The 72089-nt window shown below is 37.8% G+C and overlaps 1 protein-coding gene across 1 annotated transcript; it reads right to left on the reverse strand.

The window, feature by feature from the left end:
- Positions 1-8518: 8518 nt before the first annotated feature.
- Positions 8519-44917, reverse strand: MYSM1 (Myb like, SWIRM and MPN domains 1). The gene is made up of 20 exons (XM_065884251.1): positions 44853-44917; positions 41306-41381; positions 39382-39452; positions 37352-37429; positions 37235-37258; positions 36039-36117; positions 33167-33265; positions 29651-30423; positions 25765-25895; positions 24544-24647; positions 23210-23287; positions 21713-21801; positions 18281-18335; positions 17880-17930; positions 17086-17160; positions 16274-16462; positions 15463-15595; positions 10851-10956; positions 10615-10672; positions 8519-8686 (listed from the first exon to the last, which is right to left on the reverse strand). Exons 1-20 carry the CDS (start codon positions 44915-44917, stop codon positions 8519-8521), a joined length of 2502 nt encoding a protein of 833 aa, XP_065740323.1.
- Positions 44918-72089: the final 27172 nt, after the last annotated feature.

Here is a 72089-nt window from a genome sequence, read left to right on the forward strand (position 1 = left end):
ACCCAGCAGTTAGGGGATTTGATATTATTGTGATTGCACCCCTTCTACCGTCTCATTGCAGCTTCTCCTTTGTCTTTGGATGTGGGGTGTCTATTTTTGGTGAGTTCCAGTGTCTTCCTGTCGATGATTGTTCAGCAGTTACTTGTGATTCTGGTGCTCTTGCGAGAGAGAGTGAGCGCACATCCTTCTACTCCAACATCTTGTACCAGTCTCCTAAAGCTAAGTTTAAAATGGGGATAATGAAACTTCTTTCAGCGTTGTTGTGGGGATTAAATGTTATACTGTTATGTATAGCATTTAGAACTGTAACTATAAATGGATGATGCTATTATTATAATACCTTCAAAATGAAACCTTGAGAAATGAAAATGGCTACACTGTAGATACCATGAAACAAGGATACTCACCCCAAGATCACACAATGTCAAGGCACTAGGCAACCAAATGATTTACAGTGTTTACACATTCAGCCTGATGTACAACCTTCTCTGACTTTGTAAAGCCAATCAACACTGCAGGGCTGAGATCATCGTGCTCATAGACTGTGATGGAGGGCCCTCTAGTGGCTTTAGATATTAACATTTTCATTACAAAGATTGAACAAATGTAGCTTTGTGGATTTATAAGCTAACAGCAAAGATTTGGGGTTCGTTAATCTTAGATAAAGCTAATCTTAGATTAAAGCTAATAAAGGGCCATTAATTATATCACTTCTAATAGTAATTCTTTAGTCAACTTTTCCATAAAAGTCATGTTCTGGGCATTTATTAGATCTTGCAGTTCTGAAAGACAAAATTACATTTTAAATTAAAACATAAATTATATTGAAGATTTGAATTGCACATAAAATCTTCAGAGTAGTTCTTTATGCCATGAAATTAAAAATAATTTGGAATCACTCAAAAGAATGGTGCAATAGCAAAACTGTGGTTTTTTTAGACGTAGCCTTTCTACAAACTTGACTGTATGACTGGGCGATGCCTTGCTTCATTTCCATGGACCTCGGTTTCTTCATATTAGAAGATAGGACTCTAAGCCTAAACGTTTCCAAGGTCCTTTCCAACTTTTAAGATTCTTTGATTTTAGGCGGACACGTTATCCATTTTCTTTTAATACTAGGGCTCTGGCACAGTAATTTAAAGTCCATTTGAAGATGAATTCGTAACATTTTATAAAACCAACCCTAGCCATCTGTAACAGAGATGGCTAGTCATTAACAAAGATTCGTGTTCTCCTTCCACAGTGTAGAATCTTGTGAAGCAGCTGTGCAATCAGGACTCCATTGAGCAGCCCCTCTTGGCATCAACGTAGGACCATATGACTAGTTCTTAAAGAAATGTGAGCAAAACCGATGTGTGTATTCCAAGCCAAGGTCAATTATCATGTGTGATTCTGTTTTTTCTCAACCTGTCCTCAAATGGATTACACCTGTGCTACTTAGAGTCCCAAGATGCCAGAGCTACATGTGAAAGGAATCTGGGTACCCGAATTACCTGTGGGAGTTGAGCTGCTCAGGGGAGCCACCCAATCAGAATAGCTGCAGTGCACTTTGTGTGAGAAATAAACCTACAGTATTAAGACACTGAAAATTAGGGGTGGTTTGTTCTAGCAGCTAGCTTTAATTATCCTAACATACTCTCCAAATCTGTGACGTTGCAATCTAATTAGAGGTTTTGCCTAAAAGGAATCTCCGTCTCTGTCTGGCGGTGCGGGGTTGGGGGTGGGGGCGGGGGTTGTGACAGAGAGGATTAGTCTACTCATTGTTTTGTGATTAGGAAGATGGTTCTGAAAAAGGTCTTATCACGATTTCCTTTATTTTGTTACACAAAGGGAGTCTGATGTGGACAATCTTCTGGTTATTGATGGTTCAAGATGCCACAATTACTGCTGAGTCCTAATTATGAGGTGTTTTGGAACAAAAGAATGTTCAATGATCACTAATCTAGGTAAAATGAACTAAGCAGTGAACTCGCTTTCAGAAACTGTCCAATTCTTCCGCATTTTGAGGTGAACTTGTTAATGGGGGAAGGTGGGAGAGGAATCATGGATTATACCCAGTAACAGGTATCAGAGTTATTAACTGATAAGGTTTGTTTTTGATAGCAGGGAAAATATGGAAGACAAAAGCAAGTTTTTTATTTAGCTATATCTCTTTGCAAATACTGACAATATTGTATTTAAGCTAGCATTCTATAGGAAGATAATTGAGAATCATTGATGTAGAAACACATCAGGAACAGTAAGAAAAAACATTATTACAGTACAAATTGGATTGTGGGACAATGCTGGTCTGGAGCTACAGGCTATGACGCTGGCCAATCAGAAAATTATAGCAAACGCTTAATTAGCAGGAATCCATAACAGCTGTACAGCCTCGTGGAATTAGCACTCCTAGGATTTTATTATACTTTGCCACCTAAATTACTTTCACTTAGGAGCCTGAATTCAAATTGGTTCTGTAAACAAGATGATGAACGTGGCTGTACTATGAGAAAAATTAGCTTGTGGAAATTGAAATTTTTTTTTGTAGATACTAACAAAATGTAAGGGGTACATAGATCTTTATCTAGCAATTAAGCACCTAGGAATCTATTCAGAGAAATTTTAGAAGTGTGCAAACAAAAGTTATTTTTCATTGAAAAATGGGAACATCTAAAGTTCATCAGTTAAAAACTGATCAAAATTATGGAAAATCTATACTACAGAATGCTATGTACCTCTTGCAAAGAATGAATAGATGTTTATGTGCTGAGATGGAAAGAAGTCCTCAATAAAAGGACAGACATTGAAGATACATATGTACTGAATATACACAAGTCTGATCCTGTTCTTCTGTTTTTGAAATTGATAGGTTTTGCAGAAAATAAGGACTGGGAAGTTAAAGACCAGTTAATGAGTTAATTCTAAGGTGAGAATTTTCTGTTAATTTATACCTTTTGTATTCTTAGTTGACTGAATGTGAATTACCTTCATAATTAACATCTTCATGTACCCTACCCTCTGGCCAAAGACTCACCACTCTAAATCTTTTTTCATTCCTTACCTCCATGCCTATGCTCTAAGATCACTTCCCTACAGAACATCTTCCCCAAATGTCATTTTGGTTTAAAGGCGATCTCTTCCAAGCAATTAATCTCACTGCTTACATTCTAGAGAATTCTCATTTATCTAAACACCTCTTACCCTTGAAGTCTTACAGGCATTTATAATCAGTTCAGTTTGTATCCTAGTGTCTTAGCTACCTATGTTAGGTTTTATGTTGCCCACTTACTAGGTAGTAGGTAGTAGGATTCTTGTGGAAAGAAAGCAAGACATTCATCTTTGTGCCCCTACAATGCTCAACAAATGTTTGCTGAATTAATGGGGCATTGTTTGTAATTCTGTGTCTATGCTGCTAATGATTTAGAAAGCAACCAAATGATTCACCACTTTACTTTCAAAATTTTATTTATATAGAATCTTCAGAATGTTTCCCTTTAAATTTTACAAGCTAAAACCCCAAAGCTCAAAATGATATATTTTATGTCACAGTACATAAAATAAGTACGAGGAGAGTTCAATCATTTTGAGGAAAAGCTTTAATAATTGTACAAACATTAATATTTACAATATTCTTTATTACAGATATAGACAACATGGCATATTTAAAAGCACAAAATAGTTGAAATCATTATATCTTATTACAGAACATTCCAAAATTCAAACTAATAAAGAAATCCATAAACACTGATAACATTTGGGGAAAACAAGAGCAACAGGTTTACCAATAATCATAGTAAACTTATACATAATACACAATTTACACATCAAATCCACAAATTTAAAGATATATATGACCTATCTATTTAAATCATGCTACAATCTAAATACTATTTTATAATCCATAGGCTGAAACAAATGTTCTGTGGTAACCTATGAAACAGGAATACAAACTAGAAAATCATAATTAACGTACTTCTTAATTCCTAAGAGAGTACTCCAGGAAACCTCAAAGACGGCAGATCAGGCATTTTTTGCTGAAATTAAAGTTCTTATGAATATATTCATAAATATAGTCAAAGGTATAAAAATAAAACAACCCACATACCATGAGTTAATTTTACCTGTTCAAATTTAGTTTGGTATAGAGTCCCTGGCATAATCACAGCTTCTCTGGGATATTCTGACTTTCTCCTGACTTGGGGGGATGACATATTTATTCTCTGCCTTGTTCCAGAAAGGATTTAAGGTAGCTTAAAAGATAAGATTTAGAAAATACCGGAAAGCACAAATTATAGGTTAAATGAAAAAACAAGAGTTTGGGGGAACAGCACACATAAAACCATTTAAGAAAAGGTCAGGAATTAAGCTAAAGTATATTACATTATTCTCCACAGTGATTTTCTGGAAATATCGCAAAATGTGGCATTAATTTGTAAGAAAACTATTAAACCACTGGTAAATTGGAGATGCAGATCAAATTTCTTTGTTAAATTTTGTATTAACCCTGATGAAACAGATGATGTTACAAATGTATGTGCTTTTTAATTCGTGCTTGTGAGAAAAAAGTTTTCCTAAATGTCATAATCTGTGACTCTATAGATTTAGTGCCTAGCTCTGGGTAGAGAAGAGCGTAGGTAAAAAAAAAAAAAAAAAAAAAAAAAACCCACAACATTTGGGTACCTTGACTTAATTTCTACTGAGAAACCCACCAACTGGATGCTTGTTGATGACCTGAGGATGGTAGCTACCTTCCGGGTGGCCAGGTGTCCTATGGCTCTTTTGTAGGGACAGAACAAAGCATCAGTTCTAGGGCCTCCTGACTGCATCAGTTCCTCCAGGTCCTCCAGCTCACTTCATTAGGACCCAGCAAGACAAAGAAGAAGGTAAACTGAAGAGCAGGAAGCCCACTCAGGTTGGCATGCTGAGACCACAGCCTCCTCTGCTGCCCAGATGGTCTGCATGTCACAGCCCTTGCCCCAGTCCTTTGTGGGAGGAAAGTTATGGAGAGAGGGCTGGGGCAGCATTAGTCAGCTTCTGGGAAATATGAATGGGTTTGTTCAACTCTATTCTTCAGGCCCTGCTTTCAACACATGACAATGAAGGATCTTGTACCTATATACTGTAAGGTAAGAAGTGAGGGAATGAGGATGAAAATAAAGGGCTTGAGGGAAATGCAGGAAGAAAAGACGGTGGGACATGTGGCATGAGTCTCAAAACTATTGATAAAGAATAGAATAAAATATCTACCTGAAAACTGAAGTTAGCCACAGTGGCCTATCGTTCTTTGTGAGATGAATGGTCCCAAGTAACACTCCTGAATTTTGGTCACATCAGTAAAGAACAAAGTTCAAGTCTATGGATCTAAAGGTGCAGGTACTGCAATGTTCTTGGCTGTGTGGCAAAGCTCCTCTAGGGTTTGTGAGGTGGGCTTATAGGGGAGAGGGTAGTGACTGCCATTTTCCCAATAGCACCCTTCATAGTATAGGCAGGGCCAACTAATCTATTAGGCACCAGGTCTCAGGCCCATAATACATTTAGAGGCCCCCCAAAATGTTTTAATTTCTTTTAAATTCATAAGAAAAAAACCAAACTTTTAGATTTAAGGATGTGTTTATATATAAAATTCATTTTATACAAATGCAATTGTAACATTAATTTTTAATTTTTTATGGAAGAAGAGGCCTAAGAAGGCAAAAGTGTCTAAGGCCTATGAAAGTCATAAAGCTGCTTTGAGGGCCAATGGTTCAAGGCTAAAATTACAGAGGGGTAAGGAGAGTCTGATCTTGTGGGTCTTATTCCACTGATTTTTCTTTTTTTGAATGTTACTTTGGGATTAGATTTTTAAGAGTGCTAGGTCAAATACTAGTGAAGTATTTGTGTCAATTTCCACCAGGCAAGCTGGAAAAGGAAAATAAATTAAGCTCATTATTTTATTGTCACTGTGCAAAAGAAAGAACCAAATCAGGATGAAAAGACTTGGATGTTTTCAAGTCCCATCTTCACTCTGTAAACATTACTAGAGGTAGGTTTCCCTCTGAGACCCTGCCTCCTAAACTTCCTGCATTACACTGCCACCCTCAGCCCTAGACTTCCTCTGTGCTTCTCAAGGTCTGGCTCCTACTGCCCTCAGCAGGCCAAGGTTGGCAGTGACAGGAATGTGGGCACCTGTAGTTACAAAAATGTTTTAAGAATATGATGAGAAAAAAAAAACAATGAATGAGGGAGGAGGGGAGGAAGATATCAGATTTTAATATAAAATTACATGATGCAAAAAAAAAATGGGGAAAGATTTATACCAAAATGTTAACTGTGCTCTCTGCTTTTTAAAAAATATTTTCTCATAAATGTACTCTATCATGAGAAAAAAAAGTATTATTTTAAAAACTGTTCTCTCAAAGCTCTAAACTCTGAATATTACCACCTTTGAGAGCTCCTCACAGTATGGCTTAGGTTACTAAATGTGGTGAACCACTAGCATGCAGAGGACCCAGACTGAGAACAGAACTTTTAACCATTTCCACTATTTTCAAACCCCAATTCATCAATATTACTGGGAAATGTCAATCAGGAAAGCTAACTAATACCACTTTCTAGGATCTGTTCCTGATACAACGAAGAAAGTATGTCAAAAGGAGGGGTAGAAAGGAACAAATCACTACCCTTTTACAGAATCACAGACTTTCTGCCCTTGAATTACAGGTGAAGATTCTGAGGTCCAGAAGTTTATGTGATCTTACCACTGCCACACAACAAAGCTGGTAAGAGAATTAGGGTAAGAACTCAGGTTTCCTGATTCTTGGTCTATAGCTCTAATAAGCCCAGTCCCAAAAGTAACTGCTTTGTAACTTATGTTTCACCGTTTATCCTAAATACATATAGAAAAATGGAAAATACTACCATTTTTCTTTAAAAACATTCATTAATTTGGGAACTGTAACATCTCAAAATACAAGCTCCAGGTGGGTAAGTCCAATAATCAGAGTGAATCATAAGATTTTAGACCTGAAAGGATGCAGGGCAGATAATTTAGACCTCGGTTACACATGAATTTAGGCCCAGAGAAGGTAAACTATATCCCTCACATCACAAGGTTGAGTCAAGACCCAGGTCATCAAAAACTGGCCCACTGCTCCTTCCAATACTGACTTATTTTCCTTGGATATTCATTAAACCAAAAAAGGTAAAAATGCAGAATCATATGCAGATTAGAATAAAACTGATATTAGTAAGAATGCTTGGGAAAATGACATAAGTCAATTCTTTAGTTAACAGAAGTAAACTAAAATCCATCAGAATAAATCAGGCAGCATCACTACTAACTTTCATTTGAAAACAAATTTAAATGTAAATCACAATTTTTAGTTTTATTTTTGTTTGAAGACGATGCAAGACCTTTCAATGTCTCAGGCTCATGCATTTGAAAATAAATTCTAAATGTTTGTAATTCTCTGGAGCAGGGTTTGGAAGACAATGGCCAGCAACCTGTTTTCTGTGAGGCTCATGAGCTAAGAATGGTTTTATGTTTTTAAAGTGTTGTTAAAAAACATAAAGAAGAATGTCTGATAGAGATGGTGTGTAGCCTGCAAAGCCTAAGTTACTGACTAATTGCCCCTTTACATAAAAAGTCCACTGATCCCTGTTCTGGATTCAGCAAGTATATGAAACGGGGCAGAATACATAATATGTCCTGGAAGGATTTTTTGTTTTTAAAATTAAGTCTGATTTATTTAAGCTTTATTGTAATCTGCCTCTTTCTCCTCATAGCAGGTAGTAGGAAAAAAAAAAAAAGTCTAGTTTAAGAGTTATGATTACCTGTGTTCTAGTTAACCGAGCCTTTATCACACAAATGAACATAAGTGGACCTATAGTTGAAGCTTATTATGTATCTGAAATCCATACAAAATGTTTCAGCTGAGAAAATGGCATATCCTATAGTAGTGTTGTTATACAATAAAATGGAAGCAAATATCTGTAATTAAAAAATTGGTAATTTGATTCTCTCCTTTAGATGTCTTGTCTGTTTTGAAGATTTTCTCCTGATGCCTCCCCTGTCCTCCCACAGCATGTCCTTAGATTCATTAAACCAGCAGTTCTCAACCACGTTAATTATGCTGTGACCACCCACCTGTATCTCACTTGCAACCATAAACAAGCCTCACCAAAACACATGAAAAGAATGGAAATGCTCCTCACAAGACAGGAGATAGCAAAACTGGAATGACTAGTTCAGGGGGAAATAAAAATCTGAGGCACAGTGCACTTATCAATCTGAAGACAGCAGGGAGGCTGCCCTTCAGTCCACACCCTGCTGACCAGGCCGAGGAGGACTAAGCGCCACATATGAAAACAAGTCCAAGTCCATATCTCTTTCTTGTCACATGGTTTATGTGGCAAAATTTGGATTTCGTGAACTAGCATACACACACAAAAAAAATCAAAGCTGTACCACTATTAACTAAATTACAATAATTTCAAGGCTATAACTCTGAAAGTACGGTCTACTATGTCGCGGTTAAGACGTCTTACTTTAAAATAGTCACGTTAACAGCGCCTTTGGCTCCACAGCACACTTCTCTTCGGCCACTCCATTCTCTGGCTGGCTTTTGTAATTGGAAAGGAATAAATTTTCTATTTGAGTCAAGAATTCTTCAGCAATGAAGCAATTGGCCACTTTGCTCAGAGTTTTCCTCAGACACTCCAAAAGCTAGTTGAAAAGAAAAGTTTTATATTTAAACACAGAAAGTGGTGAGAAGAGGGTTTGCATCACTATCACTATTTTATCCCTTTCCAAATCTCCCATTTTCTAATGCTTAAACGAGAAACATTCTCCTTAAAGGTGATTGAGGATAGACTTGTGTTTAATAACTGTACAGCTGAAGTGCAGGAAGCCGTTGCTGAGGAATGCTTAGCAAAGCTTGTCCTGAGCCCAGCTCAACAGAAGCAGCACATTCTTCAGTCTGCTACAAATTGTTTGTGGAACTTCTATGGGTTCCCAGGACCCCAGGCGCCTCCCAACTGCTGTCCATGTCCTCATCTGCCCGCACCCCACCCCCATCCTGGGGCAGTGCCTCTCCCCACAGCGGGCTTAAATCTAGGTATGTTAGTCCAGCACCTCCTTGGTGAGTAATTCTTTGAGACTGGGGGGTGGTGTGGGCGTCAGGCCTGCCTCTTGCAGGGCCTGGAGCCGGGCCTCTGACTGGCATTTGTCCAGGCCCAGGTGCCAGGAGAGCTGCACTGTGGCCTCCAGAAAGGGTACCAGAAAAGGGTGAGGGCTCTTGTCCCCCAGCAGCTGTAGGGCCTTCTCACAGCGTGCCCAGGACTCCCCGGGGTCCTCCAGCTCCTGGTGGCACACAGCCAGCCCCACCAGGGTCAGCACAGGGCGGTCTGAGCCCGAGGGGACACCCAGCTGGGCCTGCAGCTGCCAGGCGTTGGCCCAGAGCGCCAGGGCCTCGCAGTAGAGGCCAGAGGAGGTGAGGTGCAGTTCCTTTCTGATTTTATATAAGGAGATAAAACTGAAATTGAATGTATGATGCTTTCTACTTTGGACAAACTTGTGACTTTGCTTCTTTTTTTAGTAGTTTTATTTACAAAGCCATGAATCCTATGGGATAAAAATCTATGGACATAAAAATACAGGATTCTACCATTTCAAAAATAGGATGATGGAGTCTATTTCCTGGGAAATGTGCATATTAATCTTCCAACAGAGCAAAGAAAAAGTGGCTATAATAGGAGGGGGTAAAAATATTAAAAAGAGGGACTTCCCTGGTGGCACAGTGGTTAAGAATCCACCTGCCAATGCAGGGGACATGGGTTCGATCCCTGGTTCCAGGAGATCCCACGAACAACTAAGCCTGAGAGCCACAACTACTGAGCCCGCGTGCCACACTACTGAAGGCTGCATGCTCTAGGGCCCGCATGCTGCAACCACTGAAGCCCGCCCACCTAGAGCCCGTGCTCCACGACAAGAGAAGCCACTGCAATAAGAAGCCTGTGCACTGCAGTAAGAGTAGCCCCGGCTCGCTGCAACCAGAGAAAGCCCACGTGCAGCAATGAAGACCCAACGCAGCCAAAAAATAAAATAAAATAAAATAAAAAGAAATTTAAAAATTTTCTATTCCCAAACTGTTACCAAAGGGAAAAAAGACCAATGTTGCCAATCTTACTGAAATTCATTATACTCATAGAAACAAAACTAGAAGTGAAATAAAATAATTCAAGACTCTTTTTTCCTACCAGAAAGTAAAATGACCATTTAAATTTAATTGTTAGATTTATACTACCGTTTTTAAAAATGATCAATTGTTAAAGCGAAATGGAAACATGGCACTTCTGAATTTAATAAAATAAGAAAAATGTTCTCCATTGTGTACAATAATAATGTGCTAAGAAATCTATCAGCCAAACATGGACAAATTTTTTCTAAAACAGCATTATTTCTATATGCAAGCATGGGTGCCAAAACATATTACTAATTATCTCCTAGAAATTAATTTTAGAAAGGAAAAAGCAATAAAGGAAATACACAGAAAAGCATATCCACAAAGCATTAGGCACCATGGGAAAACACATCAAGACGAATAGCTTTGGAATCTGTGAGCAGTGAAACCAATTAAAGTGAAGGCAGCTTACTTTCTGCAAACAAGTCAGGTCAGAATCCCGGCGAAAGATTTTATCCATGGGGACACTGCTGTTGGAAGAAATATGAAAACAAACCAATGAAACAAATACTATAAACGAATCAGTTTTGTAATAAACTATCACTGATGCCATACATCACAATTTTATATTTAACTTGGGTTTTCCCTAAAATGTGATTTAATGAGAAACACTGCAGACGTGCAACCATCTCAAACCACAGTACATACCTCCGGGATAGCCTGTATTTTTCTATTATCCATTTAGTCTTTTCAAGCACTAATCCCCACCGAGGTTCTTCTAACATCTGTTGTACTTCAAATTTATAAGGTAAACCTAGAAAAGCATAAAGCAGCACATTTTTACATTTTACATTTTCTTAAATCTCCAATCTCCTTTTAATTACTTAAAATTCCCTTCCGTGTTTTCATAACCGCAGCTTGGCAGACCAGCTAAACAGCACGTTAAACATAGTGGGCATTCATTAAATATGCACTGCCTGGCTGAACTTGGTTCATCAAGTATATTAATGCCAAGCAATTAATAAAGAAAAGTAAAAGTGCCATTTGCATGACAATTCTATGCAAGGAACTGTGACAGGTAAGATGATCACATAATTTATCATCCAAACCAAGACGCTTTTGGAGTGAAAGCTGGCACTATTAATAATTGTGCCAGAACCACAGGCTTAAATTGGGATTGACCTAGGCAAACCAAGATATATTCCATCCCAGTGATTTTTTTTTTTAAACACATGTTATCAAGCTTACAGCACTGCTATAAGGTAGGTAGCATTATTCCTATTTAACAGATAAAACTGAGGCTGAGACAGGTTGAATAAGCTCTTTCCACTAGTAAAGCAAAGAGCTTGGATTTCAAATCCCCCCAGGCTTGCCCGACTTCTGAGCCCACATTCATTCCACCTCCCTCTACGTGCTGATCTAAGACTAGACAGGGGTTAGGTTTAATTCTGGAGAGGCAGTAACTGCACTTGAGTCATGCTAAACTCTGGAGGAAACAAGTCCAAGGGGTAGGTATCACGTACGTAAGTCAGAAAGGAAAAAATACCAAAAGATGAGCCTACTTAGACATTTCTCACATATCTTTCAAAATCTCCATGTAATTGTATTTGCAGTATATTAAAGGCTCAGCTGATTCATTACCAAAGGCCAATACCATAATAATAATAACACTTATATAATGCTTACTATGTGCCAGGCTTTATGCTTTTTATATAGATGTAAGGCCAGTTACATAAACTAGCTACCAGTGCTGTCCCCAATGTTTTTTTTTTTTTTTGACGAGGACACTGAGCCACAGAAAGGTTAGTTATTATATAACCTGTTCTTGGACATATCTAATTAGTAAGAGGTAGAGCCAGGATTTGAACCCAGGCAGTCTGGCTCGAGTTTATGTTCTTAATGTTTACATCATACTGCCTATCAACTCGCATTTTTGCCATCGTAGGCTTTTCGAGTAAACAAAATGTCAGCAAGTCAGAAGGTATTAGGGAAGGTATTAAGAAAAAGATCATAATTCTACTTCCACACAATACAAGCATAACTTGTCAATGTGCCCTAAAAAGGCTTTTTTCTCCCCATTTTTTTTTCAGGTGTATGGAAGGAGAGAAAGGAACAGCAAGCCTGATGATAACTGACCTTGTTTCATTTCTCAATTCTCTTCCATTTCATTTTCCCCCTCCAGGAACTTAAGAAGAGTGACACATTATAGTACATAAGCTATTACACAAACTCCTTCTGTGATAACAATCATTTACTTGATATGTTTTGATTACCTACTAAGCACAGACAATAGCTATGATCATAACTACCTATTTTAGACCTATTATTTACTAAGCACTTTACATACATCACCGACAGCCTCTACAACCTCCTGTAAGCAAGTTAATAATTTTTTCTCATTTTACAGATTTGGCAAATGAGAGGCATTAAGTAACCTGCCCAAGGTAAAATAACTAATAAATATCAGAGTTGGGATCTGAATCCAGGTAAGGAACTCCTACTCTTAATGAAAGTAAAAAATGAGACTAAAAGAGAGGTAAATAAACAAATACAATTTTAACTCTGTGCTCATAAAAAAAACATGAAAATACACACACACACACAACATGTCATACATCTCTATTTGGTATTAAGAATATTTTCTAAGTCAAAAAAACGGCACTAAAACCAGTAAAAATTTCTTTTTGTACTGATTATTTTTGATATGCTTATTATTTTTTAATTGAGGTAGAGTTAATTTACAATGTTGTGTTATTTTCAAGTGTATAGCAAAGTGATTCAATTATACATATATGTACTGATTATTTTTATCCACTAAAGTGTCAGAATAAAACGAATCACTAAGTATATTTCTGGCCTATTACAAATAGAGAAAATGATTAACCATTAGACATACTGTAAAGATAGGACTTGGGTACACACCTAATAGAGGGGGAAAAAAAAATGAATGAATCAATGAATGAACAAATAAATAAGTAAAGGATCCAGTTCAAAGTACTGTAACACAAGGTATCCCAGGGCTTCTAGGAAATTTTAATTCTTGAACCAGAAGGTTTCCAAGAAGAACAAAGAGAAGAACCGAGGATTAAGACCTAACAAGCAGTGGTAACAATGGTCAATTCATGTAAGAAGCAGCTCTGCCCAAGAGAGCTTTCTGCAATGATGACAACGTGGAATACTTGTGTGTTGTGACGGTAGCTTATGTGAGAATCCAGCACTGTGCCCGCTAATCTTTCAGGTAATTCTTTCCCATTTGGGGTAGTCTGTCCACACACAGGCATTGGTCTTTATCTTGCTAAATAATAAATTTGAACCTTCTACAAATCTTTGGAGTCTGCTCTCTAGGCAGCTTTCTGCTCTCTGGTACAATGTCTTGCACATTTAGTTGCCCTGGTCTCCTTGCTCTTACCTCCATCACCTCAACTCAGGGTCTGCTAGGCTCTGGATGGGTTTCCGCCTTGTGCCACACCTGGAAGTGCTTTTAAGTCAATAAGCTAGGTTAACTTGGGCTCACTTTGTTTCCCATCTCTCAGGAATCATATTCTTTCACTGTCTGATGTTATATCCTAAATACCACTGTTCTCTATATTTTGTCCAGTTTTTTCAGACAGGTCCTTGTTACTTCATTTTGGCCAGCAGTAGGATTCTAGGAACTGAATTTTAAACTTCATTTAATTCTAATTAATTTAAACAGTCACACATAGCCACATGTGACTGTATTAGACAGCATCAGAGTAGAGGCTCACTCCCCAAATCTAGCAGAATGTGACAGTAAGACACGGTTTAAATTGAGAACAAGTTCATTGTGATTCTTCCTTTTGTTAACTTTTTGTAAAATTATACTGGCGTAAAGAATGATGTATATATGTGATATGTTCAAAATGGGCATTTTGGGGCTTCCCTGGTGGCGCAGTGGTTGAGAGTCCGCCTGCCGATGCAGGGGGCGCGGGTTTGTGCCCCGGTCCGGGAAGATCCCACATGCCGCGGAGCGGCTGGGCCCGTGAGCCATGGCCGCTGGGCCTGCGCGTCCGGAGCCTGTGCTCCGCGGCGGGAGAGGCCACGGCATTGAGAGGCCCGCGTAACGCAAAAAAAAAAAAAAAAAAAAAAAAAAAAAAAAAATGGGCATTTTGGACTAAAGTTAATGTCAATACTATTCATTCAACAAAAACCTATAGAGCACTGACCACTCCTTAGGTGTAAGGCAACTGATTAGGTACTACAGGAGATACAAAGAAGACATAGTTCCTGCTCTTTGGGGCTCACAATTTAGTGAGAAAGGCTAAATAAATAAATTATATTAAAACACGAAAGCAACCACGAAGGCAGGAAACAAATGCTGCAGGTGCACAAAGAATAGAACAACTAATAGTAAATGACACGAAGGGTGGTAGTGCTGGGGTCTTTACCAAAGAGGGTATTTTTGTGACATTATTAAGAGAGGGTATCTGAGTGACATTATTAAGAATGAAGAAATTAACTTGTTAAACATTCATTTAGTGCCTACTTTATGCTAGGCCCTGTGCTAGAAACTGAGAATAGACAAATGAGTACAATATCATATCTACCTTCAAGAGGCTCATGAGCTAATGGGGAAGAGTATAATGTAGAGTGACAGTATCCAGAGAGGACAGTCAACTAGAACAGTGGTATTAAGGACGAAAAGAGAGTATCCTAGAGACGTAATTGTTTCCTCTAATCTTTTCCTTCCATCCACACTCGCTTCTTACACTCCCCTACTCTTCCTAGTCTGCTACACTAATTCTCTATCCAGCCAGTTGACTGAACAGCAGTGGACATAAATCCCAAAGGAACCAAGTCATATGATGGGCTAAACCAACCAAATTCTTTCTTGAGAGAGACAGATATAAAAAGTTAGGCACTGTTGAGCCTAAACTGGGAGATCATGGATAGCTAGTGGTAGGGTGGTCATTATTCTTTATTATTATTTCATTTGAATGTCATTGCAGAGAAAGCCAATCTGCATTTATCAAGAATTTTCAAGAGAACAGAAGAGACTTTGTCTGTTTTGCTTACTGCAATGTCTCCAGGACCTAATACACACACACTGCTTGGCCATAAGCTTTCTCTACATTGTAATGTTTTTGCCCAGTGGCCATGGTAACACAGTGGGAACTTTAATGCAGAAGGAAATCATAAAAGGAAAGAGGGTGGCTGCACTACATGGTATGCAAACAGTGATTCCCTAGTTGAGGACAAAAACTCTTCCATCAAATTGCTTTCAACAGGTATAAATTCTGTGATTTGTAAGATTCAAAAAAAAATGAAAGTAGAAGTAGGATCGTTTTTGTTGAAAACTTACGATAAGAGCCATCTGGGCTAATTTCATCACTTATAACCAGGCAGGTAATCTGAGAATAAGGTAAAGGATTATTTCTATTATAAGGACTAACAATCATTCCAATGAACTTTGCACCGCCTCTGGAGAAGTAACTCTACAATTTAAAAAAAAGTATAATTAGTTTCAACCACATAAATTTAAAACTCAGTATTTACCCATACCAACATTTTAAACATCCAACAGAGGAAAATGGAATGCAAAAGTACTTCACTTCCAAACAGCAACTAAATTTATTCCATACCCTAAAATCTTCAGGCCAAAACATGTCCAACCCAACCTGAACAGATCCATTTTTAAAGATCACCCTTAAAAAGATCACCTGGCCTGCAAAATCTATATTTGCCATGAATGCATTTACAAATTATATTCACTAGCCCCTCAGCTGTAATCTTTATCTATATGGTAATAATTTACAAACAGCCGCCTACAGCAGAAACATCCAGATATCAAACATAAAATTGCAGAATAAAACAAAACTCTGTTTTTTCCAGAGGTGCAAAATATATTTCCAATTATTTCAATTGTACCCAGTCCCTGTCTTAGTTATCTCCTTCATTTTTAAAGGCTCTGGGGGGAATTATCACTGTTACTTTGATGTCTTGTTTATATTAAACAGAATAGCTAATTTTCTAAGTGTTTAAATAAACATGTATTACTCTTGTAATCACTCTGCTAGAAATGTTAAAAGTGTATTTATTTAACAGAAAACAACGAAAGGGGAGAACATATGCAATCATTTACAGACTACATACAAAAAGACCTATAAACACACCTGGTATTTGGCTTGAGTGTCAATATCTCGTAAGGAAGGATTAGGATCAAAGGCAGGATGAGAATGATACCATCCAATAACACTATAGCCCCTGGCAGCCAAGGTTTCCGAGGCTTGTGTTTGTGAGACGGGATCCATCTCACACTGTAGTCCTGTACTCAGACTGTTGCACGGTTCTGCCGCACAGACCTATAAAGGATTAATCCTTAAATGATCACACTGAAATCTTGTTAATTCTACTGTTTCAGTCCTTTCACACACAGATACAGAAACTCTTAAAAGCCAAGCCTTCTATCTGCCTATATAATAGGCAGCCTTTAACTTGCAAACGAATTACTCTCCAAAAGTGTGATTGTATGCAAGGAACTCAAAATCCATTTTCCTACTCAAGACAAGTTACGGGTTAGTCTTCCAGGTCGGCCTGTATAGTATCTGTTTAAACACAGTCTTTTGATGACCCCTATTACTTATGATAATAATTTCTAGCAAAATGATGTATACCAAGTTTCAATTATAAGGTTAGCGCATGTTTCCTGGTCTCTGGCCTCTTAGGAGTTGAAGCTTTTAATTGGCAAAGGCAATGAAGAACTGAGGCCTGGTAATGTTCCCTCTTTCTCAGTGGTAAAAGGAAACAGGTGCTCAATATATGGAATGTTCAGTCACCTCTGGGAATATATAACTGTCCACATTTGCATATTCTCATTTATATCATAGATAAGGTTTATATGTTAATTATACACACTGAAATCTATAAAAATATTTGGCATGGCAGCAGGGCTAAATAATTTTAAAAATTTTAAGAGAAAACTTACCTCAACTATCTTATCAACTTCTGAGTATCTTCCTCCTAACAGACCAATCACTTCTGCCATAGAAACATGAGCATGCTAAAAGAAATACAAGGTAAGACTTAGCCCAAACATACAAACCAAACCCACCTGACCAAAAAATCAGAATAAATCTCACTTATCATAGAAGAGTCATTTACAAGTATGGTAATTATGCTTCTCTAAAATGAAATAGCATAGTAGAGGAACCAGATGCTAGGCTCAGCACACAGACTTAAGATTTTAGACCTATCTGTACTGCCAGCTGAGAGGCTTTGAACCAAACATTGAAACACTCCAAGATGCCATTTTTTTCATTTACAAAATGAAGATACCATTTGCTCCACCTACTGGGAAAGGTATCATAAGGATACAAAGTAAAAATCACTCTGGGTCCTCCTATAGAAAACACCATAAACACACACAACCATTGGAGATCTCTGTAGTTTAGTGCAAAACAAGGAGTCTCCAAATTTTAAGAGTTGTGCTTTGTTGCAGTTATCCAGAAGGCAGCAGACAAGAATACTAGGAAATTAAAATTGGGTTAATGATGATAAACAGTCTGCAAAAACTCACATTAATTTATTTTCTCTAAAATATGGAAACATGCAATTGTTTGGCTTTTCTCCAAAAGAAAAGACTTATTTTTTAGATTCCTTGTAAAGGAGGATAGTTAAGATCCAAAATACACGTCTTCCATACTCTCTCTTATGCCTGCAATAAAAATACACAAGAATAGAAATCAGAATAACTAAGTAAACACAATATAATATCCTTACCAAATCCATTATTAAAAGTGCTTCTGAAGCCACTTTCACCTGAAATGGCTCCTGAAATAAAAAAAAAAAAAAAAAAAAATGGGGGAGCATAAAAATAGAGATTTTGTTCTTCCTATCGGAATGCCCACCCTTTTCTCCTTTATCTATCACACCAAGTTCTCACCACCGACCAAGGCTCAGCACAAATCAGACTTTTAAAGAAATACATGTACAATTCAAAGCCCTAGCATGGAGAAATTCTTTTCTCATTTTCTATCTGTATCACTCATCTGACCTTCAGTGTACCCTGCCTTATCCAACCTTTCTTATACACATGCCTTGCACACACAGAAAAAGAAGAAATATTTCATGTCTGAGAGGAGGGTATTATTTACGGTCATTCAGTGATGAATAAGTAGTACCTGCTTTTCTTCACTGAAAAAATTACAAGGTATCAGTTGGAAGGGATCGAATGAGCTGGAAAAGGAAAAAGAAAAAAAAAATCATTCCTAATATAATTTCAATAACATAATCAGGAAAATAACATTCATTTACAAATTTGAAAATGTGTACCAATAATCTAAACCTAAATTCTGTCTAAGTGAAAAAAATATTAAACTAGGAGAACTTCTTGTGATACAACCCTTTTGAAAGAAGCACTTTTCTTTCGGACTTGATTAAATATTTGGGGAACAACATAACCTTTGGGAAAAAGTAATTTTGTTTTCTTAATTTCTTTTAACACCCAAAGAGGAGAACATTATAAATGGCCAGACATGTGTCCTACACTGAAAGTAGGTTTCAAAAGTTCAATGAAAACCTAAACCTGACATAAGATAGGAAAGAAAGTTCAAGAAAGATGGAAGTTTCTCAGAAACACCTCTGTCAGTACAATGTGTTCAGCAGAGTAGGGACTCAGTAAGTATTTGTTGAATGAATAAATGACAAACAGTTCTGTTAAAGAAATTAATGGATATCGAAAGTTCTATGATAAACTCATCTTTTAAAATGAAAAAGTATAAAAGATGGAAAGAGGGATGCTTAAGCAAGGCTAGATACAAAAGCATGTGCAAATCTGAGAGAAATATTAGAAAGGCTTTGGCCAATAAAGAATTGAGGTTTGAGAAAAATATTTAAAGTGTTTTTAGGCTACGGTCAGAGAAAACAAACAGCGAATATGTTCATTTTAACAACTGGAAAAGAGCAGAACTATTTAGTTCCTATTCTACCAGACACTTAGTGCCAGGAGATCAGACACTTTGTTTTGCTGAATTCTGTATTGCAAGTACCTAGAACAGTGCTTGACACACAGTAGGCATTCAAAAAGTGTTTGCTGAATGAGGAAGATCTTCAAGTTAGAAAGTGCTTAGTCAATGCAAATAAAAAGAAATGAAAGGTCAAGATAGATGAGAAAATAGAAAGAAAGCATATGCATCCCAGAGCACTTTGAAGAACCACCATGTGAAACCACCATCAACCCTTTTTGAGGAACCACAGAGAATGAAAAAATTATTGGAGGACTAGGAATAGGCAATTATTGGGTCTGTTTTCAAAACACAAAAAAAGAAGCAGAGGAATTAAATGTTGAGTATCAGGAAAATTCTAGAAAAGATTATTAAACAGCTGATTTGTGAGCCTTTAGCAAGTGAAGAGGTGACTACTAAGAACAATAATGGGTTCATGAAAATATGTCATGACAGGTACGCCTAAATTTCATTTTTGATAGGAATGATCTGCTAGAAACTAGCAGACTCATAAAGACTCAAATATACTGTTACTAAATGTAAGCAAGACATCTGCTATGATTATTCTTCTGCATAAGATGAAGAAATAGAGTTAACTGTGGTAATATATAGCTCATTGAACAACGATGTCTGAGGTTTACATTTATCTCAGTTAAACATTTTAATCAGTGCAATGATAGAAAAGGCAAGCTTATTGAAATGTTGATTCAAAGCTACCTAGAAAAGTGGATCTGGATTCAAAAAGGTCCTCACAAACTGGAAGAATGACTTGAAATTACAATAAGTATGTCTCACATTTACATTCAGAAAATCAAATGTGTGGACACTAGATGAGGAGTCCTAGCTTATGGACAACTGTATTTTCTTACATAGTTAATCTCATTTAATTTATTCTCACAACTCTAAGTTTTGATTTTAATTTTAGAGAGGTGATATATAATGTAATGGTTAGGAGTATGGATTCTTTAGCCTTAATGCCTGGGTTAAATCACAACACCACCATTAACAAGCACGGGCAAGTCACACAACCTCTTTGTGCCTCTCAGTTTCCTCATCTATAAAATGGGAATAATTACATTAACTACTTCATAGGGTTGTTATGAGGATTAAATGAGTTAATATATATGAAGTGCTTAAAACAGAGACAACAGTGTTAGCTATTATAGATATTATTTTATAAATGAGGACCCAAGGCTTATAAAGGCTTTGTGTAACTTACCCAGGGACATACAACTGGTTGAGTATTAGGGCTCTTTCCATTGAAAATAACCAAGCGGCATTCCTGGATGTCTTGTTTTAAAGGGACACTGACAAAACTATAGTCTAGGGCTTCCCTGGTGGCGCAGTAGTTGAGAGTCCGCCTGCCAATGCAGGGCACATGGGTTCGTGCCCCTGTCCGGGAAGATCCCACATGCCACGGAGCGGCTGGGCCCATGAGCCATGGCCGCTAAGCATGCGTGTCCGGAGCCTGTGCTCCGCAACGGGAGAGGCCGCAGCAGTGCGAGGCCCGGGTACCACAAAAAAAACCAACCAACCAACCAAACAAAAAACCCCCAAAAAACTATAGTGTATTTCATGGGTCATCTGCAGGAAGTGAGGGTCTACAAAATCAAGGCATTTAACTTATTTGGTGACCCTTAATGTTACAAGTTAAATATTTTAAATTATTAAAGAAAAAACCTAACATTCAGCATCAATCAAGGAGAGAATTAGTCATTTCATGAGGTTACCTGTTCATAATGTCTAAAAGTTAAATGACCACCTGTCACAAACAAGGCCCCCTTACAACATACGTTGGATCCTATATTCACTGAACATGAACAAATTAACACTTTTGCTCAAGGTCTCCCAAATTAATAATCAGTGAAATTAAAAATTTCAGCAGTTTTTAAAAAAATTTATTTATTTTATTATTTTATTTTATTTATTTATTGTTTCTGGCTGTGTTGGGTCTTCGTTGCTATGCACAGGCTTTTCTCTGGTTGCGGCGAGCAGGGGCTACTCTTCGTTGCGGTACACAGGCTTCTCATTGTGGTGGCTTCTCTTGTTGCGGAGCACGGGCTCTAGGTGCGCGGGCTTCAGTAGTTATGGCACGCAGGCTCAGTAGTTGTGGCTCGTGGGTTCTAGAGTGCAGGCTCAGTAGTTGTGGCACACAGGTTTAGCTGCTCCGCGGCATGCGGGATCTTCCCGGACCAGGGATCGAACCCATGTCCCCTGCACTGGCAGGCGGATTCTCAACCACTGCACCACCAGGGAAGCCCCTTCAGCAGTACTTTTTTTTTTTTTTTGGTACACGGGCCTCTCACTGTTGTGGCCTCTCCCTTTGTGGAGCACAGGCTCCGGACGTGCAGGCTCAGTGGCCATGGCTCACAGGCCCAGCCACTCTGCAGCATGTGGGATCTTCCCGGACCAGGGCACGAACCTGCGTTCCCTGCATCGGCAGGCGGACTCTCAACCACTGCGCCACCAGGGAAGCCCCAGCAGTATTTTTAAACTTAATGTGGACAATGTAATGTTGCAATATCAGATATCCCTTCCATACATTTTCTAATCATTTGTGATAAGTTTAAAAAAAACAAAAAATCACACTTATATAATGTCACACTATACCTTTTTGTTGGCCTTGGCACTTTTGAAGATTTACCAGGTTTGCATTTTTCCTCTTCTCTTCTTCTTGCCAACTCCTCAGCAGAGAGATGCTAAAAAAAAAAAAAAAATACCATTTGATCAAAGAGTCCATCAACCACTGAGAGGGAAAGTTAATAAAGAGATAAAACAGCATAAAGCTAAAGAGCACAGATTCGGCAGCACCCTGGCCAAGTTACTGAAGCTTTCTGTGTTTCAGTTCTCCTCATCTTTAAAATGAGAACAATAATAGTAATAATAACAATGTCATGATGTTATTGTGAAGATTAAATGAGTTAATGTATCCAAAATGTTGACAATAATGTCTGACACAGTAAGTCCTTTATAAATATAAAATAAAATAATTCTCTTTCATTTCATTTCTATTACCAATCTTATATTCCAGCCCTTATGAACTATGTACCTTTTCCAGAATACATCTGGTATTTTCCTATGTCTGTACCTTTGCTTATGCCTCTCCTTCAGCTTGGGGTTGCCTCATCCACATTTCCACATTTTGAGATTCTCCTGCTCATCCTTCAAATCACAGATGACAAATCACATCTTCTGTGAAAACTTCCCTGATCACACCCTTTGGGAGGACCTTATATTTCTTGGGACCAATCTCATGGAATTTACCATAGGTTTTACCTTTCCTACTAGAAATGTAAGTTCCTGGTAGGCAGGAACCATGTGTTACTAATTGTTTTGCCTAGAATAATGCTCAGATGTGAGGCTGGGTGCAGGGAATGGGGAAGAGAAAGAAGAGAACATTTACTGAGTACCTGGTGTATGCAAAGGCTTACTGAGTACCGAGTATTAGGACCTTCATACATTTTATTTCACTTAATTCTCACAACAATCTTTGAGGGAGATGTTATTATCCACACTTCATAAATAAAGCCCTGAGATTCGGTACAGTTACCCAAGGTAACAAAGCCAGTAAGTAAACATTCACATATTATTTCCATTTGACTGCACTGGTTGTTCACAAACAAATTATATATGCACAGAACACACGCGCACACATACACACATATACTCACTGCCTATGTTTCTTTTTAGGAGCATAATTTTTGTTAGTAGAAATACTACTTTAACAGTTGTAATTCAATTTATGTCTAATGCATGGAACGATATTTTAATTGGTATATCAGAACATCATTCAATGACTTTACTGAAATGAATAGGGCACAACTCCCTGGCACCTTGGCAGATATTCTGGAGCTAGAGACCAGAATATAGGGACAGATAATCAAAGTTCTGAAAATTAGTCAACTCCTAGTTAACTGTACCATCAGTGCCTTCTTTGTTGTTTACTGATGACTTCTAGACAAACAAATTAACATGGGAAAGAGACATATATATACACACACACACACATAAAATAAAACAAGGGTAATATATGTGACATTAAGATATACAAATGTATACTGACAAAACAACTTTCACTTTTGAGTCACCTGAAGGGATCAAAGTTACCTCAAACGTTTGTCCTTCTAAGTCTTTTGCATCACACCAATTTCCCCATGGGTCTCGGACCCTACGTCTCCTTGTGCGCTGTGATGAAATTAAAAATAAAGCAAAAGGTCACAAGATTAGCTTGGACAAATCACAGCACATTAATACACAAAACCAAAATGATAATTTTCTAAAATTCAATTTCTCCACTAAAATACTGTAATACCTGATCAGCAATGCCTGACTATATTTTATTAATTTACATTGAACAGTTAGCACTCTGCTCAGAAATAAATCAGTGATGACTTTCTAAATTTTATTTCGATTCCTCTTTAGTTTTCATTTCCTTTCACCATTTGGGAGTTACAACTCTAGGACAAGAATATTTTTTAGGACCAAAAAGAATCACCATGAAAATGACTTCGTAGTAGAAAACTTGCAAGAACACACAGCCAGAGGTATAATATTGAAAACTAGAAGCAAAATAATTACATCTCAGGCTTAGGAAAAGATTGCCTAGTTAATACAAATAGTAAAAAATTATAAAGTTGGTTGACTGGATTAGTAATATCCAGTTTTGCAAACATCAGTACTGAAGCCTTTAAAATGGACTGGCTGCCAGAAGCCAGTGTATGACTAGCACCACCTCCAGCAACTGTATATGAAAACACCCTTTCTTAAAAAAATAAACTAGGTAGAAATGGTTTACAGCCTAAACACTAAGAAAAATACCTACTCTATCATCTATACTTTTTCCATTTATCTTACCTATTACCAATTTAACCTATTTTATCAGTAAAGTCAACAAGACCACAATATGACTCTGCCTTTTAGGAGACTTGTTGGATCACTTATTTTCAAAATAAGATGCATGCATTTTAAGATACTATAAAACTCACTAACGTCAAGAATTAAAAAATAAAGGCTAAAATATTTTGAATGGCACTTCTACAAAGTTAAATCTTACGGTAAGAATTTTCAGCAAACAAAAAACAAATGAAAGAGAAAAAAGAGCTAAACTGTACAGTTTTAAAAGATACATTTAAAAAAACAAGATATATTAGATACAGAAATCAAAACAAAGCAGTCTAAGACCACTTTAGCGACACATCATGCTTCTGTGTGAAGTTTGTGTGTGAATTTTTAAATTTGGGGGGTTTCTTTTTTGCCTCATAAATCAACATGAAACTGAATGGAAACCAAAAAAGTGAATGGCTTGGGTGAAATAAAAGTGAAAACATGTTCTTCTACTAGATTGCCATTTGTTAAACAGGGGAAGAGAAGTAGGCATATCTTTCTTAACAGGGTAAGGAGCAATCAGGAAAGATCATTTAGTGAGAGAAGGGACTGCTTACCATAGATTGCAGACGCTGGGCAAGTTGGTACGCTTCTGCTGTGTCTTTTCTGTCTCTGATTCGTACTTTATCAACTGGTTGTGGCCTGTTATATACAGCCTGTTCTATTGGAATCCAGGAAAAACAAAACAATCTATTATTTTGTGGAACTCATTTGTTAAATAGGAAGGCACATCTATACTATTAATTATAAGCCAATATCTAAGTTTTTAAAAAAATATGAGCTTATTTCCACAATACACATTTGATGTGCTACTTGGTAGTTCTCACATAAAAGTATGCTGTTATTATAAGGAAATCGCAATAAAATGAAACATTTAGGAAATGGGTCATTTGTTTAATTTCTGATTAAATGAGTGCTAAGCCCACTTTGTTAACTTTGCAAGTCTAATACAGTAAACATGATTTCATTTTTCTTTTAGTGGCTAAGGAAGGTATGACACCTTAGTTTTCCTGTAAAGCCAGTCCTAACACCGTGCTTTGGGCAAACAAGGATGCTGAAATGGAGGACAGATCCCAGGGCAGCCTATAAATTCTCTCTCTACATGAAATGAAATAATCTCTGACAGGAAGTTTTCTGGTTGTCTTTTCATAGACACAGAATACAGAATATACTCCTCTCAAACTATGGGTTACAAGCTTCTAATTAACTTATCACTTTGCAACTATAACTATTATCTTTCTTCAAAATTGTCATGTTAATTCAATAAAAGGGAGGAATACATTTAAAAATATGCTTAAATTTGAGAAAAACTAGGATGAAAGAAACTTTCTACCACGAAAAATATTTTGGCACTTTTATTACATTTAAGTGTAGAGGTTCATAAATTATTTTCTTTATTTAAACACTGCTAGACAGTATTTCTAGCATTAACACAGTATTTCCAAATCAAATGGGCTTTGATTGGACTTTTCATAAAATTACTTTTACTTGACAAAGAACTGCATCCTTAAATCATTTCTACCAGTTAGACTGAATATTCTTCCTTTAAAATCATACCACCAATTTTCAATGTAGATTAAAAGGAAACATAGTTTATCAACAGAAATCTGTTTCAAAACAAAATCTCAATAATACATTTATTCTATAACGTTATAGCATCTTTCTGTATTCTATATCTATAATAAGTCTAACTTGAATTCTAACTATCAAAGAAATTAATGGGTGCTATAAGGATAAAAAATGTCGAGTAAAAGATGTTGTTGGGTTTTTATTTTTACCACATCCAAAATTGATTGCTCCTATCAACTCGAGGTATGTATGAATCCGTCCAATACAATTAACATCCCCACAGTTCTTCAGGCCAGGACGTACTGAGGTCTTATTTAAGTATTTCGGTTTGCATATCTCCCTAAGAGATGGAAGTACAATTATTTTGGATAAATAAAAACATAAAAGAAGATTTCTGGGGGAAACTTTTAATATTTGAAATATTTTAAAAATGTACCCCCTCTCAATATGTAATGTGTACAGACAACGTTAATACATAATACCCAAGTGTACTTTCTTTTCTGAAATAAAATCTTTCAATGATACAGTAACTTACAAGTATAGTGTGAGTTTTACAAGTATCATTTCTTCCCCGATATTAAATTCAATAGATTTCAGTTATCCCAGGACTCTGAAGTTAGAGCGTTATTTATCTACAGATCCAAATGCAAGCCTGAATCTTTGAATAAAAAGGGTATATTCATAATATATTGAAAATATTTAGTATTAGACACTCTAATTTTTAATAAATTGCTTAGGTTCATTTACTTTTACTTTGCTGGACAACATCTTTTAATTACAAGCTACCTTGTAAATGCTTAAAAGTTTTATACTAGTTTTTAATCATTATGCTAGTAAATATTAAGTGCTCTCAGTGGAAAACAGAAACAGATACTACAGGGCATTCTAAAGGAATCAAGAAACACACAAAGACTATGAAAGAAATAAGAGGTTTCCATAACAAAACATGCATTTACTTAATATACTTAATGTACCATGTTAGATGGTACAACGTAAAGTTTAAGTAACAGAGAACTTAATAACAGTAACAATTACTGAGTGCTTATAACAGATGCTGTACTAAGGGTTATATACAACTCTACAAAGCAGATTTTATCATTCTTATTTTAGAGGAAAGGAAACAAGTAGGTGAGAGGGATTAAAGCACTGACTTAAGAAACTGACAAGATTCAAACACAGACTTTATAAACCAAGTATTCAGATATATCATATAACATAGGTATTTCTTAATCAATCTTTATTCTACAAGTATTTATTTTGTGTCCTATACACCAGGCACTGTTCTAGGCACTAAGGGTACAGAGATGAATCTGAAGTTCCTGAACTTACAGACCTTACATTCTAATAGTCAATAAATTAATGAATAATATATACTATGTTGTCAGGCAGCAGTATGTGCTAGGAAGACACAGTAAGAAGAATAAGGGGATAGAAATATGTACAGACTATTTTAGATAGGGTGTTTAGGGAAGGCCTAAGCAGAAATCAAATTGAAAATCATAAATTCTATAAAATTTCAGGGAGGGTAAAAAGTAATCTGTGATGTGGGAGGGTATCAGAAGTTCCATTACAAAGGTGAGATTTCAGCGTATCTTGAAAGAAAAGTAAACAAACTGTGCAAATGAAGGCAAGAAAGCTGGAATGGGCATGGTATACCCAGCTATCAAAAAACGATACGAATCTATAAACTGTATTGGTCTAATTAAAGATTATCCAAATTGAAAGGCTTTAAACAAAGAGCTTAGTACTAGTACAGCACTGAACAAATAGTAAGGCCTCTACAAATATCTGTTTATGATATAATGATGATTCACTCTTTCAATCTGCCTCTGTATTCCAAGCATTGTTCTAAGCACTAGGGACGTAACAATGAACAATGAACATGGAGCCTACATTATCATGGGGGGTTGGGGAGAGAGGAGACAACACACAAATAAAAATATAATATTTTCAGTGGTAATAAGTTCTATAAGATACATAAAATGCAGGGTTAGAGAATGAGAGGGAGGAGATATGTGAGTTACTACAGACACAGGGTGGTCAGAGAAAGCCTCTAATTTCTCTTGAGCAGAACTGAAAGAGAAGAGGAAGCAAGATTCACCAAGATCTGGCGGGGGGGAAAACATGCAAGGCAGCATGAAAAGTCAGTCAAGGCCCAGAGTTGAAAGTGTGAAAATAATGGGTCAAGACTGCAGTCTCTGGAATCACCTTCACCTAATGTGACCTGGAACAAGTTCCTTTTCCTCTCTGAACCTCATTTTGCTCATCTGTAAAATGAGGACAAGGCTGTCAAGAGGACTAGAGATGACTTAAATACAATGCATTGCATTTGGTAAGTATTCAATAGTGATACTGATTACTATTCTAATAAAATATTCCCCTAAACAGGGAGTTAACTGCATGTGCTTTTATGGAAAGGATCTTTTAGCAACAAACAAATCTAGCAGGACTTTTTTTATCTTTAAAACTTTAACTCTTCTATTTTTTTTAATACTGCCTCTAGTCTCTAAACACTCTCTTCTATTTCTGAAGAGAATAGGTTTGAGTTCCTGTTCAAAACATTCCTTTTTGCTTTCACACTGTTTGGCTAAATCATCATACTGAAACAGCAATATGTAACTGGTTTCATGAACTAAAGCAAATGACATTAGGAAACTATTGCCATATAATTTATGCTATCCATATAAATTATTCTGCCTCATAAATCCAAAATTCAAAGTAACAAATGAAATTTGATTACAGTAACATTAAGTAGTCACTGATAATTTATAGACACTTTTGACGCACATTATTTTGAAGCACTTTTATTTTGGCCATTCATGCTCTTATTTCCAAAAAAAAAATTAGATACCAACAGAGATTTAATTTAATTTGTCTTTTTTAATAGTGTGAATTAGGCAATGTGGAATAATGGAAAGAGTGATTTACAGAGTTGAGACTTGCACTGAAGTCCTTCTTTTGTCAGCAGCTGGTCTGTATAATTCAAGGCGGCTCCCTAAACCTCTCCTGACCTCAAGATCATTCTATCAAATAGAGAAAATACCACCTGCCTATTTTACAAGATTGTTGTGAGGAATCAGATGACAGAGAAAAGCTTTCTGTAAACTATAAAACACTATGCAAATGTCAGGAGTGGTTCCTCATAGGTATTCTTTACTTTGATACCACCCTTACCTAGAATTTTCCTAACCTCAACCATTTGCAAGATAAACGAGTGTCAAGAACAAGAAAAAATTCTTTCTTTTAGAATAGGGCTATCTTTAGATTTCAAAATACTTAATATTGTGTGGGTAAAATGAAAGTTACTAGTTTAGTAAGCCTGGTTGTTTTCCTTTGGTAATCTTCCTAGGTTACAGCAGAAGCCCTCTGTAAAGATGGCTCTACACAATTCTGTAGCTCCTAAAGCAATGAAAATTATGCATGTTTGATGATGTCTTAATTAAACTATTATGAAAAATGCAAATCACTTTCAGAGCACTTAAGCTAAGAAGGTGGGAAGTTTTTGGTTTGTTCCCCATCCCTGAGTAAATAATTCAAATAAAAGGCACTGAAAATTTAGAGTGTAAACTTAATATATCAAAAAATTCCTATATCCTGATGAAGGAATTATTAACACATTATGTCACAAGTTCAAAGTTGAAAGCATTTAAGGCAGCTATTTAGAATGGTTTCTGAAATCTAGCCACATTTAATGATACTATCCTGTCACCAAGGTTTCCTCTCTTTGTACCTCAAAGTACATCATAAACTAAGACATTCTCCCCCTTTTCCCATGCAGTTAGTGTTTTCTATATCTTCCTAACATTGTCCTAAGAAACCGCTTCTTAAGGCAATCATCTATCCCTTTTCTTTTAGGACCACAGACTCTTAAAGAACAGACAGATGGGTTAAGATAGCTACAGATGACAATATTTACCAAAACTTTCAAAAGATTTCATTATGAGAAATTGTAAGTTTTGCCTATTGAAATATATAATATGTTAAAGCTCTCTGGAACACTAGGAATATAAAATACTAAATTCTGCATAGGCCTAAGTAAATACTCTAGAGTATCATAAGTTTTAAACCAGCACCAAAAATACAATTTTTCCTTACCACTGGTCCAAAATATAATTCCGAATTTTCAAATAGCGTTCTGGTGTTTTAGCTTGGCGTCCCTCAAAAAACTCAGGAATTGCTTGTTTTTCTTCCTCTTGAATGATATTTCTATCAATTTCTATTTCTTGTTCTGGTGGCTTAAGCTCTTCTTCCTCATGGCTCTCATCCTCCATTTGGCAGGAAGAATGAAAAAGCAATTCATTATCACTCAAGTCTTTCTGAACTTCACAAGGCTCTGGAGAAGGTAACTGCCTGGCATCATCTATTATTCCATTTCCATCATGCTTATTACAGTTTTTCATCAGTTTATTACATTTCTGATCATGTAATTCAACTGATTTTTGGTCACTGGTGTTGTGATTTTCAGTCCAAAATGTATTTCCTGAGCTTGAAAGTGTTTCCATCTCACCTTGCTTTATATTCTGAAGATACTCCTTGGAAGATTTAGAAATGGGATCTTCCTGGCTGTCAGAAGCAATGAATTCTCCTTTACTGGTTTCATGACTTTTATTTTTAGGGATATCTAATAAGAGATCACTGCTAAGATTCTTTTGGGGAGCTTGAGAAGTCAACTCATCTGCCTCATCTGTGATGTCCACTTCTTCATCATCAGATAACTTTTCAATTTTTACAGCATTCCAGCTGGGATCAGCACAACCCCTTAAACCTGATGGTGTCCATGCCTTTGTGCCTTCAGCATCATTTTTCATCTGAAAACCACTGCTGTTTTTCTGATTTGCTGTTTCCTTCTCTGGACCATCTGATTTTACCTTATTAAAAATCAAGATAAAACCTCCATAATATTAGCATTTTAAGATGTAATCACTGGCACAAAAAAATAGGATAGATACAAAATTATTAAATTGAGTACACGTCAATGGTATATTATACCTTTACTGTTCTTTTCTTTGAAGGGTTTACAACTGCATTTTAAATGTAAAAGATCATCATTTCAAATTTCCATAAATGTATTTGACTCATTCATGGTCTGGTGATTTTTATTAATCAAATAATCATGACCTACTATTCAATACTTAATTTTCAATATTAAGTTTAAAACAGGAATCTGGCTCAGATCAGCCATAAAGAATGAACCAAACAACTGTCATACAAGGTATTCTCTAAGATATTTGTAAAGGCTTATTTCCCAGAATGTCTGATACCTCAGCTGATCATTTTTTATAATGCTAAAAAATCCTTTAGTTAAAGGAGTCTATCTCACATACCTTCACTTAGTAAATTAAAATCATCTTTTATTTAAATACAAAGACAATAGAAACAAACTGGTTTTAGCAGGTTCATTTAACGTAGCTCTAATATTATAGAACTTATAATTTAAGGCATGAAATTATCTATCACATCTGCTATTATAAACATAAATATCTTGTAATGCAATAAGGAAAAGAAAATAAATGTCAATGAGTATATATGATTTGAAATAAAACCTTTGTTACATATAGAGTTTTTGAAAAATCTTGTACGACTGATATACCCAAGGGATGACAGCTTCCAAAGAGAGATTATTTCTAGATCCTTTATCACAATAGACTCCCAGGATGTCATATTTGAGGTTAACTGGCTTACTATGTAGAGGAGAAGGAAAAGGTAGCAGGAGGGAAAAGGAGATTTGGACATTTAGCCTGAAATAGCCTTTAACAACCTTGCTATTTATTTGAAGTCTCCAGTTTTTAGCTTAAGAATTTAGATAAAATTTTGCATTATATTTCATTATGTATTGTTTCTTTTAATATTAAAATGTACCCTTTCACCTCAAGCCTTTGAGTAAAACTGACACTACAAGATGCCCCGCACATTCTAGTCTGAGGAGCACGGGAGTAAGAATAACTAAGTCAGGGGCTTCCCTGGTAGCAGTGGTTGAGAATCTGCCTGCCAATGCAGGGGACACGGGTTCGAGCCCTGGTCTGGGAGGATCCCACATGCCGCGGAGCAACTAGGCCCGTGAGCCACAACTACTGAGCATGCGCGTCTGGAGCCTGTGCTCCGCAAAAACGCGACAGTGAGAGGCCTGCGCACCGCGATGAAGAGTGGCCCCCGCTCGCCGCAACTGGAGAAAGCCCTCGCACAGAAACGAAGACCCAACACAGCCAAAAATAAATAAATATATTTATTAAAAAAAAAAAAAAGAATAACTAAATTAGGCTTATTCTGTTCCATAATACCTTAACCTTAGCAGGCTGTCTTGAAAATACTTTTGCTGATTAAAAGAGGTAGTAGATGACTGATTTACAATGAATCCATTCCATTACTTACTTCCTATGCCCAAATGACACTAAGTTAGATAAATCTTGTATACAGGGTAAACCCCATTATAGCTGACCCTTGAACAACAAGGGGGTTAGGGGTGCCAATCGTCCACACAGTTGAAAATCTGCATATAACTTATAGTTGGCCCTCCGTATACGCGGTTCCTCACCATCTCCAGTTCTTCCACATCTGCAATTCCGCACCAGCAGATTGTGCAGTGCTATAGTATTTACTATTAAAAAAAATCCACATAGAAGTGGACCTGCTCAGTTCAAATCCTATTACATTAAAAGAAAATGTAGGGCTTCCCTGGTGGCGCAGTGGTTGAGAGTCCGCCTGCCGATGCAGGGGACACGGGTTCGTGCCCCGGTCCGGGAGGATCCCACATGCCGCGGAGCAGCTGGGCCTGTGAGCCATGGCCGCTGAGCCTGCACATCCGGAGCCTGTGCTCCGCAATGGGAGAGGCCACAGCAGTGAGAGGCCCGCGTACCGCAAAAAAAAAAAAAAAAAAAAAAAAAGTAAACAGAGTCAACCTTATCTATTTACATTAAAAGAAAACACCAAATTTCACTTAAGGGCCAACCCTATTTACATTAAAACACCAAATTTCACTTAAGATACTTTCAAATTCTATATAATTATGTTTCGAGAACTCAAGCAGAACATATTAGAAAAATTCTAAGTATCAAAACTACATGGTTGAATATAGCACAAATTACTTGAAAGACTAAGGAACTAGACCATAACTGTACATTTCTGAACACTGCAATTTATTAAAGTTTTCAGACAATTCTTCATAATAATTGTACAAGTTTCATTGCTATTAAAAAGATTTTAGAATCATGTTAGCATTTTTGGCCCCTAAGTTCTAATCATTCTTAAAAGTTTAATGCAAATATTTGAAAAGAAATTTAAATTTCCAGGAAACAATGACTTCTAAGGTTTTCTCTTTGGAATATTATTTGCTTTATAGGATGTTTTTGAGCAATTAATATTTTGTCCTATTTAACTGCATGAAATTAAGTGGAGTAAAATAATAATGCCTATTTAATAGCAATACTCAATACATTGAATATATGCTTTGAGATTTTTGAAGACAAACATTTATAGGGTACTTTATGGGTATAAGTACTTTCACTATAAAAACTTTGAACATTAAGACTTTAATGCTTGAATTAAAGAAGTATTTCTGCTTATTAATTTTATTTATTTAAAATATTATCACTAGGGTATTTATATTCTGCTTACCTTATTTTTAAAGTACTGTCTGGCATAACTCTTCACTTGTAAAACACTGCGACTTCCAACTAGCTTTGCAATTTTGGTCCACCTTCGGCCAAATTTAGCCTATGTTGTCAAAATGGAAAAGAAATAGCTTTTGATTAGCTTACTTAATATTCCAAACTACTGCCATATTAAAAAAAAAACCCTATCTTTATTTATTTTCTAAAGCACACAATGAAGCCTCACGTACAATACATAGTTAAGACTCCTAAAATCAAAGCCCACATTCTTCTTTTCAAATCTTGACATCTGAAAACAGACCAAAATGATTTAGAAATTTGTTTTCTTTTTATAGCTACCTAAATGAAGACCCATCACTTCTATGTATTCCTAACATTATGTATTAGTAGTGTACATTATGATGTTCCAAATTTAAGATAACTTAAAAAAAAGTGCCTAAAAGGGAGGCAGGTTATATTTTCCAATTGTAGAATCAACTGAATATGTTCTGACACTAATTTCAAAATATTTTTTTTTTACCCAGATTCCATCTGTTACAGTAACTATTACATGTTCCATAGCAGATACTTTTACACTATACAGATATCACAGTAAACTGACTTACAAGAGTGAATCACAAATGAAGCGACCTGCAACCAACATCTCCCTACACCCCTCCACTGTCAAAGGCTGTATACCTACTTATACTGAAGCTGTGCAGGGAAAAACTGAGAACTTGAGGGAGCTCTGGTGTGTTCTGCAGTACAGACAGGAACGCATTATAATTTTAAAGTGAGACAGGATTTTTAGGTATCAAGCCTATCATTTGATACATAAATCTCCTTTACATTATCTCCAACACAAGATATTCTCTACTTCTCAAAGTAGCTCAACAATTCTTTCTTAGAATTCTTAAAACTATTTAAAGAAAAAAAAAAAAAACGCACAACAATTCAGAGAAGCTGATTCCAGGGCCAGATTTACAGGTCAGACAGTCATGACTTACGGCAATAAATCATCTTCAAAGTTCTGACCTAAATGATAAAACTTAATTTATACACTTATTTCTGGTATTCATTAGAAAATCTGACATATGGACAATTTCTTAAAACTGAAAGTACTTCTGAGAAAATGATTACTAAGTATAAATTAATTATTTAAGATTGTTCTTAACTAATACCTAACTGAGATCAACTTACTGAAGATTTGGTTATCTGTATTGTGTGATGAAGGCAAATAGGTAACTTGGTAGCATGGATCACTTTTGGAAACAGGAAGGATTTGGATAAAGTTTGACTAGTTAGGATTGCAGGGGCTTGGACACTATGAAAATTGGAGAGGGGACACTAACAAGAGGAGCAAAGAAGACATTTACCAATTTAAAAAGAGAGCAAAGGGACAAGACAGAGAAGGAAAAATCTTTCATCATTCAGTACCACATAATTTCCTTCTCTCAAGCCTGACAGAATTCAGTCTATAAACAAATGATACTAATAGGTTAAAAAGCTGGGAATACAACCAATGGTTCCATGTATTTTTGTGGGAAAATATTCTAGGTTTAAAATATCTATGTATATAGACAGATAGGTAGATAAAGATATAGATATCTACATATGTACCTAAATAAACAGACACTTGCTTTTACAGGGACAAACTATCTCTGGAAGGATATACAAGAACAGATGACAATGGTTACCTGAGGCAAAGAGAACTAAAGGTTGAAACAGGAGTCAGAGGGAGACTTAACACCCTACAACTTTACGTACCATTTGAATTTTGAACCATGCAGATACAGCCTTTATAACTACCACCAAAGTCAACAATAACCTAAAAATTCACAACCCGTGTGTGTGTATGGGTGTGTGTGTGTGTTCTGATCTTTGGTAATGAACAAAACACCAAAGTTGTCAGCAATCTTAAATAAATGACTAGTTAATTAGATTATATAAATGATAATCATGCAACAGACTAAAATACCAATATAAAAAAATCAACAGTACAGGAGAAAAATCTCAGGAGATAAAACCCTCAAAATAGTTTATGTATTTATATAAAACATCACAGAACATACATGGCATGGTGATGTTAACTATAAAAATACAAACACATTTTATTTCCTGTCATCTGCAGAAATATTAACAATGATGTTTCAATTTGCATTCATGAATCCTACATAATATTACATAAATATTCTATATATGTAATATATAAATATATATAATTTCAAAATTAATTAGTACAATACTGGGTAACATGTAAGAAAAAGATATAATCTACTACTGACAGTTAAAAAAAATTCCTGCATGTTTTGTTAAGCTTCATTATATTACGGAGTTTTCTCATAATCAGAAACTTATGCACATATTTTTTTCCATTATGCAACTTGTGGACGTTTAAATAGATCTCAGTGAAACATTCATGCAAAAATAATGTTTCTGGTCTTTAATTATATCCACTGAAATATTTAGACTGTGTGCACAATGCCAAATATCTGAATTAAAAAAAAAACTCAGCTGATCACCCAGACGGTTCCAAATATACATGTTTTTTCCCTAGAGAAAAGATCAGGTGACCAAATAATTTTGCCTTTTAATCCAGGTAGTTGGTGCCATGTATGCAGATATAGTACAATTTCTTGGATTTTATTAATACAAAAAAGGGGTGAAAATCAATATTGATCCAAATCTATTTTAATATTTTATTTACTTAGGTATGAGTTAAAAGGAATTCACTTATATTATACTACAAACATCACTCTAACTACAGAAAAACTATAGATATGATCACTGTAATTAGAAAGAAATTTCCAGTCTCTATAAATTAATTTAACCTTATAATTCTATCAATATTTGCTTCTAGAATTATTTTACTATAAATTAAAAATTGCTCTATTTACCAGCCCTTGTTCAAACAGCTCTTTTTCTTCTATCGTCCACTTTACTGAGTAACTGGCTGGTTTTGTAGGAGAGTGTACCCTGAGGGGAAAAAGAGGAGTTGCAAAAAAAATTTCTGAAATGGAACATTCCATATTTATGCAGCTAAAGGTTATACAAAGCCATGGGCTAAATTTAATACTTTGAGTCTAAGAATTAAAAAGAGAAGAAGGCGGCTGCAGTCTCTACCTGGGGGAACAGATTTGCCCTGTCTTGTATACTTCTCTAGCTCAGGATGATAGGAGCCCCCAAAAACATAATCCTTGGGTCTGAGTGAAGATAATACTAAAAGACATCAAAGGAAGTCAATGTGATAACAAGTAGGCTTCCTCAGACTGGACACAAAGCAGCAGACGTTAATATATTTCCAAATCCAGAGTTTAAATCGGCTTGTCAACTGGCATGTCAGAGTTTAAACTGGCTCCAGAAATACCATCTCTCTTATTCTTCTATGTAAATCTATGTAAATATCAAGCCAGAAAACAGGTAAAAATACTGTGACATTACATTTATTGCTTTTGAAATGCAGGACATTAAAAAGTTAAAAAGTGATGAAACTCACTAATTTAATTCAAGCAAACCATTAATCTTTTCATTGACTTTATTTGGTTTCTGTTGTCTGTTCAGCAAAATGCAAAAGCCAAAGTCTGCTCAGGGCTCAAACTGTTGGTAATTGGAAATCTACCCTCTAAGGGATTATAAACATGAAAGTTTAGAAACACTAAATAACATCAAACTTTCTGCAATTGTAGGGAAAGGATGTTTATAAAACAGTTAATACTTAATTTCTCAAGATAATTTTTGAAAGCCACAAATTCAATTTAAATTTTTGTTTGAAACGACTGAAAACTAACTGACAGGGCAACAGGAATCAAGTCAATTCCGAACATATTAAAGGGCAGCTTTATAAAAATGTTCCCCACAAATCCCTAGAAAACCACCTTTTTGTAGGGCCCTAAAAAAATTCCGATAAATAAATAACAATAATAAAATTATCTTGTGACATTCCAACATCTGTACAAGAAATTTTGACTTTATATTTTTGTATAACCCAAGGTCAAGAGGGCTTTTCCACAGGCCAGCTATAACTTTTTGCTTAATTTTTCCATAACTTTTAACTAATCAAAAAGATTTTAAAATATAAAACGTAAGTACATACATGATTTTTGCTGGTTTCTGCAGACTGCACCACATGAAAAAAGAAAATAAGGAAGCTTGTGAAGAAGTTTTTAAAAATACAATTCAGACTTTTAAAAGTATTATAAATTGATTTTACCTCTTCATGTATTTTTTATCATCTTCCTTTTGATCAAGCCAGAATTTTCCTGGAAGTGACTTTTTGGATAAATAATACCTGTGTAATTATTAAAGAACTTTTAAAAAAATAATAAAGTCCTATAATTTTTATGCAACTTAAAGCAGGCACTCACATACTTGTGAAAGTCACACTTGAATTCTAGCTAAACCAGGTCTGCAAAAATTATGACAAAAATGTTTATACCTCACAGGGTTGTTATATGGATTAAATATTACATGTGAAGTCACACATGACACAGTACCCACACAAAATGTGTGCTACATAAAAGTTAGTTTCTCTTCCTTATTTAGTGGCTAAGAGAAGATATATCCTCAATGTTTTATTTAAATCTTTTTTCCTAAAACACATGGAGAATGTAACAGATGAATCTGATTGGTTGTCCAGGGTAATTTAGGAGTATTTGCTTTCATATTTCTGAAAGTAACAGAGAAGAGTTTAGGGTTGCTCTCTATCCTAATAAAAATAACAAACGCTTGGGTCAAATTTACCAGAGTCTCCCTCTCAGACTTTTTAAACCTAGCCTATACTGCAATACTTTAGATTAGTCTGAGATATTCTTCACTTAACAAATATTGTATTTTGTGTACATGTACTGTGTACATGAGGCACTATGCTAGGTACTAGGTGCTGAGGACAAAGAGAGAAAACATTAACCCTGTCCTCCAAGAGCTCACATAGCTTTTATTCTCATTATTTTGTTCCCAAATCTGGAAATGAACCAGTGACTACTTAAATATTCATTAATCTAGAATGGCACTGTTCAACGTATTAGCCAATAGCCACATGTGTAGCTACTGAGTACGTGAAATGTGGTTAGTACAAACTGAGATGTACTGTAAGTATAAAATACACACTGGATTTCAAAGAGTATAAAACAAAGAAAGCAAAACATCTCAATAATGTTTATATAGTGATTAAATGTTGAAACAATATTTTAAATATACTGGGTTAAATAAAATGTTATTACAATTATGTGGCTACTAGAAACTGTAAATGATATGTGACTTGCACTATTTTTCTACTGAAAAGCAATGATCTGGGCTATAACTGTAATGTTTGGGGAGAGTTAGAGAGTAAGAAAGCCTAGAAAGGGCTAACCTATGATAATTAAAGGTACAAAGACACCCCGAAAACAATGTAGCAATAACTGGTAATAAAAAGAATAGATATTCTGGCTTAAAGAGGAGATAAAAATCCATGAAACACAGGTGAGTTGAAAATAAACCACTCACTATTTATTAGAGTAGTATTAATAACCTTTATAAATCAGAAATCTTTTTGTTCAATCCTTTCACTTTACATATAAAAAATGGAGCCCTAAAAAAGTTAAGTTGCAAACATCACAAATAGATGAAAGAAATAAGGACAAGAAGCCAGTGGCTGAACTGTGAATAAAGACCTACAACTTCTGGTGGAAAAAATCTTCATTCTATAGTTTTATGCTTTTTACTTGGATTGCTCCCATTAACACCTGTAAATCGGTAGAGTAAGAAGTGAGAACTTTTACATATTTTAATTCTATGTCCTTGGACAAATTAACGTCTCATATAACTGAAAATGGAGGTTTAAACTGAATGATTTGGACTTCGACTAAAGATTCTAGCTGATTTAAAACACTCTACAGGGAATTCCCTGGCGGCTCAGGGGTTAGGACTCCATGCTTCCGCTGCAGGGGGCACAGGTTCGATCCCTGGTCAGGGAACTAAGATCCCACATGCTGCGTGGCATGGCCAAAAAACGTTAAAACATGAAACACTCTATAATTTCTACTCAATATTAAGATAGTATAAAGAGTTGGTTGACAACAGAAACTCAAAAATATTGAGTCAGATCTCAGACTTAGTGGTAAAACAGAAAAGGCAGGTAACACATTATATACTAGCAGTTATATACTATCTAGTAACTAACAGTGGTCTCTTCTGTAAGTTTTGCATTTATGGATTTTTAACCCTGAAATCTTTACTTTCCTCATAATCATTAAAGGATACTCTTCTTCCAACAACATTTTCTCAATGACAGCTCTGTTCTCTTCACTGATGGTGCTATCCAAAGTCCAAGGCTATTAAAAAAAGGAAGAATAAATTTCTTTATTTACTGCTTTTTGAAATTATCTTCTGTTTTGTTAAATAAAAATACACAATACAATGATTACAAATAATAAAGCTACCATTTACTGAGCACACAGACATATCTTTGATTCTCACAATAATGCTATGAGATAGGCATTACTTCTTCACAGATGCATCCATAAAGGCATTCACTGACACTTCAAGCAGGAGAGAAGAGACTTGAGTCTTGGATTCCAAGGCTCAGGCTCCTACCCATGATAAAGTAATAATGGCTATTCTGTATGAGGAACTTTTAGGTATTAGGCATTTTGCTAGATACTTCACCTATTCCCAAAACTCACCACAATTCTTTTTTTCCCTTAAGCCACAATCTCTCCTTAAATAATCATACTCTTTTTTAACTCTCAAAACTTAAAAATTTTCAGCCCAGGTCTCTTCTCCAAGCTCTATTTAGACTGTTATAACTAACTGCTCACTCAAAATTTCCACTTGGATTTCTAATAGGCTTCTTTTTAAAAAAAATAAATTTATTTATTTAATTTTTTTATTTTTGGCTGTGTTGGGTCTTCATTGCAGTGTGTGGGCTTCTCACTGCAGTGGCTTCTCTTGTTGCAGAACACAGGCTCTAGGCACATGGGCTTCAGTGATTGTGGCACGTGGGCTCAGCAGTTGTGGCTCGTGGGCTCTAGAGTGCAGGCTCAGTAGTTTTGGTGCATGGGCTTAGTTGCTCCGCAGCATGTGGGATCTTCCCAGACCGGGGCTCGAACCCGTGTCCCCTGCATTGGCAGGCGGATTCTTAACCACTGTGCCATCAGGGAAGCCCCTCTAATAGGCTTCTTAAACTTAACACATTCAAAATAAAACTCACCATAACATACATTCACCTGCTTCTCCCCCTGCCTTCCCAATTTTGTAAACAGTACTACTAGTCACCAAGCTATTCCAGCTAGAAACCCAGGAATCATCCTGGATTCTTTCCTTTTTCCTCAATCCCCACACCCAATTTACCAAGCAGTTCTACCTCCAAAACATAATTCAAATCTGTCAACTTCTACCACAACCTTAGGCCAAGCCACCACCAAATCGTGCTTAGATTCCTACAAATGTTTCCTAACTAGTCTCTTTGATTCCCCTCATTTGCCTTTCCAACCTTGTCACAGCTGTCATCCCCTCCCCTTTCCCACTATATTCTAGACACTGGGTTTCAACCAGAGCCTTTGTGCTGCTATTCTTTCTGCCTAGAATATTTTTCATCAATTCTTCACATATCTATTGTTTTCAACTTAAATGTCACCTCCTCAGTTTCCCTCACCAACTTTATCTAAAGTAGATTCCCCACCTTGTAACTCTCAGTCAGCATCTTGCTTATGTCCTTCACGATCTATCATTAGTCTACTTGTTTACCACCTGACTCCCCTTTAGAATATAAGCTCCTTGAGAGCAGGACCATGTCTGTCTTGATTACAGGTGTATCCCCCAAACTTGGCCTAGTGCCTGGCACATAGTAAGTACTTGATAAATAACTGTTAAATGAAGAAACGAAGCATGCAATGATCCCGATTTTTTAGATGAAGAAACTAAGGTTCACAAATCTGATAAGTGGTAGAGCAATGATTCATACCTAAATCTAACTGGCTCCTAAGTTGATTCCTAAAAGGCCATTTTTTCAAAGTCAAAAGAAGAAAGAATAAATTCCTTCTATTTTTAAGTTAAGAGAAAGGTTTCAATATATTACCTCTGTGACTGCTGAGAATTAGAACCAAGTTTAAAAAAAAAAAAAAAAGAGGTACTCTGGGTACTGAGTAATGGCTTAATACACCTGATATTCCCATAAAATACTTACAATAAGACCATTCTCAGTTCTCCACGATGAGTCAAGATAGTGGTCTTGTAAAACAGATGCTGTATTTTCATCACTTCTGTAATAATTAAGAAAATGGGTATGAAAGTGAGATTATACCAGTTAATGAACATAATTTACAGAGCACAGTGACTGGAAGGTTTCAGATGTTAAGCAAATATTTAGTTCCTTTCCCCCCTTAACAGATTTAACATTGTAGATGCCCGCTCTACCTTTGGCCTGTGAAATATATAGTGGCTTTAATCCACCCTATTTCAATTGCTAAATATCAGACTTCTCCTTCTCCCAATAAACAACTTCATGAGGGAAAAAATACCTCCAAACAGCAACTACAACATATTCTGTGGCTATGAACCAACACTTCAGATTTCTTTTGATGAATATGCATGTGTATACAGGAATTCAACTTTACAATTAATTCTTTTAGTTATATCTGAAGCATAGAAGCCACCCATCAACAGTACCACCCTCAAAATGAAGAAAAAGCCAGAACAGATAGAAGAACCAAAAGAAAATACTCAAAGGAGGACAGTACAGTGAAGAGATAAGAAATGTGATGCTTTAGTAACAACTCACATAAAAAAAAATTAACTTGGGTTACTTGGGGGCTTTTCTACGTTCATGGGGGATTAAACTTTAATTCTCACTCTTTTCACTAATTAGAAGTTTCTAAAGTCACCCTGTTCACTTCATATGGAAAAAGCCTGAATAGTTAAGTTTGAGGAGGCCCAATCTGTGATATAATTAAATTTAATATTTGCTTCTGTACGTTTTGAGGTTATAAAGTTTCCTAGCTACTGACTTTTCTCAGTCTAGTGTAAAGAATTTGTACCTCTTAGACTGCAAAAACCTATCTACAGGTTTCTCTCCATCTGGCATATATATAAGGTTTATTGTCTGTCTCATCCAATAAGAATGTTAGCTCCATGAGAGCAAGTACTTAGTTTGGATGACTGCTATATACCCAGGGCTTGGCATATAAAAGATAATCAATATTCGCTGAATGACTGAATGAACAAGATAGGTGGGGCATGGATCACACAGGTCTCTAGGAGTTAAGGAATAAAGATTTTATCATAAAGCTAATTGAGGACTGAAGGGAATAACATGATAAGGTCTGGATGTAAGAAAAGACTGCTCTAACTTCAGAAAAGACTAGAAGGGGGTCAAAGAGACAAGAAGTGGTTAAGACGGAGTGATTATATAGATACTAGAGAGAGGTGACAGTAATTCAGACCTAAGGAACAAACAGTGTGAACAGGAAGAAGTGATCACATTTGAGAGGATACTCAGAATCAACAGACCCTGATAGGAGAGAGGTAAGGAAAAGGGATAAAATCTAGGTCTGTGCCTTGCATGACTAGGTAGATGGTGCCACTCATTGAACTGGGGAACTTGGAGAGGCAGGTTGGGTAAGGAAAGTTTCTATAAAGTGAAGCTGAGGTGCTTGTGGAAAGCCCAAGGGCAAACAGATTCAGAGAATTGGATAAATGGATGTGAAGCTCAGGAAAGAGATTTGGGAAACATCAGCATGTATTGGGTGGAACTTAAGAAACTGTTGTTTTTGTAAGTCAAAAATGGTGGAACGTTGGGAAAATTTCATATGGTCCAACTTAACAGAAATTTAAGTCTTGAGAGATGGGACTGTGTGGTTAGTGAGAAGTCTTACGACAAAAATCCCTTGGAACATTATGATTTAAAGAATAAGCAGAAGAAATGGAGGATGACAAAGAAGGGAAACCAAAACATTTCAATGCCATCTTCTAACTTTGGTAACCAGCACTTAGCAAAGACTTAAAAGTGTTTTCACTTAATCCTCAAGGGTTCCACAGATGTTATAATCAGCTGTAACTACACAATTCAGAGGGGCAACTAAGTGTTCACTCACACCAAATGCCATATGATCAGAGTCCCCAACACCAAGGAGCAACTTTCACCAGAATATAATGTTAATGATGCTCTGTGGAATTGTATAAGGCAATGGCTCTGACCATCAGGAACCAGTAATCTGTTATTGGTTGCCTGAGACTAATACGATTACAGGTGCCACCAGCAGACTTAAGGCTCAGCAGAATAATGAGAAAGGAAAAAGAGAAATAAAACACAATCAGAAAAATCAAGAAGAACCCATGGAAAGGGGTAAAGCCAATGCTCTCAGATGATCTTTAGTGTTTCCAAGGCCAGCTCATTTCTCTCTGGACTGCAGATAAGAATCCCTCCCATTTATTTCACAGACTTATTGTGAAAAGTAAATCCAATCATGCATGTAACAGCACTTGATCAAGATTAACTTGATCTACACAAATGTGAACAATGATTGTTATTAAAGGCTTCCTATTCGTTTGTACAGACTCGGACTGCTTTGCCTGAAGATTTGAGAGAGAATGACTAAATGAACTTTAGACCCACTATCGGTGCCTCATGAGCAGGGTTAGTACTCTTCTCCACAATTTACAGAGGCGCTATTATCAGGTTGGACCATGTGAAATTGCTATTTTATAGGTCAAAAATGGTCTAAGATTGGCAGTTTTACATGGTTCAACCTAGAGACTTGTAATGAAGTTGTTCATAGCTACAAGCAACATAGATGGCTGAGTTTAGAATTGAGGTCTTCCGATTCCTGATCAGTCTAGGCCTCTTCCATTACTAATAGAAGATTCTGAAAGCACATTTTTAAAATGGCATGTATCAACTTCTCTCTCTGCAAGCGAGGAGTCAAACAGCTAGATGTCTCAAGCTGGAGGATGCTGTTTAAAAATCACACTGGCCTGCTCTGCAGGAATTGGTAAATAAATTATGACCCCCTCACTGGGTCCTCAAAATACTATCCCTGGTGGGATGGTAAAGAACACAACATTTACAGAGCACCTACCTTATGCTAGAGCACATCCCATAATTATTTCATTTTATCTTCACAATAACCGTATGAGGTACATAACATGATTGTCAGCTAACACATGAGCTGAGGTCCAAGGTCACACTGCTAGTAACTGGCAGGGTCAACCCAGAGCTGTCTAACTCTAAAGTCCAGCCCCTTTCCTTCAAGTCACGCTGCTTCTCGGGAAGTTTTTCGTAACTATCCCTACATGGAAAAGGTAACCGGTGGCCGGTAGGGATAAAACGACACGCCCAAGGTCACACGGCCTGCAAGCGATGGAACAAGACTCCTAAGCTCGGGTACTGTCCAGGGGCCGCCCTTGTTCTAGTTATTGTTGGGCGGTGGCAGTAATGGAAGAAGGAATCTAATTGCTGAAGAGTGGACAACGCGCTAGGCGCGGCCGGTGCCCTCACGGCATGCCGGTAAAAGGTTAAAGGGCCGTCGGTCACTAGCCTCCGGTACCCGCACCCTGGGCTCAGGAGGAGCCCGCAAGCGGGATAGGCGAGGCGTCTCCCTGGCCGCTAGGAGACCCTGGCCCAGCGGATGGTCTTCCGCTCCCCTGGCCCCTGCCGGAACCGCGATCTTTCTAGGATACCCTCCTCACATCTGCGCCCCTCCTCGTCTCTGCAAGACCCAGTCTCTACGCCTCACCCAGACTGTGCCGCCACTGGCACCACGTCCCCTTCGATATCCACATCCGCCTCTTCCGCCGCCATGATGGAACCTGACCCCGGCCGTCTTCTCGAGAGATCCCGCGAGAGGTGGAGGGCCTGAAGGCGGGGTCCTATGCGTCACGGGGCGGAGTCGAAGCCTCGGCCAGCCCTTCCCTTGCTCAGCAGAGCTTTCAGTGAAGCGGGGCTTTCAGAGAAAAAGATGCTGCGGAACCGTGTGGCTTGGCCCTTTTGACTTTTGTTGACTTGTAAAGACCTTGGCAAGTAACCCAGGCTGGGGTTTTGAAGAGACCGTGCTCTTGCATAAATTCTTTGGCGCCTCACTTCTCTAATTTGTAAAACGGGGATAATAGTAAATATCTAGTGTGCTGAAAAGATCAAGTCAGACCTACTTTGAACTGTGAAGGTGGCAACAGTGACCCTTACCTGCTGGTTTTCTTTCTTTCTTTCTTTCCTTCCTTCCTTCCTTCCTTCCTTCCTTCCTTCCTTTCTTTCTTTCCTTCTTCCTTCCTTCCTTTCCTTTTTTTTCTTTTAAGAGAAGGATTATTCAGCACTTACTGAAGTGTTGAACAACATCTGTTTTAAAATTCAAAAGAACATTTAAGAATGTAACTTATGATTGCATATTTTATTTCATAGAGATCTTTACAATTAATTTAAAAATCACTCTCATGACCATTGATCTTCACAATAACCCACTGAGGTAAGCAGGACTAGTGTCCGTCACACATTACAGATGAGGAAACTGAGGCTCAGAAAGCTGAACTAACTAACATAAAGGATAGACAGCTAGTCAAAGACAGAACTGGGACCAGAATCTAGGCCTTTTGACTCTTTATGAGTACTCACCCTCTACAGATCATGTTGTTAGGAACTATGAAAGACAAACACCATTTCTCCCAGAGAATTTATGGCTCCTCAAGAAATTAGATATTGGCCTATGTATTCTTCTACCTTACCATCTATCATTCACATTATTGTAGCTGTTCATTCACTTGCTTCCACCGTTGGATGGTGAATTCATTAAGGACAAAGACTGTATCCGCTAGTCTTTGCACTAGTCCATATACTACCAACATTCAACATGGTGTCTGACACACATAAGGTGTGCAATAAATATTGAACTGATGAATGAACCAATCAGCTAATGGAATGAGTTCACTTCCCACACTGTTGTGAGTCTGTCCCATCTCACCTTTGTGCTCAAGCCATAAGATGAGCTGTACTATGAATGTGATGGCAGAAGATGGAGAGAAAGTTTTGTAAAGAGGGAGATCCAGTGCTCAGAAACTGAATAATCCTCCATCCTTAGGTCACCCTGAGGGTGCTTTTCCTGTTGCCAAAGGGCTTTTCCAATGACCAGTCCCAGTGGTAACTGGCATGCCTGTAACAGAGTAGGCATTCTAAGATATTTGTTGGATGTAATTTACAGCAAGTTTAGATAGATGGATATAACCAGATAGTCAAAAGAAGATAGATGCTTTTCATTGATCTTTACATAGCAGGCAAGATGGGAAGCCTGGTAGTACTGTTTGGATACACATGATATCAAATGCCTTCTAGACCATGACACAGAATACTGTGTGAAGAGCATCTCCTGCAACACAGAACTGAAGGCTTCCTGGCCCAGTGCCAGGCATCAGTAGGCATTAAAATATATGTGGAAGGAAGGAAAGGAAGTCCTGCACAGAATTCAGATATGCCCCAAGGCCTTTGATATAAAGGCCTCCCTAAACAGAAGGACTAGTCTGAAGCCTCTCCATACATACCCCACACTATGCTCTTGGTTTGCTGGCTTTATGTGAAACAGGCTCCATAAGGGTCTAGCCCAACCCCACCTGCAAGGATACAGCTATAACCCCACAGTCGGGTGGACTCCTGAGGCCTGGTCTACTATTTATAATTCCTTGTTCTAGAGGTCTGCAACTCTGTGACTTGTTTAAAGACCTATTTTCTCACCCATTTTCTGAAGAATTCAGAATTCAGAAATATTTATATTCCTACTGTACTCAGTACTAGGGAAATAACATTGAATGAGATGCACTCAGTCTCTGCTCTCATAAAATCTATCAAACATGCAATTTCAAGATGATGTAATAAGTTCTATGATGGAGGAGTTACAGGCTGCTGTGGGATCACGGGGTGTGGTGGGCACTTATCCCAGAATAAATACTCTCCTACACCACATTTTTGAGGATGATATTCATCAGTTAAAATTTGAGAGTAATGCTCTAGACTCTGGGGACTATGAAATAGAAGACCCTGTCCCTAACTTGGAGAAAAAACCAATGGAAAAAGATTAGAAGAAATAGTGTCTGATCCTCACACAGAGCTTAAAGACAAGATCTGAAGGGCTCAAACTGTTTCCAGGTAAACTTAACTACATTTCCCCTCCCTCACCAAAAAGCTCAAAAGTACTTATAAGAATACAAAAACAGGTAAGCCAGACAGAGAAGGAAAAATATTGTATGATATTGCTTATATTCAGAATCTAAAAAAAAGAAGAAAAAGTTACAAACTTATTTACAAAACAGAAAAAGACTCAAAGACATAGAAAACAAACTTATGGCTACCAAAGGAGAAAGGGTGGTAGGAGGGATAAATCAGGAGTTTGGGATTAACATATACACACTACTATATATCAAATAGATAACCAACAAAGATCTACTGTATAGCACAGGGAACTATACTCAATATTTTGTAATAACCTGTAAGGGAAAAGAATCTGAAAAAGATTATATATACATATGTATAAGTATATGTATATGTCACTGTGTTGTACACCTGAAACTAACATGACATTGTAAATCAACTATACTTCAATAAATTTTTTTTTAAATACAGAAATACCCAGGACCCAATAAATTTCAAAATGTCTGGCATCCAATTATGAGGCATGCAAAGAAGTAGGAAAATATGACCCATAATCAGAGAAAAAATCAATCAATTGAAACCCACCCAATACTGTCACAGTTATTAGAATTAGCACACTAAGGCATTAAAATAGTTGTTATAACTGTATTCTATATGTCTGCATGTGAAAAAAGTTAAGTAGAGATGTGGAAAATATAAAAATAATGAAACTGAACTTCCAGAGACGAAAATTACAATGCCTGAGACAAACAATACACTGGGTGGGATTAATGGTAAATTAGACATTGCAAAATAAAGGATTAGTGGACTTGAGCACATAATCAAAGAACTATCCCTTTCATTTTAGAGGTGAGGAAACCAAGATTCAGATAGAGTTACATAGCTGAGTACCAGAGCTGGGATTCCAACTCAAGTCTTTCTCACTCTACACTTACTCTGTTATATTTTCATTTACAACAGAAAGAATAGGGTATTTTGCAATACTATGTGAGATATTTTCACATTTGGTTTAAGAATAAATCACAGTCAGGTATCTCTGATTTCTTTGAGGTGCTTAGGTCTAGAAATGAGTAGAAAGTGTATTCTGAAGGCTGGAAAACTGTCTTGGGTTTCAGATTTTCTGTCCCCCATTAATACACTCTACTTGATCCTAAAGTAGAATTAGCAGGAGGTGGCATACCTGTAAATCCTCCTGAATGCTGTTAGAGGAACATTCAGTCAATTAATTGTCTGTCTCATATCTCAGCTACATTGTGTTTGAATCCTTTGGAGAGCTCATTTCCTTTTTCTCCATTTCTGGTGAAAAAAGATCACTGCATTTTTATTGAAATAGCAAAGTATAATGGCAATATTATTCCATAAAAGCTGGCATGTTAATATTCATTCTAATTAGCTCAGATTTGTAACGTGCTTTAAAAGTGGGAAGTGTCATACAACTGCTCACTAATGTTATTATTACATTATGATCCAAACTGTCAGCTAAATGATTGCCAGAGATTCAAAAGAGTTCCCATTTTAAAAATAAAATGGCCAGTTAGTGGGGAGGAAAACCACTTTATCTAAATAGAGGTGAGATAACAGATGAATGTAGACATAGAATTATAGGCTACACTTGGCAAGCATTGGATATGAATTGAATTGTTCCAGGAAAGCAAGCTGCATTTTATTTTATTTTCCCTCCCCAATTCCCTGAAATCACATAAGGTAGCTACTGAAAAAGCTGTTCTCAATATGTTGTAAGGAATGTCTGCCAATGCACTTCTGACATTTTAATTACAGTAATGTTGCATTCATCTGATGTTATTCGGAAGGAGAAGAAAAGATGCCAACATTAATGAGCTCCTACTATGTGCCATGCATTTTACATACATTATTTCCTTACAGCCCTTTGAGGCAAGGAATTGTTATTTGCATTTACAGATGTGGTAACTAAGGTTCAGGCTAGTTAAGCAGTTTACCCAAGGAAATGTAGCTTATCATCTTTTCATTACATCATGCTATCTCAGGTTGGGTACTAAGAGCATCATTCAGAATTGCATCTTTTCTTCTCAGCAGCCCCCAGTGGAAGGATTATTCCTCTTTCTCAATAGCTCCAGGAGGATGAGCGGGGCTGGCCAGGCTTGGGTTTCATGCCATCCCAGAAGCCAGGTGGACTCAGTTCCACCAGCACCACATGGAATAAGAGGAACGGTGGCTCCCCAAACAAAATAAGGGCACCATTTCCAGAGAGAGGAGGAATGGATGCTGGGTAGGTAAGACAGCAGATGCCCACTATACAGTTTCATGTTGCACGTCCCCTCTGTTCCCCCAAGCCTGGGATACAATCTGTGAACCACTACAGGCTCATGTTAACATTGTTATCAGGCAAATTATTCAGCCTCTCCAGTCTCCTGCTTCTTCATTTGTAAAATGACCTATGAAATAATCTCTTCTGGGCTAAAATTCTTTGATCCTGCTCTTATTCATGGGCAAAACAGGGGGATGGGAATGTCGGAGTGTGCATGCGTCTATATATAGTTCTCTGGACCACAAACAAAATATGCCCTTTACTCCCCCCCCCCCCCCCCCCCCCCCCCCCCCCCCCCCCGGCATACAGGCCTCTCCCGTTGCGGAGCAACAAGCTCCGGACGCGCAGGCTCCTCGGCCATGGCTCACGGGCCCAGCTGTTCCGCGGACCCCGGAACGGGGTACGAACCCGTGTCCCCTGCATCAGCAGGGGGACTCTCAACTACTGCGCCACCAGGGAAGCCCTCCCCTCTACTTTAAATCTGCATCTCTTCCCCCATTCCCAGCCCATCCACATTCTCAAGGGCACTCTGCCTCTCTCCATCCCTCCCCTCTCCCTCCCTCCCTCTCTCCCTCCCTCCCTCTCTCCCTCCTTCCCTCCCTCTGAAAGGGCTGGTCCTGACTGAACTCTGGTCTTCTTTTGCCCTTTTGAAACTCTGGCTCAGAGTTGCCAAATCCGATTTTTCTTTTAAGACCAGTCAGAAATCAAGATTAATTTGTGAAAACCAATTCAAGTTTTTTTAAAATGCTGTTGAACCAAACACTTATGTGGGCTATATCTGACCTGTGGTTTGTGACTGTTGTCCTAAATCCTTCTCTCATACAAAATGTAATGCTTCAGTGTTTTTGTTTTTGTTTTCACATGTGCTTGTCCTGCTATTAAAGACTTCTTAAAGGCAGAGAAAATGCTTCTGTTCTTCTTCTTACCCATGACATCTAGCACAATGCCTGGTACACAGTATGCACTTAATAATTGTTGAATGGATAAGCGAGTCAAGTGGAAAGAGTAAGGCCAGAGTTTTGTTTTAATTGAAAACAAAAAATCTTACTTTATTAACACATAATCAATGAATATTTTAAATGAGAAATATATATATGGCAATTGAATCATGATCCTGACCAAAAATACACAACCCAATAGACAAGGGGAAAATTATAAACCTAAATAGATTCCCAAAGTCCCTTTCCATTACTGAGGGAGAGACACATGAAGTTCTACTGCCTGACTATTTATTTAGAGTCTATACTTTCGGGAGGAACCAAGGGGAGGCAGAAGTTAAATAATTAAATTGAGGAAAATAGTTCACTGTGTATTGATCCTAAAGGACTGTTTAAGATCAACACCTGTGCTGACTCTCATTTCTATAACTCACATGTGATAGAATCCTTGTGCACAAAATCCAGTCCAGTGTCCTTCACTTCATCATCTTGGTAGCTCCATTTCCATGTGAAAAGTCAGCTTTAGTGTTATCTCCTCACTTAACATCTTCCTGACCATCCACATACAAACCGCCCCCTCTTCCACTAGCCTAAAGCCATAGTGCATGCTGTGTCAGGGTGCCATCACTCCAGCATGTAATTGTGACCCTGCCCATGTCCACACTAGCCTGAGGCCTTTTTTGAGGATGGGGACCATGTATAGGTTATCCATGCCTAGCACTTAGTGGGTGCTCAGTCAATGTTTGGAGAATTGCATCAATGACATGTCCTCTGTATTAGGAAGCATATTATCTCCAGAGCTCCAAGGTATTCAGTTCAATCCAGTAAGTGTTTATTGAGCACCTATTATGTTCCTGACACTGTTCTGAATGCTTGGGATATGCCAATGAATAATAAAGACAAAGTCCCCTACCTTGGTGGAACTCGCATCCTAGCAGTGGGGAAAAGAAAATAAACAATGAACACATATTAATTAATTGTATATTTGTTAGAAGTGGTTGAGTGCTAAGGAAAAAGAAAAAAAGTAAAACAGGATAAGGGGCCCAAGAGTTCAGAGTGGTGGAGGCCTGCAGGATTAAAGAGGAGGCTCAGGGTAGGTGTTATTGGAAAGGTGGCATTTGAGCAGTCTTGCAAAGCTGAGGGAGTTGCCCATCTGATGTCAGCAGAAAGGGTTCAGGTGGGAGATGCAGCCAGTGCAAAAAACTCCAGGTGGGAGTGTACCTAGTGGAGGCCAGTGTGAAGGAAAGTGAGCAAAGAGGAGAGCATTTGGAGAAGAAGCCAGACTTGTGATAGGACCGCATTTTGTAGAGCTTTAGGTGTCATTATAAGGACGTTAGTTCTCACGCTTAGTGAATCTGGGAGTTATTGCAGGGATCTAGAGAGATTAAAGACAGATTTTAGCAGTATGAATTCAATGAAATTTACTTAAGATTGCATACTGAGTGGTTGATAATATATTTAATGTTTCTTAAGAAACATACAACATATATCAGATTTCTTAAGAAAAAATTCCCATCAAATATAATGGATACTTTGGTCAAAATAATTCCTTTTTTCCAGGATTATGTATGATCACCTTTTTGTCTCTGCTGACTTGGTTTTCAATCCACCTGACTTATTTCTCCTTTTTTCGCACTGCATTATAATGTGTCTTTTGAACAGCTATATCAACTGCTTGAGAAATAGACTGCCATAAAATTTCCCATTAATTTAAAATGTGTGTTTTAAGTATGGAGGTTCCCTAAAAAATCTAAAAATAGAACTATCATATGACCCAGCAATCCCATTATTGGGCATACACCCTGAGAAAACCATAATTCAAAAAGAGACATGTACCGCAGTGTTCATTGCAGCTCTATTTACAATAGTCAGGACATGGAAGCAACCTAAGTGTCCATCGACAGATGAATGGATAAAGAAGATGTGGCACATATATACAATGGAATATTACTCAGCCATAAAAAGAAACAAAATTGAATTTTTTATAGTGAGGTGGGTGGACCTAGAGTCTGTCATACAGAGTGAAGTAAGTCAGAAAGAGAAAAACAAATACTATATGCTAACACATGTATATGGAACCTAAAAGAAAAAAATGGTTCTGATGGACCTAAGGGCAGGACAGGAATAAAGACGCAGACATAGAGAATGGACTTGAGGACACGGGGAGGCATAAGGGTAAGCTGGGATGAAGTGAGAGAGTAGCATTGACATATATACACTACCAAATGTAAAATAGATAACTAGTGGGAAGCAGCTACATAGCACAGCGAGATCAGCTCAGTGCTTTGTGATCATCTAGAGGGGTGGGATAGGGATTGTGGGAGGACGAGAGATGCAAGAGGGAGGGGATATGGGGATATATGTATACGTGTAGCTGATTCACTTTGTTATACAGCAGAAACTAACACAAAGTTGTAAAGCAATTATACTCCAATAAAGATGTTAAAAAAATTTACATTAAATACATTCATTAAAAAATAATAAAATAAAATGTGGATAATAAGACCTACCCACTGCAAAGTGTTGGTATGAGGATTAAACTTTGAGTCATTATATATGAAATAGCTTCATTTTTTCTGAAATGTTATACAGATACAAGGGGGAAGCTTTCATTAACACAGATATCTCTGTTTTGCATTAAAAAAATGTACCCAACCTGTGGATTATACCAGGAATTAGCAAACTATGTCCTGTGGGCCAAACCTGACCTGTTGCCTTTTTTTGTAAATAAAGCTTTATTGGAACGCACATACACACAAAATAAAATGTGTGTTTTAAACTCACAGAAGAAGAGATCAGATTTGTGGTTACCAGAGGCAGGGAGAGGGTGGGGAGGGGGGAGGGGGGAACTGGGTAAAGGTAGTGAAAAGGTATAAACTTGCAGTTATAAGATAAATAAGTACTAGGGATGTAATGGACAACATGATAAATATAATTAACACTGCCGTATGTTATATATGAAAGTTAAGAGAGTAAATCCTGTGAGTTCTCATCACAAGGAAAAGATTTTATGTATTTTCTGTAATTTTGTATCTCTATGAGATGACGGATGTTCACTAAACTTACCGTGATAATTTTATGATGTGTATAAGTCAAATCATGATGCTATACACCTTAAAAGGTGCTGTACGTGAATTATATTTCAATAAAACTAGAAGAAAGAATACCCAAGAGAAAAAAATTTTAAAAATAAAATGGGCGTTTTGACTCCACTGAGAGGGGCCTTAGTCTATATGGTGTACGCTGATTACTCTTCTAGATTCAGTAGCTACTGAACAAAATCTTGCCAGCACTGCTAAGAGGTTCATACCTAATATGGAAGCTGTTTATCAGAAAGCAAGAAGACAAATGCCATGAGGCAGAGGTCTGTGCCTGGCACCGTGGAGGTCTGATGGGGCAGGGCTAATTCTGTGCAAGTTAGAAAAGAGAGACCTCTTCTGCATGGCCTCATCCTCTTAGCCCATCTTTTACTCCAGCTGTTGCCATGGCAACCAGCATCACACAGGTATAATCTGATAGCACTACTCATCTCTCATTTTCTGTACCAGGACTTCTCTGACTCATGCACAATCTGGGAAAGCAAGGATGTTAACATCCCATAAGGGAAATAATGACCCATGGGGAGCAGGATTTGATGGGTAAATGCCCCTCTCTTCTATCTCACGGGTAATAATTCTGAAGTGCATCCTGTACAGATCCTCAAATGATCCCTGTAGGATGGAGCCCCAATTGCTTACAAAAAGGAACAAAGCAATAACTTACTCTTCTATTGACTTGGTCTTCTTCACTGTTAAACTCTTTCCAGTCCTCCTTCATAATCTTTGGGACTCAGATAAATGACCCTCTTCAAGCCCTGGTCCCACACCCTTTTTTCCTGGGGAAGCCCAAGCTAATACAGTGGTGTTAGACCTGGGTCTTGAAAGCTGAGCATGAGTTTTCCAAGTATAGAGACAGGGAGAGCGCATTCCAGGCAAAAGGAAAAAGCAGGAGCAAAGACAAGGAGGCACGAACAGTACAGGCACATCTAGGGATTTGCAGTAACCAGTTGTGGCTGAAGCATGGGGTGTGTGGAGGATGTGAGGAGGAGAAAATTCCTAGTGGGAAGGTTTGTTGATTGAGAAATACTTATCAGATATACTAAGCTGAGAATATTGAAAAAACGTTCCCTCAAAAGTTTTGTTTGTTGTTCGTTTTTCATCATAAGCACCTGCATTGCTCTTCATTTCTGAGAAATCAATGGCCCGTGGACTGGATAATAACTTTCAGCCATGCTGAAAGTTGAAGACAAAGTTGAATATTTGGGTGAAAGGCCAATTTCTGGAAAATAAAACTGCTCTTAGTGTGCATATTATCTACAGGTATATAAAACAATTTACAACTGTCTTATTGTGACCAAAAGAGGGGGACCCCAAAAAATTTCAAGGAAGTAAAGTAAATGGAAATGAATTGTGTAATATACATTGTTATTAATTAGTAAAATGACAGTGAATTTCATTGTTTTATTATGGTGAACAAAAAAGTTTTACAAGTGCTTTTGTGTAATAATTCCCACCTTATTTACTTTTATTTACCCATTAGGTCTTAAATTATTTAACTACAAATACTCTTAGGGAGGGGTGGTACACTTACATTTGAAAAGGAATTTTGGACCTCTTTATTTTAGTACTATGTTCTGATTTATACAGTAATGACCATATTTCATCAAATCTTAACTTCATTATAATGGATAGTAAGTTATTCCATTATTTTATATGCCATTAAGAATGAAAAAGCACCCTCATGCCACAACTAGAGAGCAGCCTGAGCCGCAGTGAAGAGCCCATGTGCAACAACGAAAATTCTGTGTGCATTAATGAAGATCCTGGGTGCCGCACTTAAGACTTGATGCAACCAAAAAAAAATAATAATAATTAATTTTTTAAAAAATGAAAAAACACTGCCAATTACATTTTGACATGCTGTCAACTGTAAGATGCATCCTGATTTCAGAGATTTGAGAAAATAGGCAAAGTAAATTAGATGTCTGCAATTTCATTTCCCTTGCCTGATTGTGAGCTCTGGGGGAGATGGGAATTTGAATTGCTCAGCTTTGACTTTTTCCGCACTGGTACAGTTCCTGGTACATGTATAGTTGATATGTGTTCACCAAATGTTTGCTGAATTAAACTAAGCAGATCTCTATCTATCTTTACCCATGGTTGGTATCCTCCCTCAGACTAGGACATTCCTTGGGATGAGAATTTCTTCACCCACCTCAGAACCCTGCATAACGTAATCACATAGACCTACTACTAGTCAGCATCAACAAAAATATCATATTACCATCTTTTTGTTTATACTCAGTTGAGAAGTCAAAGTGTGTGATGATTTTCCATAATGTGTTTTATGTATGTTTGTCTCCATGCCACAGATCATATTCTATCACATTTATAAGAAAACCAAGGCCTTCTTTTAAAAAACGATTGTTTACAAGTGGTAGTAAAAATAATTTTAAAAGTACAGATATTGTGTTAATTGTTTACACGGGAGGGTGTGTTTGGGAGGCCACATGCTGTTTGTAACTCTTCTAAGCCTTTGAAAGGATTTACGTACAAAGAAAAAAATTGGACATCAAGGAATTATTCATATACATTTTTTTGTGGTTTTCATTTAAGGCAGGAAGGGATTGTTCAAGGTTTTCCATGCTTTTATTTGATTTAATTTCATGCTCACTGAGGCCCATTTCCGTCACAGCCACTGACACCTTGAAAATCACACCCGTGATTTTCCTCTGCTAAGCAACCCAGATGATACTTGGTAAGATTCTTGGCATCTAAGCTTCATGTCTTGGAAACAGACCTCCCTGCGTTAGTGAAGATTCCAGGGCATTCTTCTTACTGATCCAACTAAGCCTTTGAAAATATACCATGACCACGAGGATTTTTCAGCCTTAGTCTGGATCTGGCATAAAAGGAGCTGGGGACCTTGGAAGGCTCTGATGCCTGGGGTGCAGAGGTTACACCTCATTAGCCCCAGAGCAGTGGCTCCTTTTCCCCCTTGCCCTCGTGGTCTACACCTTCCTATCCTGGCCCGTGGCCTGGACTGCCCACGCCTCCGGAAGACAGCACTGTCATCTGACGTGCTTCCCGGGAGAGTGCAGACAGACACATGCCCACCCTCATACTCCCGCTGCAGGGATTTCATCTTTATTTTTATTTTGTCTGCTCGCGGCTTGTCCTAACTTAAGAGCTTAGGTGGATTCTCTGAATGGAAAAGATGATGTTTGCCAGAATGAACAGTGAATGGAGGAGTGGAAAGTGAACAGGAGGGAATTCTGGCTTTGCCTTTACTGCCATGATGCCTTTGAAAAGTACTCATCCTTACTGGGTCTCTGTTTCATCACCTGTAATGGTGGGGAAGGATCCCTGCCTCGGAGGGCTGTTGGGAGGATGAAATGACATGAAACAAAACGAAATAAAGACAATGCAAGTGGAAAGGCTTAGCCCAGGGTATGACACAAGGTAGGTACTTAACAAATGTTATACTGCCTCAGGCAACAGTTGTTCTTGGCCATGGTCGTGCTCTGAACACAACGCGTCTGGCTTTGACCATAATGTCTGCTGTAGGTCTGTGCTCAAAACTGTCGCTCCTTCAAATGGGCACTAGCTTGCCTGTGAGGTGCATCTGAGAATGTCACTGGGGACCAGGCGTTTGCTGCCTGCCCGGGGAGGAGAGATCTGCATTTCTGGTTATCACGGCCCTTTGCTGTCAGTTGCCGCCTGAGACTGGTATGGTCTATATTAAATCTGAGATCGTACGGCCTTGCCCACATCCTCCCCGTTCAGTGAATAAGAAAGATAGACTCTAAAGCTGTAGAATGATTGAAACATGAAATCCGAGGTCTAATAATTCCCCTTCAGGTTGTGCAAGCCAGAAGTTTTAAAATCACACGAGGGGCTTCCCTGGTGGCGCAGTGGTTGAGAGTCCACCTGCCGATGCAGGCGACGCGGGTTTGTGTCCCGGTCTGGGGCCATCCCACATGCCACGGAGCGGCTGGACCCGTGAGCCATGGCCGCTGAGCCTGCGCGTCCGGAGCCTGTGCTCCGCAACGGGAGAGGCCACAACAGTGAGAGGCCCGCGGACCGCAAAAAAAAAAAAAAAAAAAATTCACACGAGAACGATTTAAGGGAAAAAACACTCATTTCTGTTCTTGGCAAACACAAACAACTAATGCTTTGCTAGTCTGGTTTTCTTAAATGATCTTTACTTAGAGAAGGATCCATTGCCCAAAGAGGGTATCTGGGTCGGGAATCTGCCAGTGGGAGAGTGAGTGGCAGATGCTCTGGAGTTCAGACGGTTGGGGGCTCAAAGGCCTGCCCTGGTGTGTGCTGGCCTCAGAGGGAAGCCGGGCTTTAATGGACCTTTACTGGATCTCGATGCTCCATCCAAGGATCTGGAAATGAAGAAATCGCTTTGTGCATTTGTCTCCTTCCCTTCAGATGACATATCCCAGCAAAGGGGTAGGGTCTCTGCTTAATACCTCTTGTCTTCTCTCTTTCTCTATTTTCTCTCTGCTTTCTTTCCCCCTTTCTCCATCTTTCTCCTGCCTCCCCTCTGAGTAAAACCTAGAGCAAAGTGTCAACTCAGAAGGCAAAGCTCTCTGTGTTCACCTCTTATGAACTGTGTGACCTGGAGCAAGTCACTTAACAGCTTTGAATCTTTTAAAAAATATATCTTGAAAAATAGGGGAACCATATTTTTCATGTATCCAAGCATTTGTAAATTAACTTATTAATCACATATCTACTAAACACCTTTGGATGTCAGGCCCTGGACTGAAGATACGGGGGATGTGGATACAAAGGTGATTAAAATACAGTCCCTACCCGATGGGTGATCACACTAGAGTGGAGAATGATATTCAACTCACAGTGTTGTCTCAAGAATTAAATAAAATAATGCAGTTTAAAGTATTTTGTGAACTGAATAGTTCATTATGAAAAGTAAAATATTAACACTTCTGACTTCCTTTTAGCAACTTCTAAAAGGCGTAATTTCTGCCGTCAAAATATCTCCTTGGGTTGACCTAGACTTTCAGATTGCAAGTCCTTTTGGAACTCGTGGAATAAAGAACACATGGCCATTATGTTAGGTATGATGGACATTTGACGTCTCCTGCAGAGACCTAAAGGAAAAGGGCTTAAATACTGCACAAGTGTCTTTCTTTCTCATGTAACAAGCCATGCATTGGCAGACCAGGGCTGATGTAGCAGCTCCTCCTTGGGTCATTCAGTGGCTCCCTAAGGTATCGCCCTTCTTGGGATGATCCAACCTGGCAGAATCCAATGTGGCTACCAGCATTACATCTGAATGTCAGCCAGCAAGGCAGAGGTAAGAGGCAAAATGGAGAGTACCCCTTCCCTTTGGGAAGTTGTCTACCTCCTTCTGCTTATGTCCCATGTGCCAGAATTAGGTGACCCCACCTACTTTCAGGGGAGGCTGGGAAATGAAATCATTATCCTGGGCATCTGTCCCACCCCACATCCAAACTGTCAAATGTGTCTAAAATCCAACCCCTTCTCACCATTACCCTGTTTTGACTATGGTCCAAGTCACCATCCTTCTCCTTTGAATGACTGCAGTAGCCACCTAACTGGCTTCCCTGCTCCTACTCTTGCTCTCACCTGAAATCTTCACTCAGCACAGAATGAATCTTTTAGAAGTCCGATTTTTAACTTCTTTACTCAAAACTCTCCAATGGCAGGTGAGACTCTCAGAATGAGATTCCTGTTACCTGTGACTTTCTCCCCTCCTCTCTCACCCACTCCAGCCACACTTGCTTCCTCGCTGGTCCTCAGGATGGCAGACACACTCTTGTAGGATGCTTTTTACTGGCCATTGCTTCAGCCTGGAACACCCTCCAACTCAGATATTTACATGGCTTATTCCCTCACCTCCTTCAAAACTATGCTCAAAAGTCACTTTCTCTTAGAGGTTTACCATTACTACCCTGTTTAAAATGGCAAGCCCTGTTTCCTTCCTTTACCTATCTACCTTATGTATATTTTTCATATTAGGTACATTTTCTATTATTTGGTATACTTTACTTATTTATTATCTTTACTGTTCTTGTGTATCTTCCTTTGCTAGAAAGACAGCTCCATGAACACAAGGATTTTTATCTTTCTTGTAAACTGATGCATTCCAGCACCTGGTACAGTGCCTGGTACCTAATAGATACTTAACAAATATTTGTTGAATATAAGATTGAATGAAAAGATGGAGTCAAACCCAGTTCTGAAATTTGAGTGCTGGATCCACTTTGTCTGAAATAAGACCAATTCTAGATTTTTAAGTTCTGCAGGTCAACAAATTCATTTAAAAATTTTATTTACGAAAAACTGTTTATTTAACTAAATCAATTAGAGTTGGGATTTTGTTGTTTGCAAGAAAAGATCCCTGGCCTCCAGAGAGAGCTAATATAGACTGGGAAATAATGGAAGACCTCTCTGAGGAAGTAACAGTTAAGCTGAAGCTTGAAGGATGAACAGGAACTGATCAAACCAGGATCAGGGAAGAGGATGAGCAGTGCAGGGAGAGTATTCCAGGCTGGTAGGTGACGGAAACCCCAGGGCAGGCAGGCATTGAAAGCTGTCTGTTGAGACTGAAATATGATGAATGAGTTGGAGAAGGGTGTGAGATGGAACCAAGAGGTGAACTGAGGCCAGATCGTAGGAGGGCCATGGAAGTAAGAGGGAAGATTTTTAATGATATTCTGAGGGCAACGGAAAACACATTACGGGTTTTAAGCAGCAAAGTGACATGATCTAGCATATTTTTCTAAAAGATCACCTTGGGTATTGGGGGGTTAGTGTATTTGTGTGTGTGTGTGTGTGTGTGTGTGTGTATTTTGGGGAGAGTATTGTGAAAGTGGGGGAGATCAGGTATCCAGAGGAGGTATGATAGTTGTTTGGATGTGAGTAGTGGCAATAGAGTGGTAGATGAAATTGAAATACATTTTGGAGGTATAATCAACAGGATTTGGTGACAGATTGGCTATGGGTGTGAGGAAGAAGGAGGCAACAAGAATAACTCCTAGGCTTTTGGCTTGAGCAATGCAAGGGATGCAGGTGCTGTTTGCTGAGATGTGAAGACTGGAGCTGGAGCAGGTTGAGGGAGAAGCCCTCAGTCAGAGGCAATGGGGCCTGATGCAAAATGGTTCTTGGCTGAGTACTGATGATGTTTTCTACCATAGTTAGGCACTGATATATCTTGAATATATTTGTTGGACAATCAATTTATCACGGCACATTAAAATTCCTTTTCCATGAGAGAAAAGTAAGGACAGCACTACATTTGCTCTATTTTTCTGTGTAAATGATGTGGCTGAGGTAAATTTCCTCAGAGTAAGAACCTGATCCCAGCCAAGAGGTGTGTCATGCAGGGATCGCGGTGCTGAGGGCAATGATTGTCCTTAGAGGTGTGTTCAAGGAATAGTTAGAGCACCCCCTGCTGGGGAGGCTAAAGAAGGCCTCCAGCATCGCATGGGAAATTGGAGTAGATGGTCTTTGTGGTCCTTCCAACTTTGGGGTTCTGTGATTCAGTGCGATAGCCAATGAGAAGGGTAACAAAGCAAAATCTGGAAGGGATGAAGGAGGCCCCTGGGATGAAACAAGTTACTAAGTGGTTTCTAAGAACTCATTCATGTCTTAAAAGTAAGGCATTTACTCCCTTAGGGCAGCCTGGGCTTTCGAGCCACCTCTGTAGACTTACCATCTTCCCAGTATCAAAATAGGAATACACAAGTGGAGGTTACAATTTTGAAATAGTATAACATTTTTTGGAGTCTAAATTTAGGGTGAGGGCAAGGAAGAACGTAAAGTTTATCGCCAGACAGACTGAAGTTTGAACCTACTCTGTCATGTACCAGCTCTATGATCTTTAACAAATTACTTAACCTCTCTGGGCCTCACTTTTTCCTTATGTAAAGTACAGTCATTCCTTAGTATCCAGGGGGGATCATTTCCAGGACCCCCTTGGATACCAAAACCTGCAGATGCTCAAGTTCCTTATATAAAATGGCACAGTATTGTATATAATTTACACACGCCCTCCAGTGTACTTTAACTCACCTCTAGATAACTTATAATACCAAACATAACGCAATGCTACGTAGAGTTGTAAATACAATGTAAATGCTATGTATATGGTTGCCAGTGCAGCAAATTCAAGTTTTACTTTTTGGAGTTTTCTGAAATATTTTTCAATTATTTTTGATTTGAGGTTGACTGAATCCGCAGATGTGTAACACGTGGATACAGAGGGTCAACTGTGGAGGAATTTATAGTTCTCGTCCCATAGGATTGTTGTAAGGACCAACTGAAATGGATTCTGGCATGGAGTAAATGCTCATAAAACATTAGCCTATGAGCACTTGGTGCTCAAATGACCTGTTTTACAAACATCCTAGAAACTATAGAAAAGTTTGAAAAAAGTGTCACTTAGGATAAACATTTTAAACCTTTTTTCCATGTGTTTTTTTTGTTCTGTACATTTGTATTATATAGTTATGATTGTATTGAATTTTGTATTCTGCTATATTAGTCTGCTTGGTATGCTATAACAAAACACCATAAACCGGGTGGTTTAAAAAACAGACATTTATTTCTCACAGTTCTGGAGGCTGAGAAATCTACGATCAAGATGTGGTAGATTTGGTGCCTGGCAAAAGTCACTTCCTGGCTTGCAGACAGCCACCTTCTCTCTGGGTCCTCACATGGCCTTTTTCCTTAGTGCATGCTCCTGGAGAGGGAGATGGATCTTCTTCTTCTGATTCAGGCACTAATCCCATAATGAGGGCCCCACCCACATGACCTAATATAAACCTAATCACCTCTCAAAGGCTCCACTCAAATACCATCACACTGAGAGCTAGGGTTTCAACATAAGGATTTGTGGGGGCGGGGACACTAGCATTCAGTCCACAACACTTGCTCTTTCTCTTAATACTATTAGACCGTTAACATTCTCCCTATTATTTTTTGTTGTTTTTCCCCAATAAGAGTTTTATTATTTTTTAATGATAATCTTATTGAGACATAATTCATATACCATAAAATTCACACTTTAAGGTGTTTTATCAAAGTCACAGAGTAAGTAACCATCACCACTATCTAATTTTATTTATTTATTTATTTATATTTACCTTTAAGATCTAATAGGAATTCTTTTATTTTTTCCAGCTTTATTGAGCTATAATTGATATACAACATAGTACAAGTTTAAGGTATACAACATGATGATTTGATACATTATATATTGCAAAATAATTATCACCATAGTACTAGCTAACACCTCTATCCCATCATATAGTTACCATTTCTTTTTGTGGTAAGAACATTTAATAAGTTTAGCAACTCAACTTTCAAAATATAATACAGTATTATTAGCTTTAATCATCATGCTGTACATTGGATTCCTGGAACTTGTTAATCTTATAACTGAAAGTTTGTGCCCTTTGACCAATATCTCCCCATTTCTCCCATCCCCCAGCCCCTGGGAGCCACAACTCTACTCTCTGTTTCTCTGAGTTCAGCTTTTTCAGATCCCACATGTAAGTGACATCATACAGTATTTGTCTTTCTCGGTTGACTTATTTCACTTAGTATAATGCCCTCAAGTTTCATCCAAGTTGTGGCAGATAGCAGGATTTCCTTTTTTCTCATGGTTGAATAATATTCCAGTGTGTGTGTGTGTGTGTGTGTGTGTGTGTGTGTGTTGTGTATCTCACATTTCCTTATCCATTCATCTGTTTTGTTTTGTTTTTTTAATGCGGGTATAGTTGTTTTATAATGTTGTGTTAATTTCTGCTGTACAATGAAGTGAATCAGCTTATATGTATACATATATTCCCTCCCTCTTGCGTCTCCCTCCCACCCCCCCATCCCACCCATCTAGGTCACCACAGGGCACCGAGCTGAGCTCCCTGTGCTATATAGCAGGTTCCCACTAGCTAGAAAACCATAAACGAGACGAAAAGACAACCTCAGAATGGGAGAAAATCTTTGCAAACAAAACAACTGACTTTGGATTAACCTCCAAAATATACAAACAGCTCATGCAGCTCAATATCAAAAAAACAAAAACAAAAACACAACCCAATCAAAAAATGGGGGGGGGGGGAAGACCTAAATAGACATTTCTTCAAAGAAGACATACAGATGGCCAAGAGGCACATGAAAAGATGCTCAACATCACTAATTATTAGAGAAACGCAGATCAAAACTACAATGAGGTATCACCTCACACCTGTCAGAATGGCCATCATCAAAAATTCTACAAACAGTAAATGCTGGAGAGGATGTGGAGAAAAGGGAACCCTCTTGCACTGTTGGTGGAAATGTAAATTGTTCCATTCATCTGTTGATGGATACTTAGGTTGTTTCCATATCTTGGCTATTATGAATAATGCTGCAATGAACATGGGGGTGCAGATATCTCTTCAAGATCCTGCTTTCATTTCCTTTGCCTATATACCAAGAAGTAGAATTGGTGGATTATATGGTAGTTCTATTTTTAATTTTTTGAGGAACCTCCATACTGTTTTCTATAGCAGCTGCACCAGTTTACATTCCCACCAACAGCGCACAAGTGTTCCCTTTTCTCCTCAGCCTCACTGACACTTGATATCTCTTGCCTTTTTGACAATAGACATTCTAACAGGTGTGAGGTGATATCTCATTGTGATTTTGATTTGCATTTCTCTGATGATTAGTGATGTGGAACACCTTTTCATGTACTTGTTGGTCATTTGTTTGTCTTCTTTGGAAAAATGTCTATTCTCTGTGCTTTTTTTTTTTTTTTGGCCAGGCTGCGTGGTACACAGGATCTTAGTTCCCTGACCAGGGATTGAACTGGTGCCCCCTGCAGTGGAAGTGCAGAGTCTTAATCATTGGACCACCAGGGAAGTCCCCTGCACATTTTTAAATTAGGTTGTTTGTGTTTTTGCTATTAAGTTGTATGAATTCTTTATGTATTTTGGGTATTAACCCCTTATCAGGTATATGATTTGTAAATGTTTTCTCCCATTCTGTAGGGTGCCTTTTCATTTTGTTGACTATTTCTTTTCCTGGGCAGAGGCTTTTTAGTTTGTTATAGTCTAACTCATCTATTTTTACTTTTGTTGCTTGTGCTTTTGGTGTCCTGTCCAGGAAATTCCTGCCAAGAAGCTTTTTCTCTGCATTTTCCTCTAGGAGTTCTACAGTTTCAGGTCTTATGCTTAACTCTTTAATCCATTTTGAGTTAATTTCTGTGAGTAGTGTAAAATAGGGGACCAATTTTATTCTTCTGCATGTGATTATATCACTATCTAATTTTAGAACATTTTCTTCACCTCACAAAGAAACTCCACACCCATCAGCTGCCATTCCCAATTTGCCCCCTCTTCCCAGCCCCAGGCCGCCACTAATCTACTTTCTGTCTCTATAGATTTGCCTATTTCATATATATGGTTTCATATATATGGCATTGTACAATATGTGGTGCTTTGTGACTGATTTCTTTCACTTAGCATAATGTTTTCAAGGTTCATCTATGTTGTAGCATGAATCAGTACTTCATTCCTTTTTATTGCCAAATAATATTCCATTGTACTATAGTTTGTTTATTCATTCTTCAGTTGATGGGCATTTGTGTTGTTTCCATTTTTTTGTTTTATGAAAAATGCTGCTCTCAACATTTGGATTGTCTCTATTCTAAATTCTATGTAGACATATTTTTGCATAGCACCCATGGATAATTTAAACTAGAGTTTACCTAATGGCTTCCATATTGTTGGACATTTAGGTTGTGTTTTTTTATGCCATTCTAAATATTTAAAGTCTAAAGTTTACTTTAATGGTTATGTCCTAGTGGTTATATTTGTATTTATGGTGCTCTCATGATTAATATAGTTACATCCATTTTACTTGCTTAGTCCTTGAGGCTGATCTTGCTAATAGCATTTTATTTTTCTTCCTTGCTACCGTCTTGGTTCCTGATGACTGGTCCTAGAGCTCCTTGCAAAAGTGATTTGCACCCTATAAATGGACTTTTTTTTGATCCAGCTCATCAACAATTTCCCATCCATGTCAGTTATAAGCAGAACCAATCATTATATTCCATCCCTTTTGTCAGAACAACCCAAACTGAGTCAGTAGGAGTTGTTCTCTGAAGCTTTTTCAAACTTGCTCTGGGGAAGGAGTCCCTCAGTCTCTGGCCATGAAGCTGTCAGAATGTGAGTCCACACATAGAATTCTGGTCAGAAAGAATGAAGTCATTCCCTAGAGGTGAGGGACAGAGAGAGCCAGCACTGATGAGGTTTGAATCTGTGGCTCCAGGCGTCCCTGAGGTCAGATACATTCCTATTCTTCTGTGGTTTGACCAACGACCCCCATCCCTAGATTTTTGGTTTAATCCACGTCAAGTAGGATTTCTGGACAGAATCTTTATTTACAACTTAACTTAAGGTAGGGATACAGTCCCATTTCTCAGGAGCATTCAGATCAAATGCCAAATGAACACATCCACAATTAACAGCAAAATGTTAAGGGTGGATATGTTTTCTATAGATATTTTTCTATTGTGCAATATGGTTGAGAGAAGATGGAACTGGATTCATACAGACCTGTCTTCATATCGTGTCTCTGCCATTTATCAGCTGTGTGACTTCAGGCAAGTTATTTAACCTTTGGAAATCTCAGCCTCCTCCCCTGTAAAACAGAGATGATAGCCCCCTCACAGAGCTGTGGTGGGGCTTAACTAAGAAAATATATATTGCGATCTATGTTAATACGTATTACTAGAGATTCATTTTCCATCTTCAGCAATTCTTTTGCCTAAGATTTTATTAATAAGGCAATGAAGGAATACCAAATGCAATGGTGAAATTCATCCATAAGCTAAAAATTTTTCAAATTTTGGGCTTACACTTGGAGGCTCAAAGAAGATGGTTATCAGAAAATGATGCCCTCAGTGCCTCTGCTTTCTTCCCTACACAGCATTCTGGTTGCCTGCTCCATTTCCCTACCTCTAGATGCATTGCCTATGAGGCAAGTGCCTGAAAGTATTTCTGTTATAGTTACATGTCTAGGACACAGGTGCTGATTCAGAGAAGGCTCCCAATAAAGACATGCTGGATGAATGACTTGATGGATGAAGGAATGAATTAATTAAAAATAATCATGGGGAGGAGGTGGGAAAACGCCATATTTGTCACCTTAACAGAATTTCCATTCTCTTTCTATGTCTTGAGCAGCAAGAATGATTGGAAGCAACACAATAGTAACTAAAAATAAATAAATAAATAACAAAGGCCCAACAAATTTAATAAAGCAGATACACACTGTTGGCTTCCCAGGGGTAGAAGTCATGTTTGATTTGTGTACACGACATGATGGAAGTCTCCAGTCTCCAGGGCTTTGTTTACCAGCTCGCTTTTGGCAGAAAGTTGTCTTGATCTTTGTGAGAAGTAATGTAAGCAAACCGTCAAACATGTCAAGAGAAAACCAGCAACTTACCAACCATGATTATAACTGCCTTAGTTTGTTTGTAAGTTTGAGGATATTAAACACATTATTAGCAACATGAGCAAGAATTCCATATCAGTAAGGGTACAGGGCAAGTTGGGAACCTGCTTAGTACCTAGCCATTTACTCTACTGATTATCAGAGCTGTAAGGGAGCTTGGGGTCCCTCTGCAATGCCAGTCCCAACACTCGCCACTATTGGTTCTGGACCAGTTGAGTCAAAGAGAAGACAATGAAAATATCAGATCTGGCCTGGAGAGAGTAGCCTCAACCTGAAGCCAAACTAGATTCCTCTTTACTTATCAACCCAATCACAGGTAAGATCAACAAAGGAAGTAGCCCTCACCACCAAGGAACAGCCACTCACCTCACAGAGGAGAAGGAGGAGAATGCTCACAGGTCACACAAAAAATGAAGGAAACAAGGGCAAGCCATGTGTGAACAGCAGCTTTGAATACCTTAACCTTGGCCAGTACAGGACTGTAGACTGATTAATGGAGCTTAAACTATTGGCAAACCACCAATCACTAATAAGTTAGTAAGGGGCAGAAAGACCGGAAATCTTACTCTAGCAGAATGTTCTGGCTATCTATTTCTGCTTAACAAATTGCCCTTAAATGTAGTGGCTAAAACAACAATATAGTATTTTCTCTTAGAATTCTGCTGTTGACAGGCTTAACTGGTTGGTTTTTGCTCAGGGTCTTTCACGTGGTTATCATTAGAGATGGTGGCTGGCACTGGGGTCATCTGAAGACTTCTTCACTTATGTCTGGCACCTGGGATGGGATGACTGGGCCAGTGGGGGACTGGTGGGTCCTCTCTCCTCCACTGCCTTCTCTACTCTTCTGGTGTGGGCTTCCTCACAGCATGGAGGACATAGAGTAATCAGTACATGGCAGATGGCACTAAAAATTTTCTAAGAGGCCTGGTTGAAAACTGCAAGATTTCTTATGACCTAGTTTTATGAGTCCAGCAACATGACTTCTGCTGCATACTATGGTCAAGTAAGAGATTGAGCCCAGCTCAGATTGAGGGGATGCAAATTCAACTCCACCTCTCATTAAGAGGAAAAATACAAAATTTGTGGCTCTCTTTAGTTTACTTTACAGAAGTTCCTTCATGGAAAAATGAGGGAGGGGAGATAGAAGCTAACAATTATTGAAATATTCTATGTCAGGAGCGCACTGCAAATATCACTGCTGATTCTCACAAAGACCCTGCCGAGTAAATGTTATTATCGCCATTTTACTAGTGAGGCAGCTGAGGCCCAGAGATTAGATGACTTGCTGAACACTAGGTGGCAGAGTTAAAATTCAAACCCAGTTATGCCTGACTCCAAAATATTTTTCTTTCTGCTACACTGCGCTATCATTCATCTATTATGAATCTCTCATTATATGGAGAACATCGAAGGTAACTTAAGTGCCTGTGAACTGGTGGATTTCAAGAGAATCACTTTAATGGTGGTTTCACTGGCCCAAAATTTGCTCTTGTTCAATATTAAATGAATTGATATTAAGCAAAACTCATCCTCTACCTTATGGAATGCACCATAAGGTGGGAAAGACTGCTGTCAACCAAGAGCTCATCAAGAGAGATTTCCCAATGGCACAACCATGGAGGAGAGCCTACCATGGAGAATGGGATTTCACAGAAGCCCCTCTCTCACCATACTCCCAGGGTTCCCACTTAGAGCACTGTCTCTCATGCTATCCTAGAATCAAAACCAAAATCCTTATGTTTAATAAGTTCTATAATCAGTGGTTCTTAAGTCTACAACACCCACTTTTAATAATAAAAATTTAAAATATCTCTTTAAAAATCCTGAAATGGGATTCATACTCCCGACCCATAAAGCTCAAAAACAGCCACAAAGAAAAAATAAAAGGACCCTATTTATAATAAAATGATATGTATTTTAAAAAGTAACTCTTAGAAAACCCCAACCTTCAAAGACTGAACCAGGAAGAAATAGAAAATATAAACAGACTAAACACAAGCCCTGAAATTGAAGCTGTGATTAAAAATCTTCCAACAAACAAAAGCCCAGGGCCAGACGACGTCACAGACGAATTCTATGGAACTTTTAGAGAAGAGCTAACAGCTATCCTTCTCAAACTCTTCCAAAATATAGCAGAGGGAGGAATACTCCTAAACTCATTCTACGAGGCCTCCATCACCCTGATATCAAAACCAGACAAAGATGTCACAAAAAAGGAAAACTAGAGGCCAATATCACTGATGAACATAGATGCAAACATCCTTAACAAAATGCTAGCAAACAGAATCCAACAGCACATTAAAATGCTCATACACAAAAGGATCATATACAAAAGGATCAAACCCCATGGTCAAGTGGGGTTTATCCCAGGAATGCAAGGATTCTTCAATATATGCACATCAAGCAATGTGATACACCACATTAACAAACTGAAGGACAAAAACCATATGATCAACTCAATAGACAAAAACCATATGATCATCTCAAAAAGCTTCTGACAAAATTCAACACCCATTTATGATAAAAACTCTCCAGAAAGTAGGCACAGAGAGAAACTACCTCAACATAATAAAGGTCATATATGACAAACCCACAGCAAACATTGTTCTTAATGGTGAAAAACTGAAACCATTTCCTCTAAGATCAGGAACGAGACAAGGATATCCACTCTTGCCACTCTTACTCAGCATAGTTTTGGAAGCCCTAGCCATGGCAATCAGAGAAGAAAAGGAAATAAAAGGGATCCAAATAGGAAAAGAAGAAATAAAACTGTCACTCTTTGCAGATGACATGACACTATGCACAGAGAATCCTAAAGATGCTACCAGAAAACTACTAGAGTTAATCAATGAATTTGGTAAGGTAGCAGGATACAAAATTAATGCACAGAAATCTCTTGCATTATTATACACTAATGATGAAAAATATGAAAGAGAAATTAAGGAAACACTCCCATTGACCATTGTAACAAAAAAGAATAAAATACCTAGGAATAAACCTACTTAAGGAGACAAAAGACCTATAAGCAGAAGACTATAAGACACTGATGAAAGAAATTAAAGATGATACAAACAGATGGAGAGATATACCATGTTCTTGGGTTGGAAGAATCAACATTGTGAAAGTGACTCTACTACCCAAAGCAGTCTACAGATTCAATGCAATCCCCATCAAACTACCAATGGCATTTTTCACAGAACTAGAACAAAAAGTTCACAATTTGTATGGAAACACAAAAGACCCCGAATAGCCAAAGCAATCTTGAGAAAGAAAAAAGGAGCTGGAGGAATCAGGCTCTCTGACTTCAGACTATACTGCAAAGCTACAGTAGTCAAGCCAATATGGTGCTGGCACAAAAATAGAAATATAGATCAATGGAACTGGATAGAAAGCCCAGAGGTAACCCATGCACATATAGTCACCTTATCTTTAATAAAGGAGGCAAGAATATACAATGGAGAAAAGACAGCCTCTTCAATAAGTGGTGCTAGGAAAACTGGACAGCTACATGTAAAAGAATGAAATTAGAACACTCCCTAACATCATACACAAAAATAAACTCAAAATGGATTAAAGACCTAAGTGTACGGCCAGACACTATAAAACTCTTAGAGAAAAGCATAGGCAGAACATAAATCACAGCAAGATCCTTTCTGACCCACCTCCTAGAGAAATGGAAATAAAAACAAAAATAAACAAATGGGACCTAATGAAACTTAAAAGCTTTTGCACAACAAAGGAAACCTCAAACAAGACAAAAAGATGACCCTCTGAATGGGAGAAAATATTTGCAAATGAAGCAACTGACAAAGGATTAATCTACAAAATATACAAGCAGCTCATGCGGTTTAATATCCAAAAAACAAACAACCAAATCCCAAAATGGGCGGAAGATCTAAATAGACATTTCTCCAAAGAAGAGATACAGCTTGCCAACAAACACATGAAAGGATGCTCAACATCACTAATCATTAGAGAAATGTAAATCAAAACCACAATGAGGTATCACCTCACACTGGTCAGAATGGCCATCATTAAAAAAATCTACAAACAATAAATGCTGGAGAGGGTGTGGAGAAAAGGGAACACTCTTACACTGTTGGTAGGAATGTAAATTAATACAGTCACTATGGAGAACAGTATGGAGGATCCTTAAAAAACTAAAAATAGAACTCCCATACGACCCAGCAATCCCACTACTGGGCATATACCCTGAGAAAACCCTAATTCAAAAAGAGTCATGTACCACAATGTTCATTGCAGCACTATTTACAATAGCCAGGACATGGAAGCAACCTGAGTGTCCATCGACAGATGGATGGTTAAAGAAGATGTGGCACATATATATATACAATGGAATATTACTCAGCCATAAAGGGAATGAAATTGAGTTATTTGTAGTGAGGTGGATGGACCTAGAATCCCATACAGAGTGAAGTAAGTCAGAAAGAGAAAAACAAATACCGTGTGCTAACACATATGTATGGAATCTAAAAGAAAAGAAAATAAAAAAGAAATTACCATGCATATCTAAGAATTTCCCTGTAGGTACATTCCCATATGTATAAGAGGATATAGACTAAAATTTATTCACTTAATATTATTTGTGATAACAAAACACTGGAAACAAAATTAATGTCCTTCAGTAAGAGAATAAATTACATTTTATACACGCACACACACATAAAATAAAATAAAAATAAAATAATAAAATGGTTCTGATGAACCTAGGGGCAGGACAGGAATAAAGATGCAGATGTAGAGAATGGAATTGAGGACATGGGGAGGGGGAAGGATAAGCTGGGACAAAGTGAGAGAGTAGCATTGACATACATACCCTACCAAATGTAAAATAGATAGCTATTGGGAAGCAGCTGCATAGCACAGGGAGATCAGCTCGATGCTTTGTGACCACCTAGAGGGATCGGATAGGGAGGGTGGGAGGGATATGGGGATACGTGTATACATATAGCTGATTCACTTTGTTATACAGCAGAAACTAACACAACATTGTAAAGCAATTATACTCCAATGAAGATGTTAAAAAAAAACAAAGTAGATGCTTGAACACATCT

The sequence above is a fragment of the Phocoena phocoena genome, chromosome 1, assembly GCF_963924675.1.
Source record: "Phocoena phocoena chromosome 1, mPhoPho1.1, whole genome shotgun sequence".
Lineage (NCBI taxonomy): Eukaryota > Metazoa > Chordata > Mammalia > Artiodactyla > Phocoenidae > Phocoena > Phocoena phocoena.

Bases quoted from the DNA above. Each gene is read 5' to 3' on its own strand.
- MYSM1 (XM_065884251.1), bottom strand. From the start codon at position 44,917: ATGGCGGCGGAAGAGGCGGATGTGGATATCGAAGGGGACGTGGTGCCA. The intron at 23,288-24,543 runs GTAAGCAGTCCC...ATTTCATCACAG, and splicing joins CCCAGCGTCTGCAATCTATG to CGCACAAGGAGACGTAGGGT. The intron at 17,161-17,879 runs GTAAGGATATTA...TATTTCTTTTAG, and splicing joins CACTTTTAATAATGGATTTG to CATGCTCATGTTTCTATGGC.